We start from the raw sequence: 61,818 nt of genomic DNA, 5'->3' as shown, positions 1-61,818 counted from the left end.
AAGAATCATAGAGGGCTACTACAAGTAGCCTACACCTGGACAACCAGGCTACTGATCCTGTGATTAAGGATCGTGAGCTCTGGTCAGACGGGAAGAGTTTGAGAAAGAAGAATTTAAAAGATAATTCGTATAAAAAATATACTCTTTTTCAAGGTACCTAAAAACGGCTCTGAAGACACCACACTGTATAACCGACTGACGTTATTTTGGCATTTTATGAGCGTGAAATGTCTTAATCCCACCATGCTCGAAATCAAAATTGGCCTTTTTTACCTTGTTATTTTGTGTCCCTGGTCATATTAAAAGAACGGTTTGGCGAAAAATCTAATTACCACCATTTACCCCAGATGTAATTCATCAGCCAAGATATCTTTTGTGTCCAAATTTACTTCTTCAGTTTAGAACTGGAGCTACAAGGCTAATGTTGCCTGCATTCACTGGAAGTCAATAACCTGTTCTGTAAATATAGCCACAAAACGTCCGACATCCCGCTCAAACCACATCCAGGTCTTCATTGAGGTCATGAAGGCTTGTCGATGACTTACTGTGAACCATGTGTGAGCTCCTGAGTGCCGTGGGCCGCTGGCTATCGCGCTCTCGTAAATGAAGTTAATGTCTTATAGTAGGATCCTGCAGCAGGTGGCTAACACAAGTAGGAAGCATTGTGTAGCTACGCTATAAACAACCTTCATAACAAGCAGGTTAACACATTTAGAAAAGCTTAAATAACTCGCTGGGAGTTTTGTCTGGGACTCAGAGCAGCGGGAGATCAGTCACAATGTGAGGTGGAGTAATGAGAGGAGCTGACATTTACATGCTGCTAACTCTGATTGGTACTTTAGCAGATCTGACATCACCTGCACCAAATTTAGTCCCACCAACTCAAATCAAACTGAAGAAAACAGGAGAAAAGGTACTCTCAACAGAAAAAAACAGCATACTTTCTCTGCCAGTTCACAGAAATAACAACAAAAGTAGAAGATAATAGAAGAAAATCAGATGAATGAGTAGACAGGGGTTTAAAAGCTGTTGTTATACCCGATGGATCATACTGTGCTTTATTTTATTTGAGGCCTAGATCTGCTATCTCAGTGATTATCTGACCACTCTCTTGCTCAGGCCTCCTCATCTTCTCTTAGCATTGATTTAGAAAACGCCCAGAGTCTGTTTACTGTGCTTACACTAAGTGTGAATGAAGGCCGCTCATAGCGGGGTGTTAAAAGGAGCACAGCTGGTGTGAACACCAGCTTCAGCCACGCTAGTCCTGCAACCAGCAGGGCTGTCACATCGCATGAGGCGAGAGAACGCTGCAAAGAACATCAAGAACCACGCCTGCGGTGCTGGTGTGCAGTAAGCCAACACATTTTCCACCGCTTAAATATCTCACGTTTAAATGTCTCCAGTTTTGAATGTGACCTTGTTGTTCCCACCCAGTTTTTTGTTGGGGCTGATCTTCAATGAACCATTGAAATTACATTATGTAAATATTTACAGTGCAGCTGGTGATTAATTAGGCGATTTTTGTTGGTCTGCGGTTAAAGCGATAGTTCAGCAAACCATCAAATTTACACAGGTTTTTTCTCTACCCAAAATGTAGTTGACCAGCCAAGACGTGTTATCTTCTTTAGTTTTGCTACAAGGCTAATGCAGTTAACAAGTCCTGGAAGCCTAAAGCCACCCGGTTAGCATTGTGTCAGCTTCCTAAATCATTGAACATCAGCTTCAAATTAAGCCTCTTGTTGTCTTCAAATTTACTTCAAATAAAATCTTTTGTCCTTGGGGTAAATTTGATTCCAGCAATTTAACCTCTCGAAAATGTCAGAGTTCTGGTGGGAGTTCTGTTTTCCTCTCCTCAAAGTGTTGTGAACTGTCGATGGTTCTCGCGCTCTTCAGTGGTTATGTTAGGTTAGGTGTGTTACAGGTGTGGTTATGTTAGGTTAGGTGTGTTACAGGTGTGGTTATGTTAGGTTAGGTGTGTTACAGGTGTGGCTATGTTAGGTTAGGTGTGTTACAGGTGTGGTTATGTTAGGTTAGGTGTGTTACAGGTGTGGTTATGTTAGGTTAGGTGTGTTACAGGTGTGGCTATGTTAGGTTAGGTGTGTTACAGGTGTGGTTAGGTTAAGTGTGTTACAGGTGTGGTTATGTTAGCCTACGTATGTTACAGGTGTGATTATGTTAGGTTAGGTGTGTTACAGGTGTGGTTATGTTAGGTTAGGTGTGTTACAGGTGTGGCTATGTTAGGTTAGGTGTGTTACAGGTGTGGTTAGGTTAAGTGTGTTACAGGTGTGGTTATGTTAGGTTAGGCGTGTTACAGGTGTGGTTATGTTAGATTAGGCGTGTTACAGGTGTGGTTATGTTAGATTAGGCGTGTTACAGGTGTGGTTATGTTAGATTAGGCGTGTTACAGGTGTGGTTATGTTAGGTTAGGCGTGTTACAGGTGTGGTTATGTTAGGTTAGGCGTGTTACAGGTGTGGTTATGTTAGGTTAGGCGTGTTACAGGTGTGGTTATGTTAGGTTAGGCGTGTTACAGGTGTGGTTATGTTAGGTTAGGCGTGTTACAGGTGTGGTTATGTTAGATTAGGTGTGTTACAGGTGTGGTTATGTTGTATTAGGCGTGTTACAGGTGTGGTTATGTTAGGTGTGTTACAGGTGTGGTTAGGTTAGGTGTGTTACAGGTGTGGTTAGGTTAGGTTAGGTGTGTTACAGGTGTGGTTATGTTAGATTAGGCGTGTTACAGGTGTGGTTATGTTAGGTGTATTACAGGTGTGGTTAGATTAGGTGTGTTACAGGTGTGGTTATGTTAGGTTAGGTGTGTTACAGGTGTGGCTATGTTAGATTAGGCGTGTTACAGGTGTGGTTATGTTAGGTGTGTTACAGGTGTGGTTATGTTAGGTTAGGTGTGTTACAGGTGTGGTTATGTTAGGTTAGGTGTGTTACAGGTGTGGCTATGTTAGGTTAGATGTGTTACAGGTGTGGCTATGTTAGGTTAGGTGTATTACAGTTGTGGTCCCATGTAAATTCAAAGCAGTATTTGTGGTCTGGTGAGGGGGACCAGTGTTACCAAATGTTCCTCCATCCTCCAGTTGCGTGCAATTACACATTTCCGCCAGAGAGGCCTCCAGATCCCTTAAAATCCAGATCCTTTTTTGCTTTTGTTGAGTCAACAAAAATTACAGTGCATAAAGGGGAAATTAGTCAAAAAAAAACATGAATGAAAACGGAGGAAAAAAGTGAAACTACTCAAATGCCGTTACAACTAACAATGACAGATTACAAGGATAAAATAGATAAACAAATAGATAAAAAAATAAATATATAGCTAGGACAAATAGATTTTAAAAAAATAAGAAATTGAGCAAAAGGGAAAAACGGGGCATTGTTAGATTAGAAGCTAACGAAGCTAAGACAGTAAAAAGCTAACGAACACGGCAGAGCTTTAATCTTCTTAAGTCTTTTATACCTACACTCTTAAAAAAAGATGGTTCTTCAAGGGTTCTTTAGTCAAGAAAATGGTTCCATAAGGAACCATGAACACTAAACGAACCCTTTGCATATTTAAGCGTTCTCTGCATCATGAAAGGGTTCCTCAGACTGATGGAGAATGTGCTGTAGATGGTTCTAACCTTTTTGAAAAGGGTTCTTAATCACCAAAAGTCTCTGAACTCTGAACTATATAGAACCCTTTTTGCTAAGAATGTATGTATATGTAAAGCACATTGAACTGCGTCGGTATACGAAAAATTCTATGTAAACTAAATTGTCTTGCCTGTGTTTCGAGCTGTAACATTTCCATGTTCACCTCTTTCAGCTGAATTGTTCGTTCATTTAATTTAAGCAGAGATGTGTAGGTTGCTTGTATAAGAAAACACTTGTTTTGCTGAAATAGACTTGCTTTTGTGGTGCTGTTGCCTTTACAAATGGACGACTGTATAGGCACAAAAAGCAGATCTGTCAGAGACGTAGCCAAAAAAGTAGGTACTAACCCTGTTAAGTGCGATTGCCCTTATGAGCTTAGCATTAGCAGACAACAGCTGACCAGAGCAACGATGAGGGATGAATACTTTTAATCAGGAATCTTTCTGTTATGATCTGTTGAACAGATTAGGAACTCCATTCAGGATGTGGGCGTTAGGAGAAGAATACACCAGCATGACCTCAGATGGTTCTCCATGAGTTCTGACAAGTCACCGGTAAGCCTCGAGAACTGACATGAATAAATTAATCAGAAGCAGAAAGATAAAAGAGCATCACCTACTCAAACGATGGAATGAGTGGACCTGGTTCATGTGTCTTTATTGGTGATGTACGTCCCAGCTGCAGCAGAAGAGCAAATTCTGGAGTGTGCAGAACCATCTTGAAGGGAAATTCCACCAATTTTTTAGAATTTTTGCATAATTTAACATGTAAACAGAGTCACTCAGAGCGGTTTGGTGTGAAACGCTCTGTTCTAGAGAAACTTACAGTCAGAATTGTTCACAGTGGTGGTGATAGGAACCAGACATCCACCTCTAAAAGCTCCCTCACAGAAAGGTTTTACATAAAAAAATTGGGTACGAATTTGCTCACTGATGTCTAAAATATTGTTTTATGATAGTTTTGAGAGAAGGACTTGACCTAATATGTATTTTTCAAGAACTATTCATGGTGGAGGGGTCCCTGCAGGGAGCTGTGAGGAAAAGTAGTTCCCAAAGAAAATGTATTTTTTAAGATAGACCACTATTTTACCATCATAAACATTATATATAGAAACTCAGAAGACTCGTGTAGGTTCACTGGTGGTTTTGGATGGTAAATAAAATGTCTATATTTGTGTTGTAGTCATGGCGACCCCTGGTTCCTATCACCACCACTGTAAAGGAGTCTATAAGTTTCTCTACAATGAACCATTTCACACCAAACCACTCTGAATGACTCAAACACTGAATTATACAGAAATTTTGAAAAAATTGGTGGAATTCCCCTTTAACCACTCAGAGGCCTATACTGACAGGGTATGTACTGGAGTTGCACATTATATCACTTATTAATGATCAAAATGATCAATTAACCAGTCACAATATGTTTTAGTGTGTGCTACGTGCATCTTGACCAGTCACAGTCTCTGTGATTGTTTTGATGAATCAAGATATTCATATAATTCAGTAAAACAGAACCATTTTCTTCACTAAAGAACCTTTGAGGAATTATCGTTTTAAGAGTGTGGGTAACCTTTTTTTAAAAGTCTGTGTAGTTCATTCATTGACCTGTGAACAGAGTGATTTAAAGTGGTTTGGTATAAAATGGTTCAGATGTCTTTTACTGAATTAAATTTCAGTTAAAATTGAATTTCAGTTAAAACCATTCCGTCTCACATGTCACATGATTAACTCACTGCTGTGTTTTTATATAGCGCATGTCCCAATCACAGTATGACGCAATATAACGGATGCCTGTACGAGTGTGTTGTCCATATCATTCAGCCTTAATGTGTTCCGCTCCACGCATGATCGTTAAGGATGAGTACGAGTCTAAAGGACTTTTGACATGTTGGTTCTTCGCCGCTTCCTGAGAACGGGCTCACACGTGGGTGGAATGTTTTCCGTGGAAGCTGCTGGTGTGTTCGGATGAGTCATGTCCTTATAAAGGGGTTCAGTCCATCAACCTGAACATGCACAGGGCACTAAAAGCCCCCAGCATGCTGGAGAACGTGCTTTGAGGCCCGTAAGTCACAGATACTGTTCCTCTTTTCATGTTTCCTTCACTTTTCTTCCCATAGGACTCACATATCTGTTACCCACTTTTGCTAATGATCTGGCTACACTTTGATTAGCGACATATGCTCACTGAGGCAGAAGGAAGCAGAGGTTGAATCTTCAAGGGGGGTTGGTTTCTGTGAGACAGTGATACGGAACCTGTGGAAACTTGCCTGTGAAACTGTAACGTCCTTGTTTTTTTGTGGATAGCGTAATATGACATTTACTACCGAAAACTAACCAGTAAAAGTGAAAATTAGTTTTTTTTTTTTGTAAGATACAGCAGATTGCCTCTACTGCTTGCTTTCGAAACATACACACTTAAAAATGATGGTTCTTTAGATTAGATTAGATTCAACTTTGTCATTATTGTGCAGAAAACAGGTACAGAGCCGATGAAATGCAGTAAATTAAGGGTTCTTTAGTAAAGAAAGTGGTTCTACATAGGACCATGAACACTGAAAGAACCCTTTGCATGACAAAAGGGCTCTTCGCATGGTGAAAGCGTTCTTCAGATGGATGGAGAATGTGCTGTAGATGGTTCTGTGAAGAACCTTTTGAAAAGGGTTCCATAAAGCACCAAAAAGGGACACTTTTTGTGCTATATAGCACATTTTCCATTAATCTGAAGAGCGCTTTCACCATGCAGAGCCCTTTAGTCATGCAAAGGGTCCTTTGAGTAGTCATGGTTCTATGTAGAACCATTTTCTTCACTAAAGAACCATTAGTGAAGTGAATTATCATTTTAAGAGTGTGGGGAACCTTTTTTTAAGGTCTGTGTGATTCGTTCATTGACATGTGAACAGAGTGATTTAAAGTGGTTTGGTATAAAATGGTTTAGATGTCTTTACAGTGGTGGTGATAGGAACCAGGGGTCACCATGACTACAACACAAATAAAGACATTTTATTTACTATCCAGAACCACCAGTGAACCTACAGGAGTCTTCTCGGTGTTTATATGGTAAAATAGTGGTAAATATATACGTCCTAAATATATACGTTTTCTTCTGGTACTGTTTTGCCTTGCACAGCTCCGCATGTATCTCTCTGCCATAAATGGATTTAAAAAATGTTTTAGACCTAAAACTACTAATAATAAACGACATCAAGCCAAGTTATCTTAACCATTCCACATTATAGGATTTTGTGAGGGAGCTTTCAGAGGCGATAACTGCTTCAGACGTCTGGTTCCTATCAACACCATTGTGAACGATCATGACTCTGGTTTCTCTACACTGAAAAAGATGGTTCTTCAAGGGTACTTTAGTAAAGAAAATGGCTCTATGTAGAACCATGAACACTCAAAGAACCCTTTGCATCTTCAAATTGATGGAGAATGTGCTGGAAAAGGTTCTATGTAGAACCTTTTTGCAAACAGTTCTATTTAGCACTAAAAAGCATTCAAGCTTGTCACCTTTTGGGTGCTAAATAGAACCTTTTTCTTTATTAAAGAACCCTTGGAGAACTTTTTAATAGTGTAGGACAGCACATTTAACACCAGGCTGACCTGATTGACTTTGTCTGCATGCAAATGATTTAATAATATTATGCAGAAATAAAAAGTTCACCTTTAAATAGACACCCCAGCCAACTTAAAACATTATCCATGTTGTAAACATGCCTACATGTCTCCTGCAGTGGTGCCTCGCTAGTCTGTAGAGCATTATTTCCTAGTTTAAATTTGCTGTTTACCATGTGCTGACATGACGAGTCCTCACGTGAGTCCTCATGGTGAGCTCAGTGGGAGAACTTAGCAAGAGCAAGGGCTGCGCTGTTTCCTCCAGGCTCCAAGCGTTACATAACGGGGATAACCCTAGTTGGCGTGCTATAAATATAACTCTCTACAGTGTGAGCCAATGTGGAATAATGTCAGAACTGTGCTATCCTCAGATTTCGTATCAAAGTGAGTAAGGATGTGAATTCAGTCTTCAATTAGATCATGTTATGTTGTACCAGTGTCCTTTTAGGACGAAGTAGCACGGCGACTCAAAGGTCAAGTGAGGTCCTATCTGTAACATGCCCAAAAAGAAAGTAATTCATAAAGGTGATCATTTCGAAACCAAATGGGCTGGACCGATATATCATTTTTCCAATATTAGTAGAAATCTGACATCAAAATTCTCATCAATTTCTGTCTTTAGGGAACAGAATGTTTGTCAGATTTGTCATATTGTTAGTAAAATGCATTTCACGTTTGATTAGATATGTAAATCCTTTGGGAATGGTAAAAATTTCAACCAGTATACCAGTTCGTCCCACTACTAACAGGAAGTACTACTAGTATAGTACTGAAGCGTTTTTTCTGTGTAGCAAAATCTGGCTTGAAGCAAAATCACTGTGTCACGAAGCCTTAAATCTCACCACAATTTGAATCTTCAGGAAACGATTCACTGCATCATGAAATCTCAAATTTTATCATGATTTGAATCTTTTGGAAACGATTCACTGCATCATGAAATCTTAAAATTCATCACTGTTTGATTCACTGCTTAATTTCACCACAATATGAATTCATTAAAAAGTGATTCACCACCTAATTTCATCACAATATGATTTGTAACAACATGACTCAGTGCTTCTATCAAATCTCAAGTTCCACTGCATCATGAAACCCAGATTTCACCACGATTTGAATCTTTAGGAAATAACCACACCATAAGCTCAAATTTCATCGCAGATCGATTCCTTACGAATTGATTCACTGCATCTTGAAATGTCAGATTTCACCATGGTGTGATTCTTTAGGGAACAGCTGCATCATAATCTCACATTTCATCACAATTTGATTGCTTAAGAAATGATTCAATGCATCATAAAGTGTTACATTTCATCACGCTTTGAATCTTTAGAAAACGATTCACTGCATCATGAAATCTCGTCTTCATCACGATCACCACAATATGATATGTTAATACATGATTCACTGCTTCTTTCAAATCTCAATTTTCACTGCTTCATGAAATCATCATGATCTCAAATTTCGTCACAGTTTGATTCCTTATGAAATGATTTACTGTGTCATTAAGTCTTAAATTTCATCACAATTTGAATCTTTAGGAAATGATTCACTGCATCATGAAATCTCAAATTTTATCACGATTTGAATCTTTAGGAAACAAATCTTTAGGATATGAATCTTTAGGAAACAATTCACTGCAGCATGAAATCTCAGATTTCACAATTCAGTTCATTAGTAAACGATTCTTTGTATCATACAATGTTAGATTTCTCCATAATGTTCTCATTCTTTAGAAAATGATTCACTGGTCCAGCCCACTACTAACAGGAAGTACTGCTAGTGTAGTACTGAAGTCGTTTTCTTCATAGAAAATTCTGTCTTATCAGAAACGTCAGGTTGTAGTCGTAGTTTAACGTGATTAGCACGTTTGGCTTTGTCACATGTACTTTGTGTGGTGCGTCTAACAGGGAACATACTGTAAGCCCTGCTTGTCGTCCTCTAGCGTCGGCTTGGCTGAGTCATGGGAAAAGAGCGCCGTGGTGCCTCCCTCTTTCAGGACACCGACTCAGCAACGCTGCCCTGTGTTCCCTTCTCCTTCCACTCGAGTGGCCGAATTAGCCTGATGCTTTGCGACAGAGTGTAGCCTTTAGGCCATTAGGTCATTCAGTGGGAAAAGCTCTCTCACTCTCTCTTTCCTACTCTCTTTCTGCCTCCCTCGCTCATTCACAATTCATCCTACTTTCTCTCTCTCTCTCTCTCTCTCTCTCTTTCTGCCATGCCTGTACAGTAAAACACTCCCACCCTCCACAAAGCCCTTCCGTGATGTGCCAAGCGCATTTCTGGCTCTGCTGCTGTTTGTTTTTGTCCTTCCCAGAAGCCATTGCTGCCTGAGTGAGCAGGGCCCTGACAGGACAAACCAATGAAGAGAGCATGTAGTGACCTGTGATAGGCTACTGCTCTACAAGTGACAGCAGTGGACTCTGAAGGGGGGGGTGGGGGGATGTACTGACGCCTGGCTGTCTGTTTTCAGGGGGGATTATCCTGAGCAAGTTCATGTTGCTTTATAATACACTATTCCTAATTGAACATTTTCAGACAGCAGTGTTTACTGTTAATCTGGAGCTGTTAATCCAGGTAAGTTTCCCGGTTTGAGTCTGGAACTGTGTTTATTAGTGGATTTAGTTCCTTAGATAGAGGTGTAAAGGATGTAGTTCACTGCATTCAGGCATCTCTCATTTGAGCAGGATTCGATTTGTTAGGAAACGATTCACCGATTAATTTCACCACATTATGATTTGATAAAAAATTATTCACTGCCTAATTTTACAATATGATGCATTGAAAAAGATTCACAGCTTAGTTTCACCATAATATGATTCAGTAAAAAATGATTTACTGCCAAAGTTCGCCACATTATGATTGGATAACTTAACCACACTATGATTTGTTAAAAAACGATTCACTGCCTAATTTCACCACAATATGATTCGTTAAAAACGATTCACTGCCTAATTTCACCACAATATGATTTGTTAAAAAACTATTCACTCCCTAATTTCACCACAATATGATTCGTTAAAAATGATTCACTGCTTAATTTCACCACACTATTTGTTAAAAAAACGATTCACTCTCTTATTTCACCACAATATGATTCACAACAAATGATTCACTGCCTAATTTCGCCACCATATGATTAGTTAAAAATGATTCACTTCTTAATTTCACCACACTATGATTCACAACAAATAATTCACTGCCTAATTTCAGCACAATATGATTAGTTAAAAATGATTCACTGCTTCTTTCAAATGTTGAATTTCATTTCAGCACAATTCATCATGTTTGGAAACACTGAAAAGCATAATTAAATCACCCGTTTTACCATGATATATTCTTATATAATAATAAACTACATCATGAAATAACAAATTTCACTGTGATTCATTTCATTGGGAAGTGATTCACTGTATTATGAGATCTTATATTTCAACATGATTTTTTTTTAGGAAACAGTTCACTGCATAATGAAATCCTGAATTTCACTGTGATTTAAACCTTAAAGATTTTTTAAGAGTAAATAATACATTTTTATTTATTATAACTTTCTCATCTTACTTTCTTGAGCTTTGTGGCTCCTAAAGCCGAGATGATTACGCCTCGGTTAGCAAATGTAGATTATTCTAACTACATGACTCACAGTTTGATGGCTTTGTTTGTTTGTTTTTTCACGAGTCACATGGGGACACAAAAGCTTCTCATTATCCCAGGGCAAAAGGACGTGGCGATTGACCCAGTAAGCTTGCAGGACCTGGAGGTGTGAGCTGATCTGAGCTGTAGTGCGGCTCAGCTGCGGCACGTTCAAGGCCATGGACACTCTTACGCTCAGAGGGCCGGCACTCGGAGGACTGTGAGAAACTAGCAGGTTCTCTTTTTCCGTACTTTTAATTCGTCTTGCATTTCAAAACGTTCTATTCGATTCTCAAAACAGATTAAAGAACCTTTGTAAATGAGCTGTAGTGTGAAGAACCTCTTCAAAGAACTTCTTTAAACCTCTTCCAAGCCAAAAAACACACTGCAGCTCACATTAAAATATATGTGTGGGATTGTTTTGAATCTGAAATGATGTATTTTCTTTCTAAAAAGTGATCAGATTGTTCTCCGGCTCTAATACTAAATCGATTTCAAAGTATTGAAAGTTCCCTCTCCAACTTTGTCGTAGTAACAAAGTAGCTGTAATAATGAGCCATTATCCAGCAGACCTGACTGTGTGGGGTCATCAGGATTTTAGAGTCCAGAGGTCAGCAGGGGGCACCCTTCTCTTTAGTCAGAGACAGTCCAGGCAAAGAGGCACACCATAATCACTGCAGCCTTGGAGGAGTGAACTGAAAATCAGTTCACTCCTCCAAGGAACTTTATTTGTAGATTTTTTGGAAACATACTTTGAATCTTTGAATTTCTCTTATTTTCCTTTTTTTTTGAAAAATAAGACATTGTAAATAATCCATTATGCTTGTTTTTGGTAACTAAAAGGCTTTTTAAAATTTTCTTCCTGACACTTTTGGCCTGCAAGTTTGCTGAAACCTGAAATCTGATTGGCCAGCTTGTATTGTATGTAACTCAGAAAGCAGTCTAGGCTGAAACACACTATAACTTCAGCGTGAGTGGGCGGGGCTAAACTGCTGTGGGCTAAATAGGTGGATATGTGGTGTAAATGCAGTGGACAAGACAGGCTGTTTTAGCAGATTAGCTTGTGTGGACTGGGTGTGGTCGCTTGAATCAGTGTCCAGTCATTTGTCCAACCCTATTGAGATGCTGGCCTTTCCAATACTGATAATACAGAATGCTGCAGTATGCAAATTAACCCCCTGACCAGTCACAGTGTGCTGTGAGCATTGTGACCAATCACAGTTCCAGATGAGTAGTTTATAGTAGAGTTTAGCCCTCCCACTCATGCTTAAGTTATAAGGAGTGCTTTTAAGCCCAGATTGCTTTCAGAATTAGGTACAGTACAGGCCAATCAGAACACAGCTCATTTACATACATCAGTCTTAAACAGGGACAAAAATAGTCCAATTAGCTCTAAGAGGCTCTAAAGGATTAAGTGCAGTTGGAAAATTTTTTAAAATTAATTTTTTAATTAGTTTTTGGTGGAAAAAAATGCAAGAAAAATCAAAGATTGAGTTCTTTGAAGGTAGAATGGTTGAATAATATAGCCATATATGACATTAATCTCAGCTACAGGCTTTTTAAAAGTGATGCTGCTTTAGATATTGTGAATTTAGACCATTTTAGATCATAAAGACAAACAAATCCTGATTTTAACAACCCAAAAATCCTTTTAGTTATCAAAAACAAGCATAATAAACCAATGTATTCCAACAAAGGTAAGTTATTCTTGTGAAAATGCAGGTTAAGCTTTATCAACGTTACATTATAGCTTAGTTTACTTAGTTTATATATTGTAAATTAAGGCATATCACAATATGCAGCAGCGTATTGACAATACTAGTGTTTTGTCCATATGGTTCAGCCCTAATTTTAAGCATTTGCACGCAGTGCTGTTAGAATAAATAACTGCTGTGTAAATCGGCCAATATGAACAGGTTGTTTTTCTACTTGCCATAGTTTCTCTGGTTGAACATCAGGGCCTAGTGGGTGTCTCAGAAGGACCGTTGAAATTCTTGGCAAAGGCTCTGTCACAACAGGCGTAATGCTCATTATTGAACCCTGAATTTGAACATGGGGTGCATGGCAGTCAGCCTGGTTTGCTGGGCCTAGCACAGCTGCACCGTCTCCGTTAATTAAATGGGTTTATGGCCAAACAAGCAGCAGATTTGTACCCTTTTTTGTGAGTTGGTGATGCAGGTGTTTTAAAAAGGCGAGCGGAGCGGAGTCGCCGTCTCTCTGTTGGTCATCATTTGTTGATTCTTTACTTTTACGGCTTGGCAGCTCAGTGTGGTCTGTCTCCAGTGTTTCAGGCAGGAAGTGGAGTGTCAGAGTGGAGCGCTTGATATGGCAAGTAATTCCGAAATACAATCGAGTTGTTATAGTTGTATTTAAAATAGTGCAGGAGACTGATAGTGGTGTCACACAACAATATCGATTTTGTTGATAATAAAAATGTATTTAACTGAAATGTATGTCATATATATATTTCTACACACATATGTATCGCTGCTGTCGAAACAAAACTTCATATCTCCATTTTCTCCGTTTTCCAGTTTTTGACATTATTAAAAATGCCTGTTGGCGTTTACATTATGTGTGAATTCCAACAGCGCCTACATATGTATATATTTACACTGTTTTCAGTAATACAGTACTAAAGATATTTTTTTTTTTATACAAAATCAGGTATACAGTGATTTTGTTATGGTGCAGTTACTCTACATACTCTACAACTTTATATCATTTAGCGAATTAGCAGGAAGCTATTAAAAATTAAGAAATGCTTTATTTGTTTCCACCCAGAAGTATAAATAAAACTGTAGATGATTTACTGATCTATTTTAAACTAAGTCATAATAAAATAAACATCCAGAAGGTCTCATATTGGAAAAGTTTGGATCAGATCTCAGGTTGTGAAGAAATAACTAAAAATATTTTATTACCTCATTACATTATTTGGAATTACATTACTGGAACTACGGCTAATACATCATGTTTTAACCCCTGATGATAATATATATATATATATATATATATATATATATATATATATATATATATATATATATATATATAAAACCGCTGTTGTTGGAAGAAAACCTCATATCTCCAAAATGATGACTTTACAGGAAAAAGAAAAAACTGCTTTACTTATAATGTAAGTCAGTGAAACCAGACGTCTTTCTAAGTCATTTTGGGCCATTTCTTTTGGTCCATTCAACATGAAATTTACACACAATATAAAGAGTAATTGGTATTTTCAAATTATGTCAAAAACTAAAAAATGACAAAAATGGAGATAGCAGTGATATATAGATTCAAAGCTCTATCAGGTTGACATTCTTTTATCATACTGTGCCAGCATTCAAAAAGAATGGGTTCATTAACTTATTAATACAAAATTAAACATGATCTGAAACTCTAATATGATTATATAGTATATATTTGGAAAACATCACGCTGAGGACTTTTATCAATACCATAATTTAAAAGCTGTGGAAGGCCTGATCTGTTTAATGCGTAATTTTGTTTTCCTGCTCCCGTTTGCTGTTTTTCAGCTCCGTCCTTTTCCTCTCTGCGAGTGTGTGTGAGTGTGTGTGTGCTGCACATTGGTGGAGGAAGTGGATGCTCTTCCGTATGTCCTGCAATCAGTAACGTGATTGAAGTCGTCTAACTGACTGATTGTCATAGCTTACAGATGTCTGAGATGGTGAATGCAGATTTGATTGTTGTTGATTGCAGATGGGAAAGATAAATGCGTTCATGTACGCAACGCTGGGAGCAGTTAACCTGCAGCAAAGCCACCAGAGAGAGAAGTAGCAGCGTTTAAACATTAAAAAGCAGCAAACCCTTTTGATGATACTCAGTGGAAACGTCGACCACCAAATGAAATGTAGCTTAATAACAGCGATTAGAATGAAATGGACTCTGTTTTTGATGTGTTCTGTTTCTAAAGCGCTGTATTCCTGTATGGTCAGATCATTAGATTCAGTGTGAGAAAATAAGCTTTTGGTTCTGTTTGAGACAAAATACAGGAGTAGCATTACAGTCGATAACAGCTTAACAGCTTTTCACTCTTCCATAAAAAATATTCGAGTGTGTTTAGTTTGGTTTTAGTTCAAAAGAAATTTACTCTCTTACTAAAAATAGTTTAGTTCTGGCAAAATTTCATACAAGTTGACGCTAACGCTAATTTTAAAGCTGTTCATTTTCAGGACGTATGAACTGAACTACACTTATCAACATTAGCTTCTTAGATGTATTAAGTAATACTGTAGCTTTAGCTAACAGCTAAACACCTTTTTACTCTTCTTAATATTCTTAAGAGTGTTTAGTTCAGTTTTATCTAAAAAAAAAAACAACTTTTTTAGTCTCAGCTAAAAACAGTTAGTTAGGTTAGGGAACCAGCCTTGTGACCGGAAGGTTGCTGGTTCAATCCCCTCAGCTGACAGTACATGACTGAAGTGCCCTTGAGCAAGGCACCTAACCCCCAAATGCTCCCCGGGCGCTGTGGGTAGGGCTGCCCACAGCTCCGGGCAAGTGTGCTCACTGCCCCCTAGTGTGTGTATGTGTTCACTAGTGTGTATGTGGTGTTTCACTGCACGGATGGGTTAAATGCGGAGGTCTAATCCACAGTTGGCTGAAAGGTTCATTTCATTTAATGTAGCTTTAGCTAACAGTTAGAAACCTTTTTACTCTCTGGAGGGTTAAGTTTAGTTTGTAATGCTAACTAATGCTAACTACTGGACACCGTGCCTGACTTTTTCAGTGCCTCAGCGTTAGCTTGTTAGCTGTATTAAGAAATAATGTAACATTAGCCATCAGTTAACAGAATAGCTCTGCTTAAAAAAAACATTTTAGTCTGAGGAGTGTTTAGTTTCATTTTCATACATGTTGATGCTAATGCTAACTTTGAACCGTTACTTTTAAAGGACCTTAAAGTGCCACTGTGACTGAATTTGTCAGTGCCTCAGCGTTAGCTTGTTAGCTCTATGGAGAAATAATGTAACTTTAGCTCTCAGCTAAAAAAAAAACTAGCTTTTTAGAGTCTGGAGTGTTCACTTTAATTTGGACAAAGTTTCAAACATGTTGATGCCAATGCTAACTTTGAACCAAAAGATTCTGAACTGCCACTGTGACTGAATTTGTCAGTACCTCAGCGTTAGCATGTTAGCCGTATTAAGAAATGGTGTACTATGAGCTAAAAGCACCTGCAGTGATGATAACCAGAACAGTTTAGCTGTGGTGGATCTTGGCTTGGAAGAGTGCGGAGAAGATTTTCTTGAGGCTGGCCAGATGTTTTCCTGTAGCCGCAGCATTTAAGGCTAAATCACAGCATAGGATACGGCTTTAATGTCTGGACGTGCGTGCCTTCTAAAAATGACCCCAGCCGGTGCTTGTGTCGCGATTACACGATTACATTTTGTTTCTAAATCCAAACATTATAATAATAAATGATAAATACACGCATTGCTTAGGCCTAATCCTACATGCTGCCGATGCTGTAGGAGCGAGGATGTGAGTGTGGTAGCAGAGTATTCTGTGTGTTGGGGTCATTAGCAACCGCTGAGGTGCCTTTAAGGCTCATGTCCGAGAGTGTATGTCTTTAGATATAGGCGTAAGCCAGGGGATTTACTGTGCAGCTGAACCCGGGGTCAGCCTATGTGAGTGCGTGAGAGAGAACAGTCGGGAACAGAGCCCCTCTGCGAGCTGCTCTCATAAAAATGGTGCATTTACATAAGCATGGAAGCCTACAAGCGAATAGCACTACAATGTTGTCCCGTGATATGGGAAAAATGCTGAAATGCGGTGAACCACAAGCAGCCCTCACACTAAAATATATTAAAAGAGAACTCCGGAGTCATTTTATGGATACGTACAGATATATTACACCTGGGAAGCATGTTAGGGTTACAGTTTATTTATATTCTAAAATAAAACAATACGTTACTTTAACAGTTACACCTTCTTGAGCCTCAATTTAGCAGTATTGATTTTCAAATCAATCATATAGAATTCAAGTCAAATATTTTTTAATATTTCAGGGCCATATTTTGAGGTAAAAAACATGTGTTTCTCCAATTTTAACTGCAATAATCTACACTTGACTATGGAATATATGATTCAAATGACATAAAGAAAACTAATGGCAAATAAATATTATAAAATATGTAATGAAAGTTGTTCTCCCCAGGAGTCGTGGTGTCACTGGTGTTACTGCACAACAATAAATCTCTTATTTTGAAATAAAAATCACACTGTTGACATCACTCGACTTCCTTTTACCTGTTTTCTGAGGATATATGAAGAAAAGCACATGGTGAGTCCACTGTGTCTTTCAGTTATCAGAGATTTTCTCATTTAGCTCATGATTTCATATGACCAACCTGGTGTGACCAACTTTATTCTGAGGTAATTGTGAAAAAATAGAATTTTCCATATTTTCCATATTTTAGTGGATGTTCCATGATTGACGACATGTGGTTTGAGGCTCTGTAGCAGTTACTTTGTAAAATGCATTGTTCATTATAAATGTGTCTGATGTTATCTTTCTTATGTGTAACACCAATGAGGATCAGTAAAACCAGTGACTCCTATGGAGAGATAAAGTGGATGTTTCTGTAGAATGACCCTCCACATTTGTGCGCTGTTAAACTGCAAGTCATTCAAAGTGGTCTGATGTGAAATGTGCCATTCTGTTGACACTCACTGAGTCTGTGGTGGTGATAGGAACCAGACGTCTGATGCGTTTAATGCCTCCAAAAGCCACTTCCCAAGAGATGATTGCATGAAGTCGTTCATAATATGCTGCCTGACACATTGGGCCTTATAGACCAACCATTCTTCTTAAAAATTACTCAGTGTCCATGAAGATTTTGAGAGTCACCAATGTTTTGTTATTTGGGAAAAAAATCAACGCACATTTGAGCTCAAAGATCGTACAGCTCTGCAGTTTAAGAACACGTTATGAATCTGATGTAGACTTTTCTTTAGGACATTTCTTTACAAGGAACAAATTTAAGAACAAAATTAGGAAGATATTTGTGAATGAGGCCCAAATTTATCATAGTTTCAGGGTATAATTTAGGTCTAAAATGTATTTTTTTTAAAATGTATTACACGGTGACCCCTGGGTCCAATCACCAAATCAGAGTTGGTAAGCTCTCTACAATGAACCATTTCACATCACACGCTTTGAATGACTGAATTATTTCAAAATGTTGAAAAATTGATGGAATTCCACTTTTTGGAAGAAAATGGAGGCCAAAAATTAAGCAGTCGCCAAAAATAAATGAATAAAATGAGATGATGACATAATGGGCTGATTTGTTGTCGCTGTAACTGGTCAAAACGTGTCTCTCAGCGTTCTAGAAGTACTGATGATACCCATGATATACTCAGAAAAGCAGATCAGGACGTTATTTGTCACGACAAAATCGTGGACAGTCATGTTTAGCTTTGTTAGGATGAATGAACGTTAGGATTAGAACGAGCTCATTTATATCCCTGGAGCGAAAACTCTTTGGATATAAGATATAAGTTGCATATAAATAGATAAAACAAGCTCAAATGTAAAGTTTACTCACAATAATAATAATAAATGTAATTTATTTTCCTTACCGAGCAGATGCTGCGTTAAAATAAGGTTATCAGATATCCTTTTTTGCGATGTGTGTAAACATCAAGTTTTCAGACGTTGTTATTCCTCTCCGGTGGAAACGTTAATGCTGAGCGCTGTTTGTTTGCAGTGCAGGCTTGTTTACTGCATCTGTTATGCAGTTGCTTAATTCTCCACATATGCATACGAAGGCCGGAGGGCGACTCTCGTGGCCGCTTGCTTGTTTATTGCTGATGTTAATGGTGAAGTCTGGTCTTCAAAGGTCCCCTACAAGCCTCTGTCCCCTGTGTGCCTGTGTCTCGGCCCTGCTGGTGTTCCAGCTGAGATCCAAACACCATCGTAGTGTTTCAGCCCCGTCATATCAAAAAGCCTCATGACTCAGTTTTTATTGTTATCCTGAGAAGAATATCTGCCTTTACTATGTCGACCTTTCATGACACATTAACCCAAAAAACTGGGACAAAATTTAATAGAACAAAATGTTCTAACGTTAATGAGCCCTCTTAAAAATAAAGGTTTCTCAAAGGTTCTCTAGGTGTTCTAAGGCAAATAGCACCCCAAAAAACGTTTCTCTTAGATTTAGCGCAATTTTACCAACATCAACATAACATATAAACTCAGAAGACTCGTGTGGGTTCACTGGTGGTTCTGGATAATAAATAAAATGGCTATTTTTGTGTTGTAGTCATGGTGACCCCTGGTTCCTGTCACCAAATCTGAGTTAGCAAGCCCTCTACAAAGACCCGTTTCACATCACACAGCTCTGAATGACTTTGAATTATTCTAAAGGTACAAAATCGAAATCTTATCAATTCTGCAAATGATTTTTTGGAACAGGTCCAATGCAGAGAGAACCTTCTGATCCTAAGAACTCACTTTCTGCTTGGACTTATAAGGTTTTGTCTTGCAAAAACATGAAATGAAGCAACGATTTTAAAGGAACACAAACAGTTTATACTCATAATTTATTCTAAAACATAAAATTACTGTAATAGAGAGTCTACATTATCAGAAAGGTAAATGTAATGCGTTTTATGACATTTTTAGGACACTTATTATTATTATTTATTTATTTTTATATGAGCCATTAGTTTAAGTTTCCTTTAGAAACCAGCTACTGTGATGAACTGTCCCAGCAGGTCAGTCTGAAGGCTGTGTGAGGTTTTGTTGTAAATCATAAATGTGACTCTAATGCAGTAAAATGTCTTGTATTGGGAGAAAGAAGAAAAAGAAAAGATGGATAAATCAATGAAATTCATATTTATAAAATTTAAGACAATGAGACTTTTTAGGCACTGCAAAAATGGCATCTTGTCAAGTAAAATTATCTTAAATATAGTCAATAAATCTAATATTTCTCCTGTTGAGATTGTTATAAGCATAATTTAGGATTATTTGCCTATTTCTAGACATTTTGTACTTGTTTTAAGTCATTTTATTAAGTAAAATGATCTCACTATATTGGCAGATAATGTTGCTTGTTTTATGAAATGTGCTTGAAACCAGAAGAACTATCTGCCAGTATAGTGAGATAATTTTACTTAATAAAATTACAAGAAAACAAGTGAAAAGTATCTAGGAATAAGCTAAATAATCTTATATTAAGTGCACAACCATCAAAAATGGGGAATATTAGAAATATCAACTAGATCTAAGATCATTTCACTGAACAAAATAATATTTTTTGCAGTGAAGATTTGCAGAAAGACAGAGTTTCAGCTACACGATTTCATGTTTCATAAAGTTTTATCAACTTTTCCTGCCGTCACTGAGCAGAACAAAACCTGATGGATCCTCTTGTTTGTTTTCAAAGTGCTTATTAGATATAACTAAGTTAGAGTTTGACTTTGTAGACTTTTTTTGTTTTATATATATATATATATATATATATATATATATATATATATATATATATATATATATATGTATATATGTATATTATATAACAGAACCTTTTTAAAGTTTAAAGTTTTTTTTTAAGTGGTATTTTATGCTCATAAATCTCTTTTTCAGGGAACCAAAAATTAGTTCTAGTCAAAAAAAACCTTTTTGCCAGCTTCGTCTTTGAAAGTGTATGCAGAACCTTTATATTATGTGGAAGTTCTTCTAACTTTAGTAAGGTTTTTCACACTAGCCATCTCCAAATATGGTTCTTTAAATGGTTCTTCCACTAAAAGGGAACTGCAGGACCCCATTTAGGCACCTTTATTTTTGAAAGTGTATGCAGAACCTTTATATTACATGGAACTTTAGAAAGGTTTTTCACACTAGCCATCTCCAAATATGGTTCTTTAAAGAGGCATCTACTGAAGGATGTGACCCCTTTTTGGAACCTTTATTTTTGAGAATGTGCGTAATTAAAAAACGTTGTTCCTCCTCCTGTAATTTTACTGCTTTGGATACGAGGTTGTGTTAAAATAGAGCCGATTTCTTACGTGACCAGCCGCTCTTTGAGCGAGAGCTTCATGTTATGGACTGGATTGTAGACTGTCAGCGTTACGGGTCTGAGATGGAGGTGTCGAGTTTCTGCCTCTGATTCAGAGCGTTAGTGCAGTATTAGGACGTTTGTTACATTCAGTCCTTTTCGTAGGTGCACACTTGTCAGCATTTGTTTTCATTTCCGTCAAATCAAGCTTGTACTGTTGGAGCGAGAGCGTGTTGTGACCGGTCCTTCACGTAGGCGAGGTACTAGCATGTTCTTATGTAAAGCAGTGATCTAATGCACGCTGGCAGTCTTGGCGTTGAGGCCAGTTGGACCTGGCAGATGGAAAAGGTTAGAGAAATGATAATGGGGTGATCCTTCAGCTCTCCTGTAGCCTCCACTTTCCCACTTTACATATTAGAACAGTAGAGGTTTATCTTTCCCAAGCAGACCATCAAAGAGCTGAGGAGGACTGGAGACAGCACGGTGGTTAGCGTAGATACAGAAACAGCGAGATACGGAATAAACCACTCGCCTGATTGTGATGGTCTGGAGCTCCTGATGAAAAATCCATGGAAAACATGCCTATTAGGCATAGCAGGATGAAACATCGTCTTTTGACTAAACTGGGGGTCGGCAGCCCAAATGTTAAGAAGAGCTATTTTGGCCTTTCAACAAAAAATCAGTCCGCCTTCGGAGCCACAACATTTCGTGTCCATTTTATTGAAGTAACGATCTAGCATCTTGGCTGTAAATATGTCTCAGTGTGTGCTAATGTGCTAGTATAAAATATATAATATACAATATATAATATAAACAACAACGCAGACTCACTTTGCTCTGCTTTAAGCTTTAGCTCAACTATAGCCGCTTTTCTCACATCTCCAGCAGGAAACTTTTCCTCAAAAGTAGAACAGTTTCTTGTAAAATGTCTCTCAACGTTCGACTTTTTACGAGGATTCTTGTTCGAATTTTCCCATTCCACCTTAAAAGGTGCCTGAGGCATCAGAATGTAACTGCTGCACCATTTAAGGTGGAACGGGAAAATTCGAACAAAAAACTGACTTAAGCCTCGCAACTGTTTAGTATTTGTCAGTTTGTCGTTGCAGATTAAACGTGTGATTATAAATGCAAAAGAGTCCATTTATCTCCAAATTGTCGATGTTCGTCTTAAATCTCTCTCTTTGCCTTTTCGTTAGCTACTAGCAGGTGGGATGTTGTCTGTGTTGCTATGGTGACCAGCAGTCTGTGCTGATCTTCAGGGTTAAAGGGTGAATTAGCAGTTCTACATTAACTCCAGAGTTTAAGACCATTTATTGTTAAACTGTGTTGAACGATCAGCAGAGCTTTATTTTACTGTAAAGGAGGATTATTTTATTTTTACCTACGAATCTGATTCTGCTGTGGAGCCACAACAGAGCAGTAAAAGAGCCGCATGCTGCCGACCCCTGGCCTAAAACACCATAGTGTATCAGTGGTTTGTGGTTGGACATGTGTATAATCTTAATCTAGACATTTAGCATTAAGGCAGATTTAAGCATGAAGTCGTAATTCTCTACTTGTTTTCTCACAACCCAGCCTTAATAAACGTCAGTTCAGTTTAGGTTTGACCTCAGTAAACAAGCTTAAACTGGACAGCTTTCCTTTACGATCGTCTGGCATGATAAACGGTCAGCCTCAGATTATTTAGGGTTAATATCTACAAAGTTAAGACCAGTCACAGTTTATGCTGATTAAGGCGAAGGTCAGCGATAAGACCACATCTTATAGGAATGTTTGCCAAGATGGCAGCTAAAAATGGTGCTACGCTAATCTGCATTCTGCACACTTGATGTTGTCATCCTCGCCTTGTGTGTCAAACAAGAGTGCAAAAATGCTTCGATCTGAAGGCGACGATTCAACTGTGTAGTTTCTGTGATGTTAGAATCCTTCATAACTTACAGTAAAGCTGCTGCACATTTTTAGGCCAAAATAAAATTCTTGGGCTGTTTTTAAACATATTAATGTAAATAAAAGAGTCGTTTTATTGCCGTTATTGTCTGTATTCAGTCAACCTATCAGCCTTTATTTAAACTCTGCGTACAGTTAGGGGAACCTGATTTACAGTGTAGCCGTGCTTTAGAGCAGAGAACAGGGACTGGAAACAAGAAAAAAACGTTGAAAGGTAACACATAGAAACAAATCAAACCAGTAAAAAAAAATAAATAAATAAATAAAAAGACAAAATAAAATGTAAACTAGTAAGTATTACTAAATGTAAAGTAGGTACAAAAATAATAAGATATATGTAAAAAAAATTATAATAATACTAATTTTTTTCTTTTTTTTAATAACATTATAACAATAATAAGCATTGCCAAATTTAAAGTAAATACAAAACAGAAAAAATGCTTCAAAAATAAAATAAAAAATTATTAAATTATAGAAAATGAGTATTTATTAATTTTTATATTAATATAAAAAATGGTGAATTAATAGAAATGATTAACCCTATAATAATAACAATAATAATAATAATAATAAAAGGTAAATAAATAAATTAATAAATAACAATAATAATAATAAGAATCATAATCATCATCAAACCAGTCAAAAAAGGCAAAATAAAATGTAAACTAGAAAGTATTACCAAATTTAAAGTAGGTAAAGAAAAACAGAGGAAATACTTTAAAAAATAAATTTCAAAAATGTAATTTTTAAAAACAGTTTGTTCTTTGAAAGGGGTTCTTTATAGCACCCAGAAGGGTTCTTCTACTGTTACAAGCTTAAAATCCTGACAACAGCCAAACCCTTTTTGGTGCTATATAGAACCCTTTTCAAATAGGTTCTATATAGAACCATCACCTGCACATTCTCCATCAATCTGAAGAACCATTTCACCATGCTAGGACTCTTCAAGCATGCATTTTTTTTCAGTGTTCATGGGTCTATATAGAACCACTGTCTTTACTAAAGAACCCTCGAAGAACCGTCTTTTTAAGAGTGTAGCTCAGGGGTGTTTTGGACTCTAAGCTATTTGTACTAGCTAAAGATAAATTCGGCAACAACGAAGCATTTTCAGAAGCGTCTACTAAACACCATGAAGGACTTGTTGTGGTTGTCAAACCACATTCTTCAAAAATAACAGGTTCTGAATGGTTCTTGGCTCTGGCGTTACGGTTCTAGGAAAAACCATTTCATTGGTATTGAAGGTTCCTTCTCGTCCTCCAGTCCGCAGGAGTGCCGTGTTGTCTTGGAAGCTGGTACCTGATGATCTCTGTTGGAGAACTTAAGCATTAAAATGAATTGTTCATCCTGTAGAGACGCTCTGGAAGCCACGGCTGTGTTTATTCCGAGTAATGTTAGTCTAGATTGGCTTCCCATCCAGCGAGCGTCTGTGGTGGTACTGAACTGTGTACTGTTCTGCATATTTAATTATTTAAAGTAGGGCTGTCACGACTGCTCTGTTGTAGGAGAACTAATTTTCCAACATTTCTGCATAATTTAATAGCGAAGGTGTAAACAAAGTCATTCAGAGTGGTTTAATGCTTTGTTCTACAGAAACTTACAATGGAAAGTCAGAGTCGTTTACAGTGGCGGTGATAGGAACCAGGCGTCTGAGGCATTCGATACCTCAAGACAAACTATACTACTTTAAGTTGGTACATGAAATATGCTGCCTGGTGCTTGAGGCATTGTTTATGATAGTTTTGAGATAAAGGTTTGGCATAAACCCTATTTTTAAAACATTCATTCACAGTGGTTTGGTGTGAAATGCTCCGTTCACAGTGGTGGTGATAGGAACCAGACGTCCACCTCTAAAAGCTCCCTCACAGAAAGTTACTACATTAAATGGTTATGAATTCACTGCCTGATGACTGAGACCCTGTTTTATGATGGTTTTGAGAAGATTTTGGCCTGAAATCCGTTCATGGTGGAGGGATACATATGCAGGGTGTTTTGAGGCAAAATAGTCCCCTGAATAATAAGAAAACTTACTTTTCAGAGGTTCCACTATTTTCCCATCATTATGATTCTGTATAAACACTCAGAAGACACGTTCATTTTTTATCCTTTTATTTGACACGTAGCATTTTTATGTGGGGTTCTTAATAAAGACAGTGACTCAAAGAACCATTCACATGCTTAAAAGGTTCTTTGCATGGTGAAATGCTTGTTCAGATTGATGGAGAATGTGTTGTATATTTTTGAAAATGGTTCTATATAGAACAAAAAACAGTGGGGGGGTTTTTGGTGCTACATAGAACCATTTTTTTCAAGGGTTCTGTATGAAAGATAGTAAGTCAGGGAACCATTTGCATTGCTAAATGGTTTTATGCCTTTATTTGACAAGCAGAATTTTATATGGGGTTTAAAGGGTTCTTTATTAAAGAGAATGACTCATAGAACCATTTGCATGCTTAAAAGCTTCCCTACATGGTGAAATGGTTCTTCAGATTGATAGAGAACATGTTGTATATTATGAAAACGGTTCTATACAGCACCCAAAATGGTTCTGCTGTTGTTACGATGTCAACATTTTGGTGCTACACAGAGTAATTACCAAAAGGGTTCTGTATGATCTATTCACAATACATTCACAGCATTATAATAGTGATAAAGCATATTTTAAATTGTGTTATTGGTCTCTCTCACAGTAAAAACATTCATTTTCATGCCTTTAATTAACATGTAGCATTTTTATATGGGGTTCTTTATTAAAGACAGTGACTCAAAGAACCCTTTGCATGCTTAAAACGTTCTTTGCATGGTGAAACGGTTCTTCAGATCGATGGAGAATATGTATATTTTTGAAAACGGTTCTATACAGCACCAAAAAGGGTTCTGCTATTGTTGCGATGTCAAGATTTTGGTGCTATATAGAGTCATTTTCAAAAGGGTTCTGTATAGAACTGTACACAACACATTCACACGATTATAATGATGATAACGCATATTGTAAATCGCCTTACTGCTCTCATACATTCATTTTTATGCCTTCATTTGACACATAGCATGTTTATATGCCTTTTTAATGAGGCCCTTTTAAATTAGGTCTGATTTCTGATTAAAAACTTATTATCCAGTGAATTGAGAAAATATTCTATAGACCACTGAACTACTATATAATCAACAGAGACGGCCTTCGTTTAAAGTTAAAGCTGGGATGAACTTTAACGAGCGTGGCTGCACTGAAGACATGAAGACGAGGTCTTGATCTTTTCTATACAAACAGCTCTGTATGAAACAGGATTAAGAGGCGTGTAACAAGCAGGAAATTCTCAGTTACTTAGCTGCTCAGATAATCGTGAGACCTTAAAGGCCTGAAAGGCCACCTATTGATCTTCTTTTCTTCGCGGTCAGGGGGAGGTTTAGAGGCGTTTCCTCAACATTACTTCCTGCTGCTGGGACACTTTTATATTCCCGTCAGTCTCCAGGGGTGGATAATCTCCATGACCGGTCACACAAAGAGAAAGTCAGACACAGTGGCTTTATCATCCACTTAACATCCTCAAAAGTAGGTCTGGAGTGTTATTTGTTCGCTGTTTCTCACCTCTTCATTTCTATTGTTTTTATTTATTCCTTTTGATATTCTGACATGAGAAACTCAGATTTGTTACTGTCTTCTTTCCCAGTAGACTAAGGGCTGTTAGCTAGTATCCAATAATGAGTCTCATTTTATCATTTTTACTATTTTTTCCCTCTGAATTAAGCAGGCTGTCTGTTACTGTGCCTTTAAGACGTATGTAGATGAGCTCTGTTCTGATTGGCTGCCCTGTACTGTGCCTTGGTCAAAAGCAAGCCAAACCTAAGACAATTCTTATAGTTATAGTTGAAAGAAGGGGGCGGGGCTAGACCACAATAGGCTGAATAGATGCTTATGCAGCTGTGCAAAAGTTTGGGCACACAGTCCAAGTTTAAGTGTAAATAATGTGACACATCCTCTACAGAGAACATACTTCCGTACATTTTAATACACAATTACTGTTTATTTACTGAATTTAATTTACTGAAAGAAAAAATGCATAAAATGTGATGTGAAAAATTAATGGCACATTTCATATTGTATGTTTTTTTTAAGTTAAACTCAGCAAATAAATTGAAACTGTGCACCAAAATTAGCAGAAAGTGTCATATTTAGGTGTGCTTTCTGTAGAAGCCAACCAAATTCATTTGCCAGGGGTGTTGCAACTTCTGCATGTGACTGTATCACATCACAGAGACAGCGAATTCAAAAACAGGCTGGTAGGTTTTAAATTCAAGCTGCAGAAACAAGCTATTTGAATTGTTTTGGTCACTGCGCCTTTAAGGCGTGTATGTAAATGAGGTCCGTTCTGATTGGCTGCCCTATATTGTGCCTCATTCAAAAAGTCCAAGCTGTAACACTTCAGCGTGAGTGGGTGGGGCTAGACATGTTTCGTTAGTTAAATTTTTGCAGCTTGCAGCAAAGTGAGTAAAGTTTAGAAACTTAAACAGTGCGTACGTACCAAATAAAACCCCTGTGTTTTCCATGATATGGGCCCTTTAATAAGTAGCACTGCAAGGAAAGCCACTAGCCCCAGCCAGTAGCCCCCTGCTTAACCCTCTATTGCACGATGTTGCCTCAGGGCAACAAACTCATTTTCCTCACTTTACAATAACTTTACACATATTTAAAGACAACGATAGGATTCATAATTAAGGGAAGAGTTTGAGTAAGTCAATAAAAAGCATGTATTTGGTCCTATTGTCTCTTAGTGGGTACTTTTAAACCTCTTTTTTTAATATATGATTTTTTTTTGTTATGAGAATTTGTAGAAATGTATTTGTTGCCTAGAAGCAACATTGCTTGACAGTGGAATGGATTTGACCAGTCACAAGCCAGGTCCCACCACCTCAGGGAACACGGCTCTATATCATTTCTTTCCATTTTCACAGTGTTGCCTCAAGGCAACATACTCTAAATGGACCCCTTATTTTTTTTTTAGTGTTTTTGAATTTAATAATCAGGTCTGAAAAAATAAATCAAGGACCATTTTATGCAAGATGTTTATGCCCTCATGAAGTGTGCGGTAGAGGGTTAAGGTGTCCCAGGCAGGGCTACACTAACACTCTGCTTCCTTAGATAAACAGTTCCTTTTCAATCACCGCAAATTGCTCGTGGCCGCACTGTGGCTTTAAGTGCTTTACGACGAGGGGCAGCGCGGCGCTGAACGCGCCGTCAGAACGGCAGGATTACTGTCACGAACCTTGGCTGTTTGCTTAACCTCTTCACCCGCCCTCCAGCAGGGGTCATCGACGCAGATACGCCCCTGTCGTTAGCCCAATTAGTTCACGAGTCATCAGGCATGCCAAAGGTCACCCTAACGACTCCACGGTGGCACTCGGGGGGCGGTGGGGGGGGGCGTGTCTAGGGCCTGAATGCAGGTACAACTAAGTATTGTTTACTTTGGGCAGTGTGATTTTTTGGCAATAAATCAAAAGAGAGAAATGTTTCTGTTTCTTTTTCAAAATTTCTGCATAAATCTGCATCAAAGCTGAGATGTAAACAAAGTCGAGAGTGGTTTGATGTGTCTTTACAGTGGTGGTGATAGGAACCAGGGGTCGCCATGACTGCAGTACAAATACAGAAATTTTATATGGTAAAATTTAAAACTAGTTTTTTTTTTTTTGAGGGACTATTTTTTCCTCACAACACCCTGCACGTATCCCTCCACCATCAATGGATTTTTATAATATCTTTTAGATCATAATCTTCTCAAAACTATCATAAACAGTGTCTCAAACTTTGGGCGATGTATTCACAACTATTTCTTTTCTAACTTGCTACTTTTAGAGGTGGACGTCTGGTTCCCATCACCACCACTGTGAACAATTCTGACTCTCTAGAATGAGGCGTTTCACACCAAACCACTCTGAATGACTCTGTATGTGTACGTCATTCCCGTTTAATTAAGCCGTTCTCTCAATATTATTGTGTTTTGACACCATTAAGATGCCAATTATGATGCTGGCAGTCAGAGTTAACGTCTCAGCTCTGTTAATAGTCTGTTTTCACAAAAGTAGCTCAGCACTAACATCTCAAATACTGCCAAAAGCAACAACACCAGGCCTGGACTGATGAAAACTGAAGCCCCCTGAGCTCTAGCATGTGCAGTCCTGCCATTCGCTCATATATTTGGCAACAAACACACATAAATCAGTCAGCGTAGATGAGCTGTGTCAAGAGGATTATACTGTTTTCCTGCTCTCATTGCCATCTGCAGGTCTTCGCTTCATTCTCAGTGTGATTGACTTAATTACTGATGCTTGCAAAGTGAAAAATGCTACTTACAGTAACATTATTAATGTGTAATGTTAGTATTAGCATGAATGCAAAAGTAGAAAAGTAGAAATTAAAAGAAGAAAACTGCAGAAATCTCAAGAACATTTGAACCACAAAGAGCAAACAAACTATTACAACTTTCTGAAGAATTTTAAAAACTGAATTGTAAATACATGTCTGTTTACAAATAGTGCTAAATGTAGGTACCTCAGCGTTTTTTTTTTTTTTAATGGCATAATTATGAATAAACAACGGTATAATTGTCATCTGAGCCAGTATATTTATTTTCAATTTTCTTTAATTACGTTTAAATTTATTGTTGCTGTCGGGACGAACCTTGTCTATCTATTTTTATTGTTTTTTATTTTTTTATATTTTTAAAAATATATTTTTAATTTGTTAAATACCTGTTAAAATCTTCTTTCATTAACTTCCATTCAACGTGACGAATGTTTTTTCCTTCTCCTTTAAAGTTAGATGACGTGAGGTTCTGTCCCGACAGAGACGTTATAATAATCAGGGCAAAATGAACACCAGACCGAAAATGTATAAAACACTATTGTTTGTAAAATATGACACGTTGCTTGTTTATTTATAGAAGAAACAAAGCTGAGTTACTGCAGGTTCAGCCTGTTTATTTACCTTAAGTCTAACTGAGCTGCTACACTGCGACCTGAGTGTTCCATTCAAAAATAGGCTGGTACAGTTTGATGTTTAAAGCACATAAACGAAGGAAAAAATGGGAAAAGTTCTTATAAATCCTGTCGAAATTAACGTTGAAAAAATAAAGACAGAAAATTTTGAATTTACTTTATAAACCGTCATAAAGATTTATCATCATTGATTCCTGCTTCAGTGTTTAGGCTTATAATAGCTTTTCTATTAAAATGCAGGGTGGAAAGAAGTAAAAAAAAGTAAAAATATTTGCTTGCTTGTTGAGGTTATATATAAATATCTATCCATAAATATATATAGTCTCCCAAAAAAGAGACTAAACACACTCTCACCTTTCAGTGTACGTTAATGTAAAGAATTTATTCAATGTAAATTGTATTCCAGGTGATTTTACAGCATTTCTATTGGTCCATTCAGAATGAAGTTTTCACCCAAGGTAAAGGACAGCTGGTGTGTTATGTAGAAAACTAAAAATCGATAAAATATATACACATATGTTTACCAGTGACCTGTGTTACATACTGCATGTTTTGTTATGGTTGCAGGAAAATGAATTACTATTAGTCAAGCATGTTTACATGATGGAATCCATGACAGCCCAGCTACAATTTAAACTACCTATGTTTATAAGATGGAAACCTGTGACTGTTTACCGCAGGTTTTTTTTGAGTATGTGTGTATGTGTGTTTGGAGGTATAGAATGTAGAGATGTATACGTGTTCATGTTCTGTCCCTGCAATATGTATGTTAAGTGAAGCCCCAAGTGTGAATTTGTTTTATGTTAAATGCCTGTCAACATGTGTTAATGGCAGTAAAATTATACACATACACACACACACATATATATATATATATATATATATATATATATATATATATATATATATATATATGTATATATATACACACACACACACACACATGCATTCCAGACTGACCAGCGATTAAAATGTTCAGTGTACTATAATTTTAGAGCCCAGTTTCTATTGCTGAATTGAACATATTGGAAAAAATAAAACAAAACATACTAAATGTGCCATAACTTTTGTACATAATTCAGCAAGTAAACATTAATCCTACATTCAATTGTGCACTTATTTTCACTTATTTCAGAAATCAAAATTTTAAGTTTTTCACAAAATAACATCAAATTTAGTGTTTTGCTGAGACATTTTGATGATATTTCATTTTCCTGATATGTGTCCTTCATGTCAGGGCTGCTCTTAGTAAAATGCATTAAAACACATTCACTTATTATTTTTATTTTAAATTGGGCATCTTTTAAGTATTTTATGTATATTTATATTTTTCTATTTTTCTCTCTCTAAACCCCTTAAAAGGTCAGGGCCCAAAGTTTAATCACACACTTCTATAATCTAAGAATAGCTTAGTTAGTTTGCATTGAAGTCCCTATATTAACTGGACAGTAAGCCATAGTATGTAATAAGCCTGAGATTTTAAGAGGTTAATAGCGCAACATTATAAAATAGTTATTAAATTCACTCTGAAACCTACCCTGCGTCTTTATTCGTGAACGTTTTTGCGTTTCTGGCCGTTGGACCACCACAAACAAGGCACTTTAACTCCCCGGAACAGAAAGCTTGGGCTCCACTGCTGTATATACATCACTACTCTTGCAAAGAAATCCATGCTGGAGATTCACGGCATATATAATCAGGTTTTCTTGATGGCTTATGAAAGACTTTTCTTGCAGAGTTTTATTTATAAATATGTTATAAAGCTATTTTCCTGTCTGTATTGTGTTTCTCTTTGTGTTTCAGGCCTAAGCTGACAGTAAGAAGGATCCGCTTTCCTCCTTTCTGCCCCCACATAACCCCCCTGCAGTGGAAGGGAAGAAATCAGCCTTGAAAAAAGCTCAGAAAGAGAGGAACTACATTCACTGCAGTGGTATAACCTGCTGGTGAGTAGATTATAAGGGTCCAGTGTGTTTTTATTTGTGTTGTTCCGTCTTCTTTGTGCAGAACATGCAAGCTGTTCCCTTCAAATGGTCTCATTTTTGGTGAAAGGCCATCGAGCGTGGTCTGTTTTACCTTTACGGCGCTGAGCGTCTTCATTAGGCTGTACAGTACGAGTGTATCTGTGATTTTTATCACAGTTATGACGGCCAAAATGCCTTTAATGCTCATCATTATCATCCAGACTACGGCTACTTGTAGCCAGCGCAGAAAAGGCCTACCTTCAGCTCAGCCTTCTAACACACGTGCTGCTGAAATCACTCAGAATTACTTTAGAAAACTCGCACAGAGCTAAAAGCAGCTGGCATGCGAAAGGGGAAATGAAATCCACGGACACGTAATGAGCAGTGAAATGAGTGGAATGAGCGAAACGGCGCGACGACTCTTTGTTCCTTTAAACGCAGAGCTGCCAGGCCGGGGGAGGCCGGGGGAGGCGGGGTCTCGGCGTGGTTGGCATCTCTGATAACCACTCAGATGGGCCCTCTGAAACTAGAGCGAGCGAAAGCCTGAGATAACCGTAATTAGAACTGACTCTTCGTGCCAGTGATCCATGCAGACTATTAGTGTTGTCACGAAACGCTGCAGATGCTACTGGGCATGCGCACTACCTCCCCTCAGCATCCTCGCGTGCTCGAGGAAGGTCAGCTCCTTTAGCTTTCGCTAAGCTAGCGCAGCGGCGTCACGGGGCCAGGGGCTCCGTCACGAGGTCGAAAGGTCTGAGGCAGGAGATGGGGGGTGGGTGGGTAGGTGGGCCGGGGGGTTGGTTGCAGTCCTGTTTTCCAAGTTTAAACCTCATGTTTGTGGGTTGATGTTTACAAAAAGCAGAGCAGAATAAAAACAAGCCAGCGAAACAGGATAAATTCAGCAGTTGCATATAGGGAAGGCCCCCCGGTTCAAGATGTCGGCCGCTGACCCCGAGCCAAAGTGCACAGGGATTACGCCGAAATGGCCGACAGCTTCTTGTAATCCGAAATCAGCCTGTCGTTTCTTGGCTTGGTCGGCTCTTCTGCGTAAACGTACGCTTTCAAAACTGCGACGTCACGCGATCGATATCTGTTTAATTCAGCATCGAGACCTGAGAACTGAATTTTTAGTTTCGGCGCTTTATCATGTTTCTCTGTCGTTTGTGACACCGTCAGATGATTTATAGCGATATTTATTATTTATTTATTATAAAACCTGTGAAAACTTTCTTCTCTGTATGCCGTTTTTTAAATAAACTGTTAGAATTATATATTTTTGTACGAATAAAAGTGAATTACGCGTGATTACGTGAATATATGAGACTTATTTATACTCACTACCAAATCAAACGGAACATATCTGGACATTTAATATTTATTATACAGTTAAAAAAGATGAGTTTATTAGTCATGACATAAATTAACACAAATTAGCTTGTTAATATTGTTCATACATTCTGCATTTTCTGTTATTCATCTTTCTATCTTTTTGTAGTTGTTTGCAGTTCATGAAGGTTATTTACGCTTTTTTGGTGCTGCTTGCAGAAACTTATTCTGGATATTTCTGTACTTTTGTGCTTATTCAAAAACATTTTCTGTATTTTTGAGCATGTTTATTTGAAGTAATAATCTGTAAATATAAATATTTTTGTGGAAATTATTTTAAAAATCTGTACTTTTGAGCACATTTATTATATGTACATAGTTGTGTGCATGTTAATTGTTAAAAATTCTGTTTTTAATGCACATGTATTTTTGAAATAGAACGTATTTGCATGCATATTTATTTTTCAAAAAAAAATCTGTATTTTTGTGCATGTTTATTTAAAGGAATTCAGAATTTTATGCAATTTTTAAAATCTCTATTTGCGTGTGCATTTATTTTTAAAAAATATTGTATTTTATGCACATTTACTTTTTAAAAAATCTGTTTTGGGTGCACGTTTATTTAAAAAAAATAGTATTTTAGTGCATGTTAATTTTTTTTAAAAATCTGAATTTTATACACCTGCAACACAGAAGGATGAGTGGTTTAGAAAGTGTGTGTGTGTGTTTGCGAATTTTATGCACTTATATTTTTTTAAAAATTCTACATTTTTGTGCACATTTCTTTTTAAAAATTCTGTATTTTTCTGCATGTTTCTTTCACTTTATTGCATTTTTGAGCTTCTGAAACAGATAAAATAGCCTGAAATGCTAAAGACGTTCATTCAGACAGCCGGCGAGGCTGAGAGCAGTTCAGTCTCTGTTTAAGTAGACGTGTCATGCCTGAATGCTGATGCAGGTATTTCACACGTCTGGTTATGATCTGTGACCTATGATCTGTGGTCTTGGTCTCACTGCACACTGCGATGCTGTGCATATTACTGTTAAACTTCTCGTTCTGTCAGATTGCGTTTACTGTTGTGTTGCTTACATACATTTCTGCACAAAGCTGTGGTGCTACACTGCGCACCGCACTGCAGTCTTATCCATCCTGAAGGTTTAAACAATGCAAGTTTATTTGTGTAGCACCTTTTATACACAGCGGCTATTCAAAGCACTTCACACAAACACAGAAAAGTAAAAAAAAACATTAATAATAAAAGAGTAAAAAGTGAAAGTTAAAGTCATTTGACAAGTGAATAAAAGTAAAAACTAAAAAAGTAAAAAGTAAAAATAAGTCATTTGAAAAGTGAATAAAAGTATATAATAAAAGTAGAAAATAAAAAAGTAAAAAGTACAAATAAGTTAGTCACTTGAAAAGTGAATAAAAGTATACAATAAAAGTGAACAAAAGTAAAAAATAAAAGAGTGAAAAAAGAAAGTAAGTTTGCAGAGAACACACTTCTGCACAAGTTAATACATTGCTGCCAATAAAAGTACTGTTTTTATGCTAAATTTAACATATTGGAGGAAACATAAGCCAAAAATTATAGCACATTTTATATTTTATGTCTTGTTTTTTGCTATATATTATATATATTATATGTTAAACTCAGCAAATAGATAGAAACTATGCACTGTATAATACTGCGCAAAAGCCTTGGGAAAAAGGGAAAATGATATATAAAAAAATGTTTATCTGGGTTATTTATCATAAAACACATATTAGTACAAATACTATACATACAGCTAATATTACTTAAGTATCCAGTACCTGTTTGGAGTAGTTAAGACCTATTTACAGTAAATGAGGCGTGCTGGTGATGCAATTTGATAAATAAATGCGAAGGATGGGGGCGTCGGCAGCCGGCTCACAAGAAATGAGCAACTTTTTCTTGGTACTTGGCTGTAGATAACATTCAGATATTACATTTAATTTAACAGTCTTCAAGCATATAGTTCTTGGGACTTTTATTCTTGACGTCACAAAAACGTCTCCATCTCAGGGTAATCCAGAAAAGTGGATTTAAAGTGTACTTGCACTTAATGTTATAATATGATAATACTGTTAAGATATGAGCAACTTATTCTTGATATTACAAGCAAGTCTACTCTTACTGCCCAGGTGCCTTTTGCATGGCGCTGTAGACAAAATTCAGATATTACATTTAATCTTCAAGCATATAGTTCTTAGGACTTTTATTCTTGACATCACAAGACTGTTCTTACAGTGGTATTTCAGAACAGATGAATTGTTACATGAGAAAGTGTTATTGGGTCATTCTCCTTTTGGAGGGGAAACCATGTTACGAAGGTTTCAGGGCTTAAAAAGAAGCTTGAAATATCAGACACAGCTCCAAAAGTCAGTATGTACATTTACACAGTTGAGCTCAGATTAAATAACACTTTTCTCCTATGATTCTCTGATTTTTCTTTTCTTTCCTGTTTCATAGTCGCTCTGCGTCTGTAAAACAGCTCGTCACAAAACCATTTTTATCGTAAAACAATATTTTTAAGAGGTTTAACTGAGGAATTTGTATAAACATGTTTATGTGTACTTTTAATATTATTAACTATACTATACTACATTAAAAAAAAATATATTTTCTTTAAAAATTAATTTGTCACGCTGGTTGTGGTCACTGGTGTCATCAGGACTCTTATTTTACATTTTAACACTGTGTTTCCAGCTCTATTAAACTGCTTCTTTGGGTCGAGGCTCATCAGAGAGGAAGTGTCTCGAGTCACACACGCTCACTATATTTCATTAATTTATTAATAATTCTGTTTATCAGGCTGCTCATAACTTCTATGTGTCACTGCTGTTTTGCACTTTAATGGCTGGGTGATTAAAATTTAGTCAAAATAATGCCAAATATATCATTTTTATCACTGATTTTAAATACACAAGGTCACCTGATCAACCAATGAGTCAGCCAGTTTAAAGAATCCTCAGTTTTACCCAGAATGTCACTGGTGTTACACCACATTCATACAACACCAGTGACTGTATCGTATGTTTCAATTCAGCTCTCCTTTCTGCATATATAGTAATAGGAGATGTTAATGGACATATTAGAATTATTTAGTTTTCGGATGAAAGAAATTTAGTTTTTAGAAATGTATCCACCTGAATTCCCACTCCAAATGGAGAACGACCCTACTGAGGAATTCTAGGCTGTTTTAAAGTCCTGTTTTGGCTCAGAGCTGTCGCTCTTAGAGCGTCTAATCTAACGTAAATTCCTCTGATGCCATGTGCCGGTACAGGATAGACCTGCTCCTTCCAGAGTAATGCTGTTATATAAGTGAAAGTGCTGTTACTTCAGAGAAACTCTGCTCCACTAGGCGTATCACTACTAGACTGCGAATAGGCAAAAGCTACACAAGTTGACGTTGTCGCTGATCACCTACATTACAGAAGGTCACTTATAACCCTTTGGGGAGGGACTGGTAGAGATTTTAGACGTGAAGCAGCGCGACCGTGGCCAGTATTGAGCGATCAGTGTATGTAAATAAGTCATAAATTGCAATGGAAGATAGAAATAGAGGAAAACACAATACTTACACTAAAGAATTCTCAAATATTTACATTTAAACACACAAAAATGTCTCCTTTCCTGGAGAAAACATAGTTATAACAAACTTTAGCACACCATATGAATCAGCATGTGTTGTATTCGCATAATGCTGGAACACAAAAGCATGAAAGTCCATTATTACCATTTAAGATGATCATATAAAAGATGCAGAATAAAATGTTCCTTTCTCAAGTTAATACAGACAAGTGGATTTAAAGTGTACTTGCACTTACTGTTATAATGTGTATACTGTGTATATGTGTATATATTTAGAGTCTAGTGTGTGTGATATATATATATATATATATATATATATATATATATATATATATATATATATCGCTGCTGTATCTTCAAAATGGTTTTCAAAACTTTACAGGAGAAGGAAGAACACATTGTACTTTTAATGTAAGTCGATGGAACCAGACGTCTTTTCAAGTAATTCTGAGCCATTTGTTTTTGTCCATTCCTCATGAAATGTAAACACAATGTAAAGAGCAACATGCATTTTCAAATCATGTCAAAAACTGAAAAATGACCATTTATACACACACACACACACACACACATATATATATATATATATTTTTTTTTGCTTTTTTCTATTTTTGGTATATAATATATTTAATATATATTTAATTACTACAAGGAGGTTACAGACCTAAGATTTTCACTGAACCCCTGTGTAAATCTGATGAGACAATAAATGTGGTTTGATTGATTTATATTAGTCTATCAGTCTATTGAAAGAACCGATTTTGCTTCCCAAAAAGCTTTTAATCTCAGCCATTTTTGTAAATGAGCTGTCTGAGTTCGAAGAACTCTTTTGAACTTTGTAGAACTTCCACGTAATGTAAAGGTTCTGCTAGTTTTTTTTTTTTTTCTAGGACCACATGTTGAAGCCTAGAACCATTTAGGAAACTGTATCTGTAGGAGGATTCGGGGCAGTTCCTCGCAGAAGCTCACACCATCTGGCAGAACATTAGCGAGTACAGTGGCTGGGCAGAACAGCAGGCGAGCTTACGGTCTGACAGTGTGCCTTGATAATATAATATAATGTATTGCACAGCGATGTAGCGTCTGTTCCTGATAGAGTCGTGGCTTTAAAGAAGAGTGAAGAATGAACAGATGTTGTTTCCACTACTGGTGCAGAGTCACAAGGCCTGTAGCCGTAGATTCAAAGTGATCTTGTTTGTCGTGAGGAAAGTAAAACATGTTCATTATTTTTTTGGCCTGATCGTGTGAGATATGCACTGTCAGAGTATACACATGATATACAAACCCTTATGTACACTTTAAATTATGATTAATTTAGCATGAGGAGAAAATATTAATAAACACATTAATATTCTGTGTTTACTCTGTAATTGGTGACACAAACTACTGCAGTAATGTCAGTCATTTCAATCATTTTGGTCTTTCATATCACTGAATATTTGAGTGGTTGATCTTTTCCATGTGAGACTTCAGATGTTCTTCCATTGGTTAAAGGGAAACTCCACCAATTTTCCAAAATGACTGCATAAGTAAAGCACTGTGATGTAAACAGGCTCATTCAGAGCAGTTTGGTCTGAAACGCTCTGTTCTAGATAAACTTACCCAGTCAGAACTGTTCACAGCGGTGGTGATAGGAACCAGACGTCCACCTCTAAAAGCTCCCTTAGATAAAGATATTAGAACCATTATGGTTCTATATCTATGGTTCAGAAATGGTTCTATATAGAATCCTGAACACTCAGAGAACACTTTGCATTCTTAAATGGTTCTTTGCATGGAAAAGTGTTCTATATAGCACCAAAACGGGTTCTTCTATTGTAACAGGCTTGATATCGTAACAGTAGCAGAACAGCAAGTGCTGTGCTAAACAGCAAGAACCTTTTGCATGTCTGAATGGTTCTTTGCATCATGAAAGCTTTCTTCAGATTGATGGACAATCTGCATGAATGTGCTACAGATGGTTCTATATAGAACCTTTTTGGAAAGGGTTCTATAAAGCACCCAAAAGGGGTGCTTCTATTGTACCAAGCATAATATTGTAACAATAGAAGAACCCTTTTTGAAGCTATACAGAACCCTTTTCAAAAAGGTTCTATGTAGAACCATCTACAGCACAATCTCCATCAATCTGAAGAACACTTTCATGGTGTTCAAAGGGCTCTTTGAGTGTTCATGGTTCTATAAAAGCATTTTCTTCACTAAAGAACCCTTAAAGAACCATGTTGTTTAAGAGTGTAGAGGTGTCCTACTTTATACATAATGACTGAGATGAAACAGCGTGGTAGCGAGCCGTGAGCTCCTCAGGTGCTCATGTGGAACGTCTGTAGGTGCTGGTGAAGATCCTGAGGTGCCTCCCGGCCTGGTTTATGATCTGTTCCATTAAGGCGGTGAGGAGAGGGTGGAGTTTACTGCGGTATATCACTACTGTCAACAAAACCTTGTAACTCCGTTTTTTTGTTTTTCAGTTTTTGACATAGTGTGAAAGTGCCTGTTGTCCTTTACACTGTGTGTAAATTTAATGATGAATGGACTAAAAGAAACGGCCCAAATTTACTCTGAAAGACGTCTGGTTCCATTGACTCACATTAAAAGTAAAGTAGGTTTTTTCCTTCTCCTGTAAAGTGACCATTGTGAAGATATGAGATTTTGTTCCGACAGCAGCGAAATGTTGTTAATGCAGACACGGCATTGTGTACTAATGGAGGATCTCGTTCCCACGCCTTACTAAGTAATGGCCACACATTAGGATCTCGTTCCCATGCTTTACTATGTCATGGTCACACATTAGGATCTCATTCCTATGCCTTACTAAATGGTGGCCACATATTAGGATCTTGTTCCCATGCTTTATTAAGTCATGGCCACACATTAGGATCTCATTTCCACGTCTTACTAAGTCACGGCCACACATTAGGATCTCGTTCCCGCACCTTACTAAGTCATGGCCACACATTAGGATCTCGTTCCCACACCTTACTAAGTCATTGCCACACATTAGGATCTCGTTCCCGCACCTTACTAAGTCATGGCCACACATTAGGATCTCGTTCCCATGCCTTACTAAGTCATGGCCACACATTAGGATCTTGTTCTCATGCTTTACTATGTCATGGCCACACATTAGGATCTCATTCCTGTGCCTTACTAAATGGTGGCCACATATTAGGATCTCGTTCCCATGCTTTATTAAGTCATGGCCACACATTAGGATCACATTTCCACGTCTGACTAAGTCATGGCCACACATTAGGATCTCATTCCCACATTTTACTAAGTCATGGCAGGACTTAATTGTCCCCACCCCTTACTAAGTCATGGCCACACATTAGGATCTCGTTCCCGCACCTTACTAAGTCATGGCCACACATTAGGATCTCGTTCCCACGCCTTACTAAGTCATGGCCACACATTAGGATCTTGTTCTCATGCTTTACTAAGTCATGGCCACACATTAGGATCTCATTCCTGTGCCTTACTAAATGGTGGCCACATATTAGGATCTCGTTCCCATGCTTTATTAAGTCATGGCCACACATTAGGATCACATTTCCACGTCTGACTAAGTCATGGCCACACATTAGGATCTCATTCCCACATCTTACTAAGTCATGGCAGGACTTAATTATCTTGTCCCCACCCCTTACTAAGTCATGGCCACACATTAGGATCTCGTTCCCGCACCTTACTAAGTCATGGCCACACATTAGGATCTCGTTCCCACGCCTTACTAAGTCATGGCCACACATTAGGATCTTGTTCTCATGCTTTACTAAGTCATGGCCACACATTAGGATCTCATTCCCACATCTTAGTAAGTCATGGCAGGACTTAATTATCGTGTTCCCACACCTTACTAAGTCGTGGCCACACATTAGGATCTCACTCCCATGTCTTACTAAGTCATGGCAGAACTTAATTATCGTGTTCCCACACCTTACTAAGTTGTGGCCACACATTAGGATCTCATTTCCACGTCTTACTAAGCCATGGCCACACATTAGGATCTCATCCCCACACCTTACTAAATCATGGCCACACATTATTTTTCATTTATACGGGATGTCACTAGCAGGGCTCTGTGCTTTAATAAGGGCAGTGGTTCTAATTAGTTCTATATAGAACCATTTGCCTGCTTAAATGGTTCTCTGCATGGTGAAATGGTTCTTCAGATTGATGGAGAATGTGTTATAAATGGTTCTCTGTAGCACCAAAAAGGGTTCTGTTATTGTTACAAGCTGGACATTGTAACCCATTCTGGTGCCGTTTAGAACCAACACATTCTCCATCAATCTGAAGAACCTCTTTTTTAAGTGTGTATTTTTCCTCCACAAATTAAAATCCCCCCTTATTGTTTGTGTTTTGGGGGTTTGTAATTATTTTAAACATGGTGGCAGGTTATAGGCTGAGGGGCTTTTACTGTATTTATTTAGTGACCACATATCAGCCCCCCACCCCCAGATTCCTTTACAGTGGTGGTGATAGGAACCAGGGGTCGCCATGACTACAACACAAATATAGACATTTTATTTACTATCCAGAACCACCAGTGAACCTACAAGTGTCTTCTGAGTGTTTATATATATATATATATATATATAATGGTGATGATGGAAAATAGTGGAAAATCTGAAATAATCAGTTTTCTTTGGGGACTATTTTGCCTCACAGCGCCCTGCATGTCTCCCTCCACCATGAATGGATTATAAAAGTAAGGCGTTAAGATGAAGGACAAGTTTTCTTGGTCAAAACTATCATAAACAGGGTCTCAGTCATCAGGCAGTGAATTCATAACCATTTCATGTAGTAAATTTCTGTGAGGGAGCTTTTAGAGGTGGACGTCTGGTTCCTATCACCACCACTGTGAACAGCTCTGACTCAGTAAGTTCCTCTAAAACAGCTTTTCACATCAAACCACTCTGAACCACTCTGTTTACAGCCTAACCAGTTAGTAATGTAGAAATTTGAATAAATGGTGGAGTTCCCCTTTAAGCACTCTCTTGTATGAACCTCAGTCACAAGAATGGATCTCACTGTGCTGGTGAGCTCCTGGTTGATGTTCCTTTCGGTTAGAAACAGGCTGAGCTCTGAGACTCGGGCCTGACTCTCCTCTCTCAGACTCCCTGCAGGAGAATGAAGTCTCCTCCTCTGAGTGAGTGACCCCTCTGCTCACCCCTCACTCCTCCCTTCTCTCCTCCTTTCTCCTTTCCTTCTGCTTTGGCTCTGTTTCCTTTCAGATCCTCGTGCAGTTCAGCTGATCGCAGTGCTGAACTGTGTTCAGACCGAGCTACAGTGGCCCACGTGGCCCAAACCGCGGCCTTTCTCGGCAAATCCTAACGTAAAAGTCCCGGTTTAAAAGCCACGTGACGTGTTTAAAATAGGAAATGTTTGCTGACCTCACAAGCGATTTATTTGTGTTGATGTTAATCTGGTGAAGCTTTACGTAATAATAATAATAATAATAATCATAAGAATAATAATGTTTTAAATAAAATACGTTAAAAATAATAAAATAAATATAAAATAATATTTTTATTGTTAATATGTTTTGACTTTTATAGCTGACTATGGACTTTTTTCTGCGCTATAAAAAGTATATTTATTTAAAATATACTTTTTTTGTCAGGATCTCGTTCCCATGCTTTACTAAGTCAGTTTTAATGTTTTAATATTTTTCCTTTTTGAGGAAATATGACAGCATGTGTTGTAGACATATAAGCTTTAATCAAGGCCATACTGGAATATAAAAAAAAAATTAAATGTTGTTAGAGTTTAAATAAATGTTAAAATATTTTATTAGTACATTTAAATGTATTAAATGAAAATATTAAACTTTATTACATTAAAAATATTTTACAACTTTTTTGTTTTTTTTTATGATTTATTTATTTATTTTTTTTTTTGTGTGTGTTAGTTTTTAGCTCCTAGGGGGCCGTGGGAAAAAAAGACAGATTATGGCGTCGCGTTCCCTCGCAATAATTTTACATTCCCTCGCAAACTGTAAAAAAAGAAAAATTAATCTGAAACCTCTTTAAAAAGTGACCAGGTAACTCAGCCCTGCTGAATTCATTGAAATAAAAATGCCAAGTTAACAAATGTAAAACATTATTCTTTTGTTTTTTGTTGTTCTTTTGTTTTTTGTTGTTCTTTTGTTCTGTGAACTGGATGTTTTTAGAGCTGCGTTTTTCACAGTGCGGTAATTTTGTGTTGCAGTTTTTGCAAAGGAGCTCAAAACTTTTGCGATAGAATTTTTAAAAATCGATGTCGTTTCCCTCTTTGGATAAAACGAGGACGTGTCTAGTAGCTAATTCAGCTCTAATGCGTTAATAGAGGCTATTAAAATATATATTTTTAAACTGTTAGTTAGCTTTTAGCCTTTGTTCTGAAGTTTTTCCCTCTCTGAGAAAAACAGAGGAAAATGTTTCATGCAATATTAGCTGTAATGGAGATCACGGCGCGCGCTATTTAAAATTAAATTAAATTAAATTAAATCATTCATCTTTAATTGGTCAGATTTATCCGTCACTCTGTTTACATCTGAGCTGCTGAACTGTGCAGGAATTTTGAAAGCTAAAAGCGGGTGGAGTTCCCCTTCGCGCAGAGTCACTAGTCCCGCTGTGTGAGACCTGTGTGAGGTTAAAGCTCCTTAACTGAGACATCAGGGGTTTTTGAGGAGCTTTATGGATTACAGACAGGCCTCACGTGCAGCTGAGGGATCAATAATAAACAGTCTGGACTGTCACAGATATTATATCTGCTTTTATTACTCGATCGAATTTACACCGAGAGTCTGAGGGCCGTCGATACACCGACACAGGATATCACCAGAGTATCGATCGGCTATCTGTCTGTCTGTCTGTCTGTCTGTTTATTTATTTATTTATTTATTTCATTTATTTATTTATAATCCGTTTATTTATTCATGCTTATTTATTTTACCTATTTTTTATGTTTACTTTTCATTCATATTTATTTATTTAGACATTTATTTATTCGTCAAACATTTATTTATTTATTTATTTATCAATTTGTTTATTTATTTGTCAAATATATTTTTATTTATCGATTTATCTGTTTATCCTTTTGATTATTTCTCCATTTATTTTTTCTACATTCATTTATTTATTTGTCAAACATCTATTTACCAATATTTTCTCCATTTATTTATTTATTTATTTATCGATTCGGCCGTTTATTTATGTATATTTACTTATTTATATTTATTCATCCATTTATTTATCTGTTTATGTGTTTGTCAAATATTTTCTTATCCATTTTAGTTGTTCATCCTTATTATTATTATTTCAATGTTATTTTATTTATCTATTTATGTATTCCTCCATTTATTTTTTATTATTTCTCCGTTTATTTTTTATTTATTTATTTATTTATCAATTTGTTTATTTCTCTAGATGTAAATATCCTAAATGAATGAGATCTAAAACTAGAGCTGCTAAACCAGACAAAAACATGTTCAGTTTCAGGATAAATTTTTCTTTATGGATAATTTCTTTGTTTTTTTTTTTGTAGTTTAATTTAGTTGGACTTTATTTTTTTAACTTTACTAAATTAAAAGTAAAATTCTGAAACTAAATAAAACAATAAGTGAAATAAGAAACGGCGCCGTGTTAAATGAATGCCGCTGTTATCGTCGCTTCGCTGATCAGTCAGCGAACAACAGTGTCTAAATAATGAGTTATTGTTATTAACATAGTTATAACATGCTTATAACTCTTACTATATACGTTATTATTTTACAGTGTGTTTGAACGGATCTAACTGGACTCGAGTCGTGTGGGCAGCATGTGGCTTTTCTGTAATGAGTGAACTCGTAACTCATACAGGCTACTTTGTTTACCGGACACATTGCCGGACCTTTAATCTGCCGGACCTTCAGTCTGCCGGACACGCTGCCCGCTTTGTCAGAGTGATTATTAGTTATCAGTCCTGATTGATCTCTGATGATTTCAGCGCGGTGAGTCCAGCGCTGTCCTACTTTCCTCTCCGCCGAGTCTGTGGAAGTTCCCCCACCCGCTTTCCGCCTCCTGCGCTTGGATTGGCCAGCGCGGATGAGCCATTAGCCAATCGCAGCGCAGGTGGCGGGATGTTTCCATTCAGTCCGCGCGCTGGAGGCGGAGCTCTGCCCAATACGGGTGGGAAACCAGAGCGTGCAGCGTCTTTACGAGCGGCCTCGCTGTGGAGCGGACAGCGCTGAGTGGACGTGGTTCTTAGACATCTGGAGCAGAACCTCGGACTATAACACTGAAGATGTATATATAGATGTATATTCTAGAACCACGAACGCTCAGAGAACCCTTTTTAAGCCTAAAAGTTCTCTGCATGGCGAAATGTTCTTCATATCGATGGCGAAAGTGCTGTAATGTTTCTGTGAAGCACAAAGGTTCTTCTCCACGCTCACAGTCTTAACAGCATCAGTCTGAAGAACCTTTTTACCATGCAAAGAACCATTTAGCCTGCAATGTCTGTGTATGTTCTACTGTATATATGCTTGTTTATATTTTTGAAGGTGCTTCTGTGTAGCACCAAAACAGGTTCTTTTATATTATAACGATGTCAAGCTTGTAACAATAGCAGAACGCTTTTTGGTGCTATCTAGAACCCAAAAGGTTCTACACAGAACCATATACATTACATACTCCATCAATCTGAAGAACAATTTCACCATGCAAAGAACCATTTAAGCATGAAAATGGTTCTTTGAGTGTTCATGGTTCTATGTGGAACCACTGTCTGTGCTAAAAAACTCTTAAAGAATAATCTTTAAGAATTTGTATGTGTAGCAGAACCCTTTTTGGTGCTACCTTTTCAAAAATGTTCTATACAGAACCATTTACAACACATTCTCGATCAGTCTGAAGAATCGTTTCACCACGCAAAGAACCCTTTAAGCATGAAAAGAGTTCTTTGAGTGTTTATGGTTCTGTATAGAACCATTGTGTTTAACTATTTTTTAAGAGTGTATGTATACACACACACATAACATATATATATATATATATATATATATATATATATATATATATATATATATATATATATATATATATATACACACACTGTGGTAATTCTGTTCTTAGGCCTGTGGTGGGTCTCTAAATGTTCTAGATAATGTACTTAATGTGTCAGAATTGTTCACAGTGGTGGTGATACCCCTACGTCCACCTCTAAAAGCTCCCTCACAGAAACCTTCAGCCTAAACAGTATGTTTTTTAATGCCTTCATGGCGGAGGGATACATGCAGGGAGGTAAACTAGTACCCAAATACGCACCACTACCAGCATTATTTACGCTCACTCACAGGACACGTGAAGGCCCACCGGTCGTTTTGGCAGTAAATAAAATAGCTGTATTTGTGTGGCGACCCCTGGTTCCCATCACCCCCACTGTAAAGAATTCCCACCAGACCCCTCTGAACGTCTCTGTTTACATCTCAGCCGCTGAATAAGGCAGGAATGCGTTCCTACTGAAGATGTTCAGGGTGTAGGCTACTCCGCGCGAAGGCCACGCAGGTCAGTAGGCAGTAGGCTCGTCATCACCCCGTAGACTGTACAGATGAAGGCGCGTCTTCCGTTTTAGCTCGTTTCTTTGTTTAAGTGCTTCCAGGCGTGAATCGCACCGTTGAAGCCGATAAACGACGGGCGATTACAGCGAATTTCCAAATTTGAATTTAAAACTCCCGTCCAGATCGCAAACACACTCCAGTGCTGAAGCGCAACAATATTACGTTCCCTTGCAAAATGATAGCATTCACTCGCAAATATTATGCCATAATTCATTGTATTTGCGAGTGAATGCATCGTTATCGCAAGGGAAATTAAAAGTAGCCCATTTGAAGGGATGCAAGGCTATTGCCGGGGAATGCAAAATAATTGCGAGGGAAATTAAAGAAATTGCGGTGTAATGCGAAATAATTGCGAAGGAAAGTAAAGAAATTGCGAGGTAATGCAAAATAATTGTGAGTGAATGCAAAAATTAAAGTAGCCTAACGGTGAGGGAATGCAAACCTATTTCAAAGGAATGCAAAATAATTGAGAGGGAATGCAAAGTAATTGCTAGAGAAATAAAAATAATTGTGAAGGAATCCAAAATAATTGTAAGGGAATGCAAAATAATTGCGAGTGGAATTAAAGTAATTGCAAGGGAATCCAAAATAATTGCAAGGGACTGCAAAATTATTGCGAGAGAAATTAAAAGATGTTTGAGGGAATGCAAAGTAATTGCTAGAGAAATTAAAAGAATTGCGAGGGGATGCTAAATTATTGTGAGGGAGCGCAAAATTATTGCAAAGGAATACAAAAAAAATTGCGAGAGAACTCAAAATCATTGCGCAGGAATGCACTGCTATTATTAGCATATTTTCTTTTACCTCAGGGCTCCATACAAACAAATAGATCTGACTAAATGAAAATCTCCATTGTCTCAGCTTCTTTCCCCAAGTGAGTGGAGCAGTTCTTCTTAATGTTGCCTTATGAATATGCAAATGAATATAAATAAAATCCATCAAATGACGCTGATTAAACTGCCCAGCAAACACAGAGGTTAAAACCAGCTTGCATGGACGCTAATCCACGAAATCACACTTGAAGTGGGCTTACAGGCCTAATGTGGGCCACATACCAGCCACTAACATGTCTTAAAGGGCAATTTCACCTGTTTTTTTTTACATTTCTCCGTAAGTCAATAGCTCAGATGTAAACAGAGACATTCAGAGTGGTTTGGCGTGAAATGCTCCATTCTGGAGAGTCAGAGCTGTTCACAGTGGTGGTGATAGGAACCAGACGTCCACCTCTAAAAATCCCTCATGTCTTGTGTTATGATAGTTTTGTGATAAACCTTTGGGCTACAATGTACTTCTAAGATCCAGTAATGGTGGAGTGATGCGTGTAGGGTGTTATTGGGCAAAATATTCTCCAATAAAACTTATTATGAAGACTCGTGTAGGTTCACTGGTGGTTCTGGATAGTAAATAAAATGTCTATATTTGTGCTGTAGTCATGGCGACCCCTGGTTCCTATCACCACCACTGTAAAGAAATCTGAACCACTTCACACCAAACCACTCTGAATCACTCTGTTTACATCTCACACCCTGAATTACACACATTTTTGGGAAAAATCACTGGGTGTAAGCTGCGCTAAGCTAAAGCAGCTCTGTATAGATATACTTTGCTGAGATTAGCATTTGGCCAACAAAACATTTCTGACTTTTCTGTGCAGAAACAGGTAGGCTCCTCTGTCGTATTGACAAACCAGAGATTTTAATATGGAATATCTTATTCTCTGAACAAGTTAGTCATTTTAAAAAGTACAGGAAGAGACGAACAACAAAAAAAAAGAAAAACAAACACGCCGTACATTGAGTAACCTAGCCTAAATGAAAGTGCAAAAACTGTGGAAATGACACTGGCATTATAAAAACCTCGACCTAGACACTCAAATTACAGTATAAAATAAATTAACAGCCGTTCCAGAATTCCATCGCACAAAATAAAGAGGTAACTGAAACCATGTGGGCTTAAAAATCCTTGTTCAAGTGCTTTGTTCCTGTCTGTTAGCTAATGTTCTCAAGTTTCACATGAAGGCCTGTGTTTCTGATGTGTTCTGTATGAGTATGCTGGCCTTTCTACTTCATTTTAACCCTCTATTGCACAGTGTTGCCAGACGACAACAATTACTTTATCTCAATTATACTAAAATGCAGTAAAACAAAAACTGTATTTTACTATTGGATTGTGGCAAAAAGGGTCTTTTACTTTGAAAGGACAAATATTTTATGCCACCAGAAAATCTTACTATGATGTTATCATCACCATACACTCCCGATACCAATTTGAAAATGGAATTGTATCGCTTTCCAATATTTGTAAACATTGGGTCGTACGTTTCACTAAGTTGGATTTGTTTGGTCTTGTTTTTAATAAAAGGTTTTTTTTTAGAAAAAAATTGGATTTAACGGTGCTTTTTTTTTTTCTTTTAGATTTTATGGTACTTTCCACGATTGCATAGTGTTGCCTTATGGCAACAATTTACCAAATACCACACTTTAAAAAAAAATCGATTTTTTTTTTCAAATATTTCCATGATTTAAGCAATTTTAAATAACAACAAAACTCCTTAAAACATTTTATCAAGTAATAATTCATGCAGTAGAGGGTTGAGTCTTTAAACCTCCAGGACGAAGCATTTGGAAACATGAGTAAAAATGTCGGACAGAAGGTGACAGTGCCTCTACTCGACATGCTAGCTAACGTGAGGCCGACACTCATGCATCCCTTATGTGGATCTGACGGATTAGAGCGGTACACACTCAAAAAGGTGGTTCTTTAAGGGTTCTTTAGTAAAGGGAATGGTTCTGTTTAGAAACATGAGTTCTAGAGCCATTTACATGCTTAAAGAGTTCTTTGCATGGTGAAATGGTTATTCAGGTTGGTGGAGAATGTGTTGTATATGGTTCTATACACACTGTAAAACACAAGGCTGGGCAGTATGACGATATATCGTTATTATGATAAATCACAATATGCATTTCTAGGCTTATCGTGTATCGTCAGTGCTTGTACACTGACCAACTGCATGTTTTATTATAAACGGAGCTGTTTAAGTGCTAAATACTGAATAAAAATGATTGAGTTATTTTAAAATGTAGCTCTGCTGGTTCTTTTGTCTGTTCCATACTGTAAAAATGGCTCATCAGATCAACCTAAAAATGTACTTTATGCAGTCAAAAAATGCTTTAAAAGAGCTCTTCATTCACGGTATTTATTTAGGTTGAATAAAACTAGTTAATTGGCTTATCACAAAAAGTTATTTTTTTAGGTTGATCTGACAAATCTGTCTGAAAAAATAAATATCATGTATCGTGATAATTTCTTGAAGTATCATGATAATAGATTTTTACCGTATCGCCCACCTCGGTTCAATAACGTATGCGTTTCTGCACATATCATGTAATTTATGCAAATATTTTGAATAAAAATCACTTTTTTATAGTATTTTTAAAATGTAGCACTGCTAGATCTCATCTTTTTCAACTGGTCAGATGTCTGAAAAATAAATATTGTGAAATATCAAGTATCGTGATCATTTCTTGAATTATCGCGATGTTAGATTTTTGCCGTATCGCCCACCTCTAGTTAAATACAGTTGAATACAGTAAGTTTTTCTGAACATATCGTGGATATCATCAGTGCTTGTAGACACTGACCATGTGCATGTTTCATTATAAAGAGAGCAAAATTAGCCCTGTTTAGTTCGATTTATGCAAAATATTGAATAAAATCATGCTCACAGTTTTCGAAAGTACTGTAGCTCAGTTGGATCTTTTTTTCTCTGTTCCAACTGATCAGTCGTCTGAAAAATAAATATCGTGATATATCGAGTGTCATAATTTCTTGGAGTATCGCGATATTAGATTTTTGCTGTATCACCCAGCTCTAGTGAAACATAACTGCACTAACCTAATGTTGTGTTTTACTTGACTAATTTTTTAAAAATTACTAACACAATTTTAGTAACACACTTTTTCTTGTACAATCCTGAATAACTGTGAATCTAGTTAAAAGCAGATAACTTGGGAGTCCGACAAACCAGAGGCTTGTACCCAGAGAGCTTCCCAGCATTCTTTGTCGGTTTCTGTTACAGTTTTTAAAAGAGCCGTATTAAAAAATCACTATCTGTCTTGAACTGGACACATCAGTGGGTTACTTTTAACACAGAATGTATTATATAAAAAAACAATAAGAACACAGAAACTTAAAACATGTAACACGAGTTAGTGTGTTATTATTTACAGTGTCATTTTTGTCATTTATCAGTATAACTCTCGCTGGTATAGTGTCAGAGCGTGAGGGCGTGCTCTCATGTTAAACGTGAAGTTTCTATTTTACGTGTTATTCTCACCGTGACGGTGTTTAGTGCTCAGGTTTATCGGCTCAGCCTGGAGCTGTGAATGCCAAAAGAATTCGAACAGACTAGAATTAAGCGGTTCTAGATCTGGGGTGTTTATTCACTACCGTACAAAATGGTCACTGTAATATACTGGAGTTGGTTTAATTGATGCTGATACAGTAAATAAGGACGAGTGTTTGACTTAAGTTAACCTGAATAACTCAAGTTGGAGCAGAACGTGTAAAAGTAGAGGCTGCAGCTCGATGAACTCCATTTATAATGACTATATATATATACATAAACAGGTTACAGCTTACATAACTTTGTTTTAGTTACAGATGTATATATGTGTATATGTATACACACACACATATATATATATATATATGTATGTATATGTATGTGTGTATATGTCTGTGTATATATATATATATACATATATACATCTGTAACTAAAACAAAGTTAATTTATATATGTGTGTGTGTATATATATATATATATATGTATATCCGCTGTTGTCGGAAGAAAACCTCATATCTCCATTTTTGTTGTCAGTTTTGACATAATTTGAAAATGTCTGTTGTTCTTTACATTGTGTGTAAATTTCATGATCAAAGGACCAAAAGAAACGACCCAAAATGACTTGGAAAAAAATCTGGTTCCATTGATTTACATTAAAAGTAAGTTAAGAGGAGATATGAAGTTTTCTTCCAACAACAGCTATATATACATATATATATATATATATATATATATATATATATATATATATAAAACATATGAAATATAATATATAACCAAGTAAATTAAGCTTTATCCTGTTAAGTAATTTTTCTGAAGCAATAAGTTTGCATGATTTTAGCCACCTAATTTGTTTAAATTTACATTATTACAAAGTACTTGTGTATATTTGTACTTATACTATATTTGTACACATTTATATATATATATATATATATATATATATATATATATATATATATATATATAGTTAATTAACAGGTTAAAGCTTAACTGTTTTAACTATGTATACATACATATATACACTTGTAGCTAAAACAGTTATTTAAGCTTTAACCTGTTAACTTTATATACAGTATACTGTATGCATGATTTTCTGTCACTCAATTTATGTTTACAATGTTGAACCTTTCCAAAAATCCTAGACAGCACCAAAAAGAGCCAAGTTCCATACACAACACACTCTTGCAACAATAGCAGAACCCTTTTTGGTGTTATATAGAACTGTATTTCCTATCAGTCTGATGAGCCATTTCACCACACAGAGAACCTATTAAGCATGCAAATGGTTCTATACAGAACTCATGGTTCTAGAAGCACTGCTTTTACTAAAGAACCCTTGAAGAACCATCTTTTTTTTAAGAGTGCAGCAACGGAAGAGAACAAGCCTGCAAACACAGTTGTAATAATAGTAGTAATAATAATAATAATAATAATAATAAAAGTCCCCTACGTAAAACGAGTTGCATATTAGGAATTCATCTGTTTCGTACAGCAGAGTGTTATAAAATTGCAGTCTGCAGGCTGCGGCCTGTGTGACCTGAGGAAGTCTGAGAGACCCATAGGAGCCCCTCTGTGTGTGTGTTTTTCCCCACTCTACCCTGATTCGTCTTAAGGCGCTTCTCAATGAAAAGAAAAGACGTCCAAGTTCACACTTCCTATTTACATAAATAATTTATATTATCATCATATGGTACCTGGTACTGGGCGGATGAGTACAACCACGCTAGAAATTTAAATACATTTGTTTGTCCCCCTCCATAAATATTAAACTTAAATTAACCAGCTTAAAGGGGAATCCCATCAACTCTTTCAAAATTTCTGCAGAATTCGATGGCCGAGAGCGGTTTGGTGTGAAATGGTTCAGATGTCTTTCCAGTGGTGGTGATAGGAACCAGGGGTCGCCATGACTACAACACAAATATAGACATTTTATTCACTATCCAGAACCATCACGTGTCTTCTGGGGGTTTATATAGGAAGGTGGTGATGAAAAAAAAATCCTCTGGGGGGGGGGCTATTTTGCCCTGCATGTATCCCTCCGCCATAATTTAAAAAAAAAATGGTGTTTTGGGCCAAATCCTACCACAAAGCAGTGTCTCCATTTCATGTAATAACGCTCTGTGAGGGAGCCTGTAGACGCGCTACGTGAGCCAGATGTCTGGTTCCCATCACCACCATTCAGGCTTCGTTTGCACCTCGGTGATTTGAACAGTGCAGAAATTTTGGATAAGCGGTGGAGCTGCCCTTTGCGCCCCGGAGCTATCTGAGCAGTATGTATAAATAGTTTGTTACCTTTGGCAGATCTAGACTCAGTCTGAGCTCAAAGGTAACAGCGTCCCTTCACAACAACATCAACAACAACAACAAAGTGGTCATTAGTATTAATCCTCGTTCCTCTCTGGGGGTCCTCAGTTTAAGAACGAGCTGGGCGCGACCCTTTTTTGCTGCGCTAAGACCCCAGCGAAGGCGCCGCCGGCACCTGCGGCCGAGAAAGAGGGCAGCGCGGTGGCAAGAGTGTCCGCGAGCAGCGCGCGCGCCGAGCTGGCCGGCTGAGGATGAGGGGGTGGGGGAGGATGTGGAGGAGGAGGTGGGTGCTGCGGGGCGGGGGGCGCCTGCTGTCCCGAGCCGAAGTAGCCCGGCTGGCCGTGCAGCAGCCCCGCGCTCATCCCGCCGTACGCGCCGAACGGCCTCCCCACCTGCACGTCCTCCAGCAGCGCGCCGTATCCGGGGAAGGCCGGCGCCGCCGAGCCGTTGTAGTGCGCGTGGTGGTGGTGGTGGTGGAGCGAGAGGAAGGGCGAGAGCTGCCAGCACAGCGGGCCGCTCGCGCTCTCGTGGATGCCCATGCCCAGCGCGAGCTGCGGCGCGAAGCGGAGCCCGCGCTTTAGCGCCAGCTTGCCCCGCGAGGTGGCCGAGCGCCGGCGCAGCTTGCCGGTGGTGCCGCCGATGAAGACGTCGTCGCTGGACGGGTCGAGCATCCAGTAGTTGCCCTTGCCCGGGTCGTCGTAGTGCCGCGGCACCTTCACGAAGCACTTGTTGAGGCTCAGGTTGTGGCGGATGGAGTTCTGCCAGCCCTGCTTGTGCTCGCGGTAGTAGGGGAAGTTCTTCATGATGAACTCGTAGATGCCGTTGAGCGTCAGCCGCTTCTCCGGGCTCTGGCGGATGGCCATCATGATCAGCGCGTTGTAGCTGAACGGGGGCTTGTCCGGCTTCCCCTCCTTGCCCTCCTTGCCCTCCTCCTGCTGCTGCTGCTCCTTGCCGTCCTTGGCTCCGGGGGGCTCCTCCGGCTTCCTCTCCGAGGGGGACGCGCCGCGCTCCGGGTCCCGCGGAGGAGGCTCGCTCCGGGACGGCAGCAGGAGGCTGGTGATGCTGAACGAGGCGGATCTCTGCACCGTCGTGGCGCCCTGATCTTTCGGATCGCCCATGCCGGGGGTCTGCGCGCTTTTGTTGCGTGTTGTTTTGTGTGGTGCTGTTTTGTTCGGGGGGAGGGGGGTTCCGGGCCGAGCGGGTGAGGGGGCGACGGGATCAGGGCATCGCAGGCGTGCAGCTCAAAGTTGTGGCACAGGCAGGAGGAGCTTTCGGAGCGCGAGAGGGAAATTAATTAGTCATTAAGGAGGTTCCCACTTATCGCGACATAAGCGCAGGGGGCGGGGCTTCCGCTCCAGTTGGGGGGCGGGAGGGTTGTAGTTAATCCATCCGCGCGGGGGCAAAAGTGGGCTAAAATGAAGTATGAGACAGGATAGACTCACTACTCATACTCTCTCTCTCTCTCTCTCTCGCCCGCACGTGTAAGAGCGCTCAGGTGTCATTGCGCCCTCTGTCGACAGAGGACTGTAGGTGCAGCAGTCTCCCCAGTTTATGCACGTGTATGCAAATAATAATAATAATAATAATAATAATAATAATAATGATAACATCAATAATATAACAATAATCATTTATAAAGTACCTTTCATATATTAAAAGTGCAGATCAAAGCACTTCACAAAGTAAAAACAAAAGAGGAAAAAGAAAAAAGATATCTAAACTAATCTAAAACTAATCAACAAATTAAAAATAAACACCAGAGAATCAAAAATAAAATAAACAACAAAATAAAAAATAAGCAAGAGTAAGAAGAGGAAAAATAATCAAAAATGAAATAAACAACAAAATAAAAAATAAAATATAAACAACGGAGGAAGAAAAAAGTGATAATGAAAAATTTAAAAGTAAAATAAAAAAAACAGTAAACAACAGAGAGGAGAGGAAAAACATAATCAAAAATAAAATAAAATAAACCACAGAGGAAGTAGAGAAAAAAGATCATCAAAAATAAAACAAACAACAAAATAAAAATAAGATAAACAACAGAGAAAAAAGATGATCAAAAACAAAATAACAAAAACCATAAAATAAATAAAATATACAACAGAAGAAGAGAAAAAAAAGATAACCAACAATAAAATATCAAAATAAAAAAATAAAGCAAACGACAGAAGAAAAAAGAAAAATAAACAAAAGTAAAATAAACTACAAAATAAAAGTAAACAACAGAGGAAGAAGAAAAACTATAAACAATAAAATATCAAAATAAAATAAATAAACAGCAGAGGAAGAAAAGAAAAAAGGATCAAAAATAAAAAGAACACAATAAAAATGCATCAAATAAAAGCAACAGCAGAGAAAATATAAGAAAATCACATCCAAGCATTTTAAATCTTCGGTCAAAACTTTTACTCCACCATTAGAACCACATTCATTTGTTTAGTATGTATAGTGTAGCAGCGTGTGGTCAGGATGTGGCCAGTTCTGTTAAACAACAAACCCATTCAGCACTTTTGCAGGGGTGGCATTAGAGAAACTTACAGTCAGAGCTGTTCACAGTGGTGGTGATAGGAACCAGACGTCCACCTCTAAAAGCTCCCTCACAGAAAGTTACTGTTTTATGATAGTTATTAGAAGATTTTGGCCTTAAACTCCATGGTGGAGGGATACATAATATTCAGGGTGTTCTAAGGCAAAATAGTCCCCAAAGAAAACGTATTATTTCAGATTTTCCACTATTTTCCATCATCAACATTCCATATAAACTCAGAAGACTCGTGTAGGTTCTCTGGTGGTTCTGGATAGTAAATAAAATGTCTATATTTGTGTTGTAGTCATGGCGACCCCTGGTTCCTATCACCACCACTGTAAAGAAATCGGAACCATTTCACACCAAACCACTCTGAATGGTTGTGATGTAAACAAAGGTGTTCATTTAGAAGAAGAACCCTTTTTGGTGCTAGATAGAACCATCTACAGCACATTCTCTGTCAGTCTGACTAACTATTTTTTTGTTGTACAGAACCCTTTAATCATGCAAAGGGCTCTTTGAGTGTCATAGTTCTATACAGAACGATTTTCTTTACTAAAGAACCCTTGAAGAACCATCTTTTTTGGTAGTGTATCACAGTCAGTTTATTCACTCGTCTGCAACCAAATTGTTTATATTGCTGAAAACATTGGTATCAAACTTCTTAACAACGATTTCAAACTTTTGAATGCTAGTGAACACACTTGAACAAAGATGGTTCTTCAGGGGTTCTCCAGTAAAGGCAACAGTTCTGTTTAGAACCATAAGTTCTATTTAGAGCCATATATATGCTTAGATGGTTCTTTGCATGGTGAATGTGTTGTGTATGGTTCTGTTTAGCAGCAAAAAGCGTTCTTCTATTGTTGCAGGCTTGACATTGTAACAGTATAGAACCTTTCAGTGCTATATAGAACCATTTTCAAAAAGCATCCATATAGAACCATCAACAGCACATTCTCCTTCAATCTAAAGAACCAATTCACCATGCAGAGAATCGTTTAATCATGCAAATGGTTCTTTGAGTGTTCATGGTTCTATATAGGACCATTTTATTTACTAAAGAACCCTTGAAGAACTATCTTTTTTAATAGTGTAGTGTATCACAAGTAGTTTATCTTTTCGTCTGCAACCACATTATTTATGTTGTTGAAAAGATTGGTGCCAAACTTGTTCTTTGAGTGTTCCTGGTTCTGTATATCTGTACTAAAGAACCCATGAAGAACAGTTTATATTTCTCTTTATCTGAAACAGTGCTTGTTATGAAACAGTGCTTGTTGTTATGCTGTAGGTGGAGAGAGAGTGGAGTATTGTTTTGATTTGGTCTTATTAAAATGAAAGGCAAGCCTTTCTGAAAAGGTTCTCCGGAAACTTAATGAGAACCAGAAGTTTGAGTCACACTGCAGTGTGCTCAAGGCCTCCACTGATAAACACACTTATTCTGAAACTTGCTTGCCAGATCATCAAGACGTGATGAACGTAGAGCTATTTTCGGTTGTTCTCCTCATACGTTCTCTCACCGTCTGTCGGTTCTGCTTCATTCTTTGGGTTATTTCAGGGATGCAAAAACTTTTCTTTTTGTCCTGGACGCCAAAGTACGATGTCTGAGGTGGGCCAAGGCCAGAAAGACGAAACAAAGTGCAAATAAGCAAGGTTCCTCAAGGGTTCTTTAGCGAAGGCAACGGTCCTATATATGACCATAAACACTCAAACAACCATTTTCATGGTGAAATGGTTCTTCGGATTAATGGAGAATGTGCTTTATATGGTTCGTTATAGCACACTCTCAGCAAAATGGGTTCTGTGTAGTACAAGAAAAAGGGTTCTTTGGCTTGTAACAATACTGGAACCCTTTTTGGTGCTGTATAGAACCTTTTTAAAAATAGAATCATCCACAGCACTTTCTACATCAGTCTGAAGAACCCTTTCACCATGCAAAGAGACCCTTAAAACATGCCCAGGGTTCTTTTAGTGTTCATGGTTCCAAAAAGTGTTGTTCTATTGTGACGATGCCAAGCCTGTAACAACAGCAGAACTCTTTTTGGTGCTGTATAGAACCCTTTACAACACATTCGGTATCACATTGAAGAACCGTTTCACCATGCAAAGAATTATGTAAGCATGCAGATGGTTCCTTGAGTGTTCTCTCGCTCATTGTCCATTTTATCAGCTCCACTTACTATATAGGTGCACTTTGTAGTTCTACAGTTACAGACTGTAGTCCATCTGTTTCTCTGCATACTTTGTTAGCCCCCTTTTACCCTGTTCTTCAGTGGTCAGGACCCCCATGGACCCTCACAGAGCAGGTGGATCATTCTCAGTACTGCAGTAACACTGGTGGTGTGTTAGTGTGTGTTGCGCTGGTCTGAGTGGATCAGACACAACAGTGCTGCTAGACTTTTTAAACACCTCAGTGTCACTGCTGGACTGAGAATAGTCCACCAACCAAAAATATCCAGCCAACAGAGTCCTGTGACCACTGATGAAGGACTAGAGGATGACCAACACACACTGTGCAGCAGCAGATGAGCTATCGTCTCTGACTTTACATCTACAAGGTGGACCGACAAGGTAGGAGTGTCTAATAGAGTGGACAGTGAGTGGACACAGTGTTTAAAAAAACTCCAGCAGCACTGCTGTGTCTGATCCACTCAGACCAGTGCAACACACACTAACACACCACCACTACATCAGTGTTACTGCAGTGCTGAGAATGATCCACCACCCAAATAGTACCTGCTCTGTGAGGGTCCATGGGGGTCCTGATCACTGAAGAACAGGGTAAAGGGGGCTAACAAAGTATGCAGAGAAACAGATGGACTACAGTCTGTAACTGTAGAACTACAAAGTGCACCTATATGGTCAGTGGAGCTGATAAAATGGACAATGAGTGTAGAAACAAGGAGGTGGTCATAATGTTATAAAAATGGGGAGTCTCAGACTTTTGCACAGCACTGCATATTGTATAAAGGTATGTTTGCACTCTGATTGGGTGAGGAGGCAGAGTTAGGTGGTGGGGTAACTTTCTAGCAGGCCAAATCAAATGTCCTCACGAGTAAACACTGACCCGTGGGACTCACTCCGGGCAGCCTCGGTCTGTGCTCTGGTCATCGTGGTTGTAAAATGGAGCCCATGTTCCAGATCCCAATTGCAGTTTTTGTTTTCCAGTTTTCAGCACATAATCAGATTCACGTAAATAAACAGAGGCCTTGAACGCCGGAGAGGACAAACAAAGCCAAGCGTTTGGTCCTTATTAACATTTCCAGAGCACTTTTTTCAGAGAGGTCTGGCTTTTAATAGCACTAAATCAGAATCGTTTACAGCCTTTTCCACCCGGAGCACAGCATCTGAAAGGGTAAGAACAGGCTGCTATAGACAGAGCAGACATATCAGAGGGCTTAAGAAGGCTCAGTTACCATGTATGATTCAAATAGCATTAACTGTGCCGTTTAGACTAATATATGTAAATGAGCTCTGCTCTGATTGGTTGCTGTGTATTGTACATCATCCATTGTTGTACTGTGTTGCTTATGAGCTAATAAGGTAGGAGCTCTAAGAATATTTGAAGATCTATTCCATGTTCTAAAGTGCAGTTTAAAATACGGAACACACCTTGAAGTCTTAGTGATTATTAAACTCTGACTTATTATTTCCAATGTAATAAACCCGAGGAGGCATGTGACACTATCTAGAACCCATAGGATTAAATACTGCCAGTTATACACTAACACAGGGTGAATTTAGGTCGTACTTCATTCTCGATAATCTGCATAACAGGCTGTTGTTATGAAATCCCAGGTGGTTGCTAAGGTGTTGCTATGCTATTGCTACGCTATCTCAGGTGGTTGCTAAGGTGTTGCTATGCTATTGCTGTGTTATCCCAGGTGGTTGCTAAGGTTTTGCTATGCTATTGCTGTGTTATCCCAGGTGGTTGCTAAGGTGTTGCTATGCAATTGCTGTGTTATCCCAGGTGGTTGCTAAGGTTTTGCTATGTAATTGCTGTGTTATCCCAGGTGGTTGTTAAGGTGTTGCTATGCTATTGCTGTGTTATCCCAGGTGGTTGTTAAGGTGTTGCTATGCTATTGCTGTGTTATCCCAGGTGGTTGCTAAGGTGTTGCTATGCTGTTGCTGTGTTATCCCAGGTGGTTGCTAAGGTGTTGCTATGCAATTGCTGTGTTGTCCCAGGTGGTTGCTAAGGTTTTGCTATGCTATTGCTGTGTTATCCCAGGTGGTTGCTAAGGTGTTGCTATGCAATTGCTGTGTTATCCCAGGTGGTTGCTATGGTTTTGCTATGCAATTGCTGTGTTTTCCCAGGTGGTTGCTAAGGTTTTGCAATGCTATTGCTGTGTTATCCCAAGTGGTTGCTAAGGTTTTGCTATGCTATTGCTGTGTTATCCCAGGTGGTTGCTAAGGTGTTGCTAGGTCATTGCTGTGTTACATGCAGGGCATTGTGAGGCAAAATTATTAATTATTATTTCCGATTTTTCCCTATTTTCCATCATCAACATTCCACATAAAACTCAGAAGACTCGTGTAGGTTCACTGGCGGTTTTGGATAGTAAATAAAATGTCTGTTTTTGTGTTGTAGTCATGGCGACGCCTGGTTCCTATCACCACCACTGAAAAGAAATCTGAGCCGCTACAATCAACCATTACCACCAGACCACTCTGAATGACTCCCAACCACTAAAATTTGCAGGAATTGTAACAATTCCCCTTTAATAATTCTCCAATATGTGTTCCTAAAGTGTTATGGGCCTTTTAATGTAAATGATTTCTCAAATTCTTAACAGTCGCAGACTAAGAAGCAGCTTTGATTCAGCCTGTAGTGGAACATCTCTTGGAGAGGCCCGGTGGGTGTATCTCTAATCACATATGGACATGATTACAAACATGTTTTCGCCACGTCAAACACGTTCCTTCAAAACAAACTGTCAGAGAAGTTCAGAGCTCCGAGCCAACTGGCATTTAATGAATGCAAGGATGGACAAGACACTGTGTCAAAACATTATGCAGGAGCAAATGTGGCTGATGGGCAGTTGTGCAGTGCTGCCCCCTTCAGGGCCATTGCTGCTGGTGCAGCAAGCTCAAGCGCTCCAGTTCACACGGGCAAAGCCCTCATTGGACTGCCAGAGCGAATCACGCAGCACCGCCTCAGCTCCAGGGTCACCGTGAGTTTATGCTATTAATAGCGCTGGCTGTAAGGAGCCGCTACAGTAACAGCTCCGCCGTCCTGGGACTAGGCTTATTACAGCGGGTCAGCAGGACAGGAGAGCGCAGACCACAGTGCTAGAACCACTAAACACACAAACACAGGCTTTAGCCCACCTCAGCCTAAATCCTCTCGATGTACCACTTGCTGTGAGTTGCGTGTCTGTGTGTTTATGTGTGTGTGTGTGCACGTGCGTTAACGTTAAAGGGAGCACTTCATGGGAAGGTCAGTTTTCCTCATTTCTTTGTAAATAAAAGTGTAAACATTGTTAAGTGACCTATTTTCTACATTCATTTTGTGTTTTTTCCTGAAGTTCTTAAAACATTTGTTTTTTGTCATGTTTTATTATTTCCAGTAATTTTAGCACTATAAAGTTTGGTCAGTAGGGGGAGCAGTGCACTCTGAAAGCGCAGCCATTGGCTCTTGGGGCACTAAGGGCTGTTGTTTTATTGGCTACCTACAGAAACATCTGCATGAATTAGGGAGTGCTTTCTTTAAATGATATGCAAATGAGGTGCTGGTAGGCCGGCGCTTGATTTCACGCACCAAAGCTGATTTACCATTTGCACTCAAATCTCTCGTTTCTGCGTCATATGAAAGTTTCATGTAGCAGACGCAGAATAGTTTGTACGTCATTAGAGGCAGGAAAATTAGCGTTTTTTAACGTAACTTTGACGAATAAGAGCCAGTGGATGTTTTTGCAGCATAGTTTCAATAGAGTGAACGTTACATTTAAAACTTTGACTAAAACTTAGTTTTTACGTACAGCATCAAACTTTTTTATTTAAAAAAGTTATCTTCTATGATATCCATGAAAACATACCATTGTTTCCTCAGTCCATACTGTCCATATGTGGAAACGAAGCTGCAAAAAGAGCCTCATTCATGCTACCGAATGGTTTAAACTCAGGACTTTGGTTACCATCTCACAACATAAGCGTACTACTGCAGCTGGCTAAAGTTGGTGTTTCCTGAGCAGATCCGGTGTAAGACCTCTCATAATATTGATAATTAACCATCTGTTACCATCAGAAAGGTCTTATTACACTTGCATAAGTACATAAAAGAAAGTATGCTTAAAAGGCTACCAAGATAAATTTGT

The 61,818-nt window shown here is 38.1% G+C and overlaps 1 protein-coding gene and 1 long non-coding RNA gene across 2 annotated transcripts; one reads left to right on the top strand and one right to left on the bottom strand.

The window, feature by feature from the left end:
- The first annotated feature begins 10,882 nt into the window (after positions 1 to 10,882).
- On the top strand, positions 10,883 to 44,889 carry LOC118816720. Its single transcript, XR_005007896.1, has 3 exons — positions 10,883 to 11,119; positions 31,647 to 31,786; positions 44,502 to 44,889. It is a non-coding gene; the product is annotated as an uncharacterized LOC118816720 (long non-coding RNA).
- An 8,192-nt stretch (positions 44,890 to 53,081) lies between these two features.
- foxg1d (forkhead box G1d) lies at positions 53,082 to 54,095 on the bottom strand. The gene has a single exon (XM_036583433.1). The coding sequence runs from the start codon at positions 54,093 to 54,095 to the stop codon at positions 53,082 to 53,084; it is 1,014 nt and encodes a 337-aa protein (XP_036439326.1).
- Positions 54,096 to 61,818: the final 7,723 nt, after the last annotated feature.

The sequence above is a fragment of the Colossoma macropomum genome, unplaced genomic scaffold (assembly GCF_904425465.1).
Source record: "Colossoma macropomum unplaced genomic scaffold, Colossoma_macropomum, whole genome shotgun sequence".
In the NCBI taxonomy this organism is placed as follows: domain Eukaryota; kingdom Metazoa; phylum Chordata; class Actinopteri; order Characiformes; family Serrasalmidae; genus Colossoma; species Colossoma macropomum.
Note: the sequence above shows the minus strand (reverse complement) of the source record. Positions and strands in the feature narration are given on the sequence as shown.

Bases quoted from the DNA above. Each gene is read 5' to 3' on its own strand.
- foxg1d (XM_036583433.1), bottom strand. From the start codon at position 54,095: ATGGGCGATCCGAAAGATCAGGGCGCCACGACGGTGCAGAGATCCGCC.